The sequence below is a fragment of the Acomys russatus genome, chromosome 4, assembly GCF_903995435.1.
Source record: "Acomys russatus chromosome 4, mAcoRus1.1, whole genome shotgun sequence".
Lineage (NCBI taxonomy): Eukaryota > Metazoa > Chordata > Mammalia > Rodentia > Muridae > Acomys > Acomys russatus.
Window position 1 is genome coordinate 13871271 of NC_067140.1, and position 69973 is coordinate 13941243.

A 69973-nucleotide genomic window follows, 5' to 3' on the forward strand; every position below is an offset into this window, starting at 1 on the left:
TGATTAGCATCAAAATACGATATACCAACCTCCAGCACACACTTTTAATCCCAGCACTCTGGAGGCAGAGGCAAGTGGATCTCTGTGGGTTTGAAGCCAGCCTGGTCTACAGAGTGAGTTCCAGAACAGCCAGAGTCACATAGAGAGGCCCTGTCTCAAAACAAACAAAAAGACTTGATGACCTGAGTTTAATCCCTGAGATTCACACAGTAGGAGAGAATGGATTCAGTGGATTTGCACAAATTACCCCCTGACCTCTACCAGTGCACCCTGGTATATGCTCCCACATATACACCCAATAAGTAGATAAATGTACTTTTTATATGCCCAAGGCTATTGGAAAAAGGAAGGTCATAAAAACAGTCCGGAAGAGTCTTTTGAGACACAAGGATAAATCCCAGGTACACTCATATAATATTGGGGAGAAAATAAGAAAATATAAAAAATATAAACTGGAAATACAATAAGAGTCCACGTGGTGCATCTGTGTGGTGAATACATCACACTAAGAGAGGCACTCATAAGAGGACAAAGGCTTCTTGCTGACTCCACGTCTCTGAAAGTGTTCGGCAAATTTAAAACTATTCCTTAAGAAAAACGTGTGGGTGTTTTGTCTGCATGTCTGTCTGCCCACCATGCACAGTCAGTGCTGCAGAAGGCCAGAGGAAGCGTCCAATAAGGATCTCCTGGAACAGTAGTACCTTGTGGGTGCTGGGACCTGAGCTCTGAGCTTCCAGAAGAACACCTCCAGGAGTGCTCTTACCTGCTGAGCTGTCTCTCCACTTCCCTAACATATACATTAAGTTTACCTCAACAGTTAAATTTCCTAGCCAAGGGCGATACTTATTTGCAGCAAAATGAGTACATGAGGAGGGTTGGCAGGAGAAGAGAATAGGGGAAATTATGTAATTAAATTATAGTCTCTAAAATTGCACAACCACTTTGAAAATCAATCTGGTGCTTTCTCAGAAAATTGGGAATAGTGCTACCTCGAGACCCAGCTATATCACTGCTGGGCATATACCTGAAAGATGCTCCACCATACAACAAGGATATTTGCTCAACTATGTTCAGAGCAGCCTTATTCATAATAGCCAGAATCTGCAAACAACCTAGATGCCCCTCAACCAAAGAATGGATAAAGAAACTGTGGTACATTTACACAATGGAATACTATTCAGCCGTCAAAAACAAGGAAATCTTGAAGTTTTCAGGGATGGAACTAGAGATGATCACTATAAGTGATGTCACCCAGACCTAGAAAGACATGCATGGTACACACTCACTTATAAGTAGATAGCAGCCCAACATAAATGTCCTCTGAGAGACTCCACCCAGCGGGGGACCAGGAGAGATAATGGGACTCACAGCCGGACTCTGGGCAAAGTACTGCAAGTTGTACAGAAGAGTTGAGGGATGGAAGGATGGGGGCAGGGGTTGTCAGGAGCTCAACAAGGAGACTATCAAGGGCTGGTGGATCTGGATGGGGGCGGGGGCTGCACAAACTGATGCACCAACCAAGGACATTGCAAGCAGAGAACCTAGACACCCCTGATCAGATGTAGCCAATCGACAGCTCATTCTTCGTGTGGGCAAGTGTGGGAAGAGTATATGACTGCCTCTGACACAAACTCTGGTGCCTGCAGATTGATCACTGCCCCTTGGCAGAAAGGCCCTGTGGGAACACAGGAGAAGGGGATGCAGGCTATCCAGATAAGACCTGATAGGCTGTGGTCAGATGGAGGAGGAGGACCCCACCTGTCAGAGGTCTAAGGGGAAAAGAATAGGGAAGAAGAGGGAGGGAGAGTGGAAACAGGACGATAAGAGCAAGGGGGTTATAATCGGGATGTGTTTTGTTTTTCGAGACAGGGTTTCTCTGTGTAGCCCTGGCTATCCTGGACTCACTTGGTAGACCAGGTTGGCCTCGAACTCACAGCGATCCACCTGCCTCAGCCTCCCGAGTGCTGGGATTAAAGGCATGCGCCACCATGCTTGACCTATAATCGGGATGTAATGTGAAAAAATTATAATAAAAATTGAAAAATATATATAATCTCAACAAATAAATAATTATTTTTAAAACTCCATCCATGCCCACCAAACATGATGGTTAATCCCAGGCAGAGGCAGGTGGATGCCTCTAAGCCGAAGTCTACAAAGGAGTTCCAGGCCAAGCAGAACTACATGCTGAGACTCTGTCTCTAGAAAGAAGGAAAGAAAGAAAGACAAAAACAAAACCTCTTCTTTATACATAACATATACATTCCATATAGTATATATCATATATAATCTATATATTGTATAAAATATATATATTATAAAATAAAAATAAAAATACCTATAATATATATAAACCTCTCCCTATATAAAATACCATATATAGCTGGGCACGGTGGCACATGCCTAGAATCCTAGGGAGGCAGAGGCAGGCAGATCTCTGTGAGTTCAAGGCCAGCCTGGTCTACAAAGCAAGTCCAGGACAGCCAGGGCTACACAGAGAAACCTGGTCTTGAAAACAAAAACAAAGCCATATATATATCATATATCACATATAATCTCTGTCTATGCTATATATGATCTGTATAATCGTGTCTTATATGTTTATATACATATATGTAACCTCTAATTCTTTTCCTCCCATCCTCTTTCTTTCTTATGGCTACTCCAATCACCTCACAGAACTACCAACTTCGAATCACTCCACTATGTCCCTGTCGTAAAAGTTACTACTGACTTCCTGGTTGCTAGGTACAATGCTCAGCGGCCATCATTACACTAAGTCTCCCTTGATCTATTTCCTCCACGGTTGTTTCTAGGACACCTTAATGTCATGATTTGACCCCTTCATCTCCAGTCTCCAGTTGCTGCTCACATTTTTCCTCCCCCCCCCCACCCCGCTTGCCCCCCCCCCGTCCCCAGCCTCTGGGTTCAGGGGAACAGGGAGAGCAAGCATAGGTTTGGGTCTTCTGGACCCACAAGCATTCCCCTCCCTTCTGATCTCATCCAATATAGCACAGCTCTATATATCAGCTACACGGTGGAGGCTTGCTTCTTTCTCCTGGTCTCTCGCCTAACTTCCAGCTCACAAATCCAGCTGACTCCTGGCGTCTTGACTTGAATGCTTCCTACACATCTCCAGTTTAACAGTTCTAACACCGAAACCCTGGTCTTGACCGCCAAAACTGCTTTACCTGTCCCTGATGCTGCCATCATCCTTGAGTCGTTCGGACCCAGAATCTTGACGTCATCTGACTCATTTACTTTCAGATGACGTGTGTAATCCACGGGGAAAGCCGACTCATGCTACCCTTAAATGGGATTGTGAAATTGACTTTGAAGCACCTGTGGTTTCCCAAATTAAATGGCTCGCAACATGGAGGTGGGGAAAGTTCTGCCTTCACATCCATTTCTTAATATTAAGATCTAACACAGCCTGGCCTGCAGAGCCTCCCGTGTGCATGGTCGCCAAGCATTATTCTCCAACACGCTGAGCTTGTAGCTCCCACCACCAACCTCTTACTTCCTATTCCCAATCCCCCCCCCTGGTGTGTGTATGTGTGTGTGTGTGTGTGTGTGTGTGTGTGTGTGTGTGTGTGTGTGTTGGTTTTTCAAGACAAGGTTTCTCTGTGTAGCCTTGGCTGTCCTGGACTCACTTTGTAGACCAGGCTGGCCTCGAACTCACAGCGACCAGCCTCTCTCTGCCTCCCGAGTGCTGGGATTAAAGGCGTGCGCCACCACACCTGGCTATATTCCTTCTCTTAAGACATCTCCCGCCGTGATGGTAAGCACACCTTAAGTTCCAGCGCTCAGGAGACAGAGGCAGGCAGGTCTCTGTGAGTTCAAGGCGAGCTTGGTCTACAGCTAAGTTCCAGGACAGCCAGGAGTAGACAGAGAAACCCTGTCCTGGGAGGGTGGGGGTCGGGGGAACACTTCTTTGCTATGTTTCCCTCCCCACTCATTTGGTGTGCCTCCCATGCCCACAAAATGTGCCTATCTAGTCTAGTTTATCCCAGAATCGGGAGGTGTGCCCAGCTTCCTCCTTTGTCCCAGATTGCAAGTTAAAGCTAGTCAAGTTTCCTTGACTCTTTCAGAGGTCTCAGGAAATCTCTCTTTGAAGGCTCCATAAAGCTAGGGAAAGTGGTGACTGCCTCCCTGTAGTCCTAGCACTGGGGATACAGAGGCTGAAAGAGAATGAGGGCCAATGGAACCTGAGTAAAACTCTGTCAGGAAGAGAGAGAGAGAGAGAGAGAGAGAGAGAGAGGAGAGAGAAACAGACAGACAGACACAGAGAGAGAGACAGAGACAGAGACACAGAGAGAGAGAGAGAGGAGAGAGACAGACAGACACAGAGAGAGAGAGAGAGAGAGAGAGAGAGAGAGAGAGAGAGAGAGAGAGAGCTCTCAAGCTCCTGGTCTCTTCTATTCTGCTGCCACTCACTGGCACAGCACCAAGTGATGAGTTAGGGCTAATTTCATCCCTTCCTGGATGTGCAATGAGGAAAATTACAACATCTCCTCTGTGAGCCAACTCCAAGATTAACGAAGATGATGGATGTCTAGGGCCTGGCACACAGCAAGCACGCAAATGATGGTTGTTGTCATCCTGTTATTACTGTCATCGTGCGAACAGTGCTCCGCAGGCACGCTCTGATTGAATCCCTGCACTCAGGCTTGGGGTGTGCACATGGCGATGTGCTGCTGTCATTATCTTACAGAGAAGCTGAAGGTCAAAGGGTTGAGAGTGATTTTTCCCCCTAACATTATAAAGCTTTCAAAAAGCTGTACAGAAGTAATCCAAACTCTGTTAGGCCTGGCCTTAAAAGTTCGTTCTTGCTATGAGATACATGTCTCCTTGAAAACATTCAGCATGCACAGTCCTCCTAGAAAGTAACACGGAAATGTACCAGACCCTTATAAAATGTCTTCACAAGATGGCTGCAATTATGAAGGCTGAAATATTATTATTTGTCTTGGGACTATAGATGTGCAGATAGCATCTCTTGTCACTTATAAGTTTCATTTCTGTGGTCTGAAAGTCACCCCTTTCTAGACTGCAGGGTGTAAGAAAGTGCAATGGGGTTACAGAACACTGGAGTCTGGAGAGATCCAAGAACCCTTGATTTCTCTGTTCTCCTCCTAGGTACAGATAGGTCCTTTGGCACAGATACGATCTTCCTGAAAGATGTGAATGGTTTCTGCTACAGTGTGTAACTGGGGCTTGACCTAGTTTTTATTGATCATTGTTGGCATCCAATTCACCTCACATATTTAAAAGGTGGCTCTTTTTTTTTTTTTTTTTTTTTTTTTTTTTTTTTTTTTTTTTGGTCCGTCATTTTTTTCTCATCCTCCTTGCATTTCTCACATTTGAGATAATATATAATCACAATGGCTGGTATACAGGAAGGGTTCTATTTCCCTTAGCATTGACATCTGAGGCCCAGATGCAGGCTCTCGAAGAGCAACACAAGCATGTTCTAGATAATAGGTTGTTTTTAGTGTTTTTTTGTTTGGGTTTTTCGAGACAGGGTTTCTCTGTGTAGCCCTGGCTGTCTTAGACTCGCTTTGTAAACCAGGCTGGCCTCAAAGTCACAGCGATCAGCCTGCCTCTGCCTCTCGAGTGCTGGGATTAAAGGCACATGCCACCACGCCCGGCAAGAACCATGCCCGGCAAGAATAGGCTGATTTTTATTGTTACATTTTTAATAGGAGAATCTCTGGTTAAAGATGGCAAACTCACAGTGCCAGCCACCACCATTCAGGCATTTTCTTTGCTGAAAACCACGGCACACTGATGAAATTTAGAAAGAAATTTCCACCCTGGGTCACAATTCATTTTGAACATGGGATAAGAAGGTAACGGAGAAGATTTAAAAAAAAAAAATCCATCACAAAGGGTGGAGGTGCAGCACAAATGGGGACTACAGAGGTAAACATGCCTGGCAGAGAACTGGCATCCAGTAGGAACTCGGTGGCCATGACTCACAAAGAAGGCTCATTTTCTTTGAGCAGAAGGATGGCAAAGTTTGAGTAAAGTTAGAAAGGACAGCATGAGTGAAGAGTAGGTCTTCGCTAAGAGAGGGAGCGAGATGGAAGGGCATACAATGAGAAAGGACAGAGTCCAGGCCAAAGCCATGGACTCAGACACTGAGGCAGGATCAGCTAGCACAAGGTGTGAAGGAAGCCTCAATCACATACATAGGTCATGTAAGGATCCAGCTCCTCACCCTAACTAGATCCTTCTGCCCCCTCATACCCCAAGCCTCCCACGCAAACCATCTCCCTGGGCCTCCATCCAAGGCTGCAGAAGGGAGAGCTCTGACAAAGGCCCCATTCTCTCTGACTACCCACAGCTGGAGCCCATGTGTGGCAGCTCACGTGTGGCTGGAAGCCAGGAGGCCCCCATCCAACTCTGCAAGGGCAGTAATCTGACGTATAAACTTTAGCAAGGCATGATCCCCTCTGCAGCCTTGTGTTTCCCTTCGAGAAAATAGCAGCAACCACACTGCCCTGTCACACACACACACACACACACACACACACACACACACACACACACACACACCTTGGGTGGCATGTGGCTCTGCTGAGTTGCAAGTGATGGGAAACTTCCTTGTCGATCACCACAAACACAAATCAGTGTGGCTGTTAGTACCATTAGCAGCAGCAGTTCTTCTGAGACTCACACGCCAAGGGCCCTCCACCCTTTCTCCCCTCCTCCTGCCCTTCTGGAACATGACTTTAAAGACTAGAAGGCCCCCAGCAACCATGCCTTCCTCTTCCCAGTCCCTCTCTCTCTCTCCTCTAAGATACCCAGCCTTTTGGCACGTGGTACTGACTGACCCCTTGCTTTCACTCCAATGCTGACCACTCCCTATTTCTGGCCATCTGACAAAGTAGCAACACCTCCGGACATCAAGGGCTTGGTGAATGATTTGGGACACCTGTCTTCCCCTTCCTCACCTCCATTGCCTCCTCTGACAACACAAGTGAAGATGTTACAAATGACGATGAGGCTCACAGTGTTACCTTGAGAATCACCTGAGATCCTGTTGAGATCCAGTCCCTGAAAACAAGACAAGCCCAGGACACTCATGAAGCCTCAGCTGTCTGAAGCCCTTCCATGCATTCTCTCTGCATCAGCCATTGCTCTCTCTTCCCTCCTGAGTCCTCTTAAACTTTAAGTGCTCCTAAGAAAGGGAACACATACCATCAGGCCCACAAGTTAACACAGGCTGAACTGATGGTGCCTCCCAGTCCAAAGAGAAATGGTAAAGATCAAGACTGAGAAAGTGAGTTTGCTTAGGGGGAAATGGATCAAGAGTCTTCCAGCTTAGTTACCTGCGACTTCCTCCCTGGCTCACTGACCTCTTTGCAGTTCTAAAACTGGTGCTAAAGGAAAGGGCCATTATACCTGGCTCTAGATGCCAGGGGCCTCCAGCTAGGGCTCACATACGGCTCCAGTTCAGAGCCTCCGGCGCCATCCTGTGGCCACTAGAGAGAATGCAGAAGGAAATAAAGGGTGAGACAGGGAAGTGGAGAGATGCCGGCTACATCCCGGAAAGAAGTATGGGTCTAACATCCGCCTGAGGATCTTCCTGGGGACAGGTCGCCATCAAGAAGTGCCCTACTACAGTCTCACACCCACGCAAGTTTCCTGTCCAGCCCTACTGTTTTCTCACTGTGTGCTTTCTCTCAGACAAGAACCTATGTCTTCTAGGACTCACTTTCTTTAACTTTAAACTTGAAGGATTGGGCAAGGTGAGATCTCATGCCAGGTGCTACCCACGCATGCTTAGTTTGCCTGATCATGATATCTAAGTAAGGTCCATGATATCTAAGTAAGGTCCAGATGACCTCAGCTCCTGTGCCCAGCCACCCCTGACCCACAGGGCTAATCCCAGAAAGCACAGCCATATTGTTTAACGTTTGGCTCCAAGTTCCCCTCCATCCCTCCTTTCCTGCCCCCTGCACTATGCTCTCTCCTGACACGCCCTTCTTCTGTACAGTCACGCACAAGCTGACTTCACTCCCCTCCAGCCCAGAGCTCCCCCAGCACAAGTGCTTTTCTCAGTGACACAATCTCCTTCTCCACCTCGCCTTAGCAGTACAGAAAAGCACCCACTCCAGAAATCAGACAGCCTAGCTTCCGCCCTGTGTAGTAGCAGAATCATGTTGCCCTCAACAACTTCCACGTCTGAATCCTGGGAACCTGTGGATAAATCTAGGATCCTACAGGACAAAGGGGACTTCTACAGATCTTTGAAGAAGCGCATCTGCAGAGATAGGAGTGTCAAGATCGGAGGGCTATGAGACCATGAGCCAAGAAATTTGGGAGGCTTCTAGAAGTTACAAAAGAAAGCAGCCCCCTCCAGAGAGAGTGCAGCCCTGCCAACCCATCTTGAAGTTCTGACTTCCAACTCCCTCTATTTGTTATAGCAGCAACAAGAAACCGATACATGCCACGAGATAAGCAACTTTGGGGAACTGCATGCCTCCATTTCCTCTTGCGTAAAATGGGAAGGGTGAAGGCAGTAATCATATGTAGCATTTATTTTTACATGTATTTATTTACAGTGGGGTGGGGGGTTGGAGGTCAGAGGACAACCTGCCGGAGTGGGTTCTCTCCTTTTACCATGTGCGTCCTGAGGACTGAACTCAGGTTCTAAGGCTTGACGGGTAAATGTGTTTGCCAGCTGAGGCATTTTGTCGTCTAAGATAGTAATCATCACACAAGGTTGTCTGGATTTTTAAAAGGATACAATGATACTGGGCGTGGTGGCGCAGGCCTTTAGGCCCAGCACTCGGGAGGCAGAGGCAGGTGGATTTCTGTGAGTTCGAGGCCAGCCTGGTCTACAAATCGAGTCCAGGACAGCTTGGACTACAAAAGAAACCCTGTCTCGGGAGGAAAAAAAAAGGATACAATGACAATATTTAGAAATCACTTAAAACCGTGTCCAAGACTAAATGTTATACCTATTATTGTAAGAATTGCTAACTACTCTTAACAAAGGACATAAAATGTCACAATATTAAATACCTTAGCATAAATTCCTCTAACCACAGCAACTCTTTATGGGTAGCGATTTCTATCCCAGCTTCAACAATGGCAAAACAAACCCAAAGGAATTTACCTGAAGCTCACTCTGAAACTGAAAGCATTTTAAGCTTTAGTTTCCTCGCATGTATTTGGAGAGTTTGTGTTGCTTGCTGCTAGAGATGCTGCTAGAGAGATGCTTGCTCATCTTTGCTCTTTGGGAGGAGTGGCAGAGGGACAGCTACAGGCTCAGGAGTTCAGGGTAGAGCGCCTCTCTCATCACCACCCACTTCCCCAGCAGCCTTTGAGCCACATTTTTGGCGCCAGAAGACAGGACCAGCAAGAGAACCAAGTCCTAGAGGATCGGGACTCAGACTTGCTCAGACCCAAGGGTTCTCGGGGCACCCCCTCCCTCCCCCACGTACTGCATAAACGGGCCATCTGTTCTGGGCTGAATAAACAGGGAACGGGAAGCAGCGGTCGGCCCCCTACCCCCAGCCCCAGTACTGCACAATGCGTCTTTCTCCAAGAGGACGCCGTCCGGGCGCCTGCAAGCACACTCCGTCTGAACCCCTCTCCCTGGCAGAACAGCAATAGCCACAAACCGACCTCTTGGAAACCGGTGTAGGGGTTTTTTTGGTTTTTTGTTTTTTTGTTTTTTGTTTTTGTTTTTGTTTTTTTTTTTTTTTTTTTTTTTTTGTTTTTTTTTTTTAGAAAAGGAAAACAAAAAAAGAACTGGGCACAGCACGTGGCCAGGACGTGCGAGTGTAGCATTCCCTCCCCACCAGCACCTCCCCCATCCCCTCGCCCCTAAGTCTGCCTCCTGGTCCAATCGAGGCCAGCTCGAAGGCAAAGCTTGCCCCCTCCCCCCGCAAGCGCTCCCTCCCGGACGGCCCAGGCTGCGGGGCTACGGCTCTGCCTCGCGTGGATGCTCAGGAATGCGACCTTCACTTCCGGCTAGCCAGCTGATTCTCCAGCTCCTCCAGGCGCTCTGTCAGATGGACCAGTGAGCAGTTAAGGAAATTTGGGCTTAGAGACTCCTTCACCTGCCCCGCAGCCCACGCCTCCAGCCCCACCAAAGGATATGGCTCTGCGTCAGGTTCTCGAGCGCCCCCAGCGTGCGGCCCTGGAACTCCACGAGGTTTTCGCATTCGCAGGGACTCCGTAGCTCCGTCCCGGCGCCGATACCCTCCTCTGAAAGCAGAGCACCAAGAGTCAAGGGAACGAGAAGTTCGAGGAAAACTCAGCCCTTCTAAGCCTCAATTCCCGCATCCGTAGAATGGATATAATGAAGAAGCTACCCATCGGTGGTTGTGAGGATTAGAGGATTGGTGTATGTGTACACACTTGCAGGAGTAAGTCTCAAATCCTGACGCTTGCTCGAATGACCACAGAGCTTGCTAGAATACAGATTCTGATTCAAAATGAAGATGTGTTTTTCAATAAGCTCCTAAAAACGTGTTGATATTGAATTCCGTGGGTTTCACTGTGATTAGAAAGAGTCCAGAGTGTCTCCAAATGAGACATAACAAGCAACGGAAGTGTCCGACCTCTGACCTGCCCTATTCAACAGCCAAAAGCCACCTGGAGCTATTTAGTTCTTAAAATGTGCCTGGCACAACTGAAGAACTCGGTTTTTATTGTGTTTTACTGAGATCGGTTGTAATTCATTATGCACGTGTAGCAACTGAACACCATACTGGCTCACTATCTAGAGCTGCCAGGCGCAGCTCAACCCTGGGGTGTGTACCTCAAGTAAACCGGCATTCCTCAAGCTGCGCTCTCGGGACAAGCAGTATTAGCTTGTCATAAAGGCAAATTATCAAACCTCAGACCTACTGAGTTGGGGTGAGGGACAGCAACATGTCATTCTACTGATGCCAATGAAATAACGTTTAAATTATGGATCTAAGCCACGGGGTGGTGGCACATGCCTTTAACCCCAGCACTTGGGAGGTGAGAGGTACGGTTGCTGGGGTACATCTGTGAGCCGTCACATGGGGCTTTTTTGTGAATGTTTACGGCGACCAAACGCAAGTCGCCAGGCTTGCGTGGCGACTGCTTTTACATGCTGCGCCATCTCACCAGCTCCCACCTCAGTATCACAGGTAACAGTACGGATCTTAGCACCCAGCCTTCGGGGTGAACCTGCTCTTCTGAGTCAGACGCTAAATCCTCGGCAATCTCGTTCTTGCGCCATATCACTCGTGGTCTCACTAACACTCCCAAAGTGCTCACCTCTGACTTCCCAATGGGAGAAAGAAGTTAAGAGGATCTGTCTGAGCCCGTGTAGTTGGCCAGTGAAAAGCCTTAACCAGAGAGCCCCAACTTGCCTCAGAAATCTAAAGTTCATGGTAACTTAACATCCTTCCCCTTACAGAAGAGGGTAAGGCGGGGGGGGGGGGGGGGGGGGGGGGGGGGGGGAGGGGGGGGTGTTAAGTGAGTTACCCAGAGTCCACTGGAGATGAATAGGATCCTAAAGCCCAATGCTTCCAAAATACTTTAGTTAATTGTTAGAGTTGGGGGTTGGGACAGGAAGCACACTCACCTAAGAATCTCTGCTCTGGGCACAGCCCTGCTGACCTACCTCCACTAGCAGTACCCACACACTGGAAGAGTACACCTTAGGCCTGTTAGACTCTAAGGACCCTGTGGTCAAAGTCACCACCCCTCCCAGAAAACTCTGTCCCATAGAAGGCCCAGTTGCCACCCCCAGGCACATCTGGATCTCTTGCCCCGCCCCTCAGCTGAAGACCAGGTGCATTAAGTGGTGGCATTTATGGTCTATGCCACCCACCCACCACCACCATCCCCAGACAGCACAAGCCACTGTGTTAAAACCCTGTCCCATCACTTTGCCATAAAGTTGAATCCCAACCAGTTGGAGTATTACAGTTGGTTCTGCTTATGGGTGCTAAATTTGGCTTGCTTTTTGAAGTTTTCTTCCACGCTGGAGTGATGGCTCAGTGGTTAAACGCACTGGCCGCCCTTCCGGAGGACTCAGGTGCAATGCCCAGCACCCACGTGGTGGTTCACAACCATCTGTGACTCCAGTCCCAGGGGATCTGACTCCCACTTTCGGCCTCTGCAGGCACCAGGCACTTATATCATGTCAGACAAAAGATGTCTATAAAATACAAATTTAAATTTTTTTAAATAATAAAAGTTTGTCAAATTATTCCAGATACTGCTAATTTGAGTGACAAATCCAGCACTTTGTTGACTCTGATGTGATGTGAACACAAAGCACTTGAGAGGGATGCAGGGCGCAGTGGCAAGCGCCTGTAATCCCAGCACTCGGGGAGGCAGAGGCAGACAGAGCTTTGTGAGTGTTTGAGGCCAACCTGGTCTACAAAGTGAATCCAGGGCAGCCAAGCCTACACAAAGAAACCCTGTCTCAAAAGTTCAAAAAAAAATCACTGTCTGGGGACTGCATTTCTGACAAAACGATGGTAAGATCACAGACCTGCTCTGCTCTGGGCTTTAAATAGCAAGTTCTATGTAGACAGCCATAACTGCTGAAGGGTGTGTGAAATGCTGACCACCAGGGCATCTATTGGAGGCAAGACAATAGAAGCCCCAGGAGAAACGCGCTCACCTGGGCAAATGCTCCCTTTGAGATTCTCCAGCAGGTGCGTCATGGTGCTAAAGTCCGGAGAGTAGGACACGTGCAGCTCCGAAGGTTCAGATGCGATCTCGCGCAGCTCTTCCTCCACTGCCTTGCCCACGCCCACAGCATACATGACGATGCCTGTAGGGCCCAGGCACTCAAAAAAAAATGCTCTGAGCCTCTCAAGAAAACCACTTCCCAGCCTCCACTCCAACCCCATACCAATCCATCCCTTACTAAAACCTACCTTCTTCTTTAGCGCGAGCTGCCCACACTGAAATGTCATCCTGAGAGCGGCCGTCGGTGAACACTAGGCCCACACGAGGCACGTTGAGGTCTCGGGGCCGCGCGCCCTGCGCCTCTGAGAAGCTGTGCTCCACCATGTGACGCAGTGCCAGCCCTGTCATGGTGCCGCGCTCCATGTACTCCACGGCCAAAACTGCCTGCTTCACCTCAGCCGCGGTGCCATAGCGGCCCAGAGGGAACTCCGTGCGCACCCGACTGGAGAACTGCACCAGCCCGACACGTGTGCCCTCGGGGGACACGTCGAGGAAGTCCACGATCTGGTTCACGAAGCGCTTCACCAGCTCGAAGTTCTGTGGACGCACACTCTTGGAGCCATCCACCAGGAGAACAAGATCCACGTGGCCCTCCCGGCACCCTGCCAAGGAGAAGGCTTGAATGGAGGCGTCAGGTTCTTGCTCAGCAGAGCCACATACCCATCTAGTTGTTCGCCGTCAATAGTTATTACATAATAATGTATATCAGTTATGTGTCCTACTTGTGTGTGCCCAGTCACCACTATCACATTCACCATTCTCTCTTTTTTATGACACCTTTGATGGTTCAGTGCTTAGCACTAACCAAATGCTCTGTTAAAAGATTTTTTTCCCCCCTAAGACAAGAGTTAGTTTTTCTGTGTATCCTTGGCTGTCCTGGAACTCACTATGTAGACCAGGCTGACCTCAAACTCACAGAGATCTACCTGCCTCTGCCTCCCGAGTGCAGGGATTGAAGGCGTGCGCCTCCACCACCTGGTTCACTTTTAAATAACCAACAGCAACAATACCACCAATAGTTGGTTGGCATTCGTTGGTCAGGCAGTATGAACCTGTCACAATTCTAAGGATCATATTAGCATTAGTAACAATGACAAAAGCACCATTTATTGATGTGTACCACGTGCCTGACATTGAGACACACACTTTATACATTTTCTCCTTGAATGTTGTCCCCATTTCCTACAAACTTGGTTCTGGGGGGTGAAGGGATTTGCTTCCACAGTTAATAGAGCCAAGATGGGAAGGCAGGATTATCTAAACCACCACTGCTGGACCTGGTCACTGCAACACTGCCTCCTTTGTCCTGACCCAGGAGTTTCAGAAGTACCAGAAGGGGGCTCAACGACAAAACGTAGCCCTGATCCGACAGAGCAGGACAGAATGCAGCAAGGCAGACATGCCATCTGCCACAGCTGAGGGACGTGCAATAGGCCAGAGCAGAAAAGGAGCCCAAGAAAGGAATAAATCATTTCCCCTGGAGGGGTTGAGAAATCATGAAGTTGGTGAGATTCAATCTAGTCTTTGATTTGGATTGAATAACTGTGTGAGTCAAAAATGTGTATACCAGAAGCCTTTCCTCTAAGGTAATCATGTTTAAGAGGAAACTGGGATTAGACACAGACGTGAGGGTTGAGAGCCCGTTTCTGCCACCCATGCATCAAAGGAGAACACAGAGAAAACTGTCCCCTATAAGCCAGGAACCGTGGCCTCGCGGGACACCGTATCTGCCAGCACCTTGGTCTCAGCCTTTCCAGAACGAAGAAATAAACATGTAAGAAAGACACTGTGGTGTCTTAGCTATGGTTTGTGGCCAAGAGTCCATGTACTAAAAGCTTGGTCCTCGGTGTGACAGGGTTGAGAGGTGACTGAGACTTGGGGGCTTTGTGATATATTTCCATTGCAGTGACAGAACTCCTGTCATAAGTAGCTTAAGAGTGGGAAGGTTTGTTTTAGCTCACTACTCTGGAGATTGCAGCCCATGGCTGTCCGGCTCTGATTGCTTTTGACCTCGGGTGACATCGGACATTATCTCGGCAGGAGAATGGTGGAGGAAAGCAACCCTCTTCATTATAGAAGGAAACAGAGACAGACAAGAAGGGGCCAATGCATGACAGTCTTCAAACAGGACATGGTGGCATATGCCTGTAATCTCAGCAGTGAGGAGACTGAGACAGGAGGATTTCTGTGAGTTTAAGGCCAGCCATTGGTATTTATTGAACTCAGTGGCGGCCTGGAATACACATCTAAACCCCTCTTCAGGGGCTGGAAATGTAGTTCAGTTGGCAGAGTGGTTGCCTAGCAAGCACCACAGCCTCATTTAGATCCCTAACACCACAGAAAATGAGTCATAGTAACACCTGGAGGCAGTAGGATTAAGAAACTCAAGGTCAACCTGGGCGTGGTGGTGCACACCTCTAATCCCAGAATCTGGGAGGCAGAGGCAGGTGGATTGCTATGAGTTTGAGTCCAGCTTGGTCTGGTCTGCAGAGTGAGTCCAGGATAGCCAAGGCTACACAGAGAAACCCAGTCTCGAAATACACACACACACACACACACACACACACACACACACACACACAAAAAAAAAAAAAAAAAGAAAGAAAGAAAGAAAAAGGAAAAAGAAAAACTAAAGAAAGAGAAGAAGAAGAAGCTCAAGGTCTTTATCAATTATATAGCTAGTACATGGCCAGTCTAGGCTATGTAAAACCCTGTCTCAAGGGCTGGAGAGATGGCTCAGCGGTTAAGAGCACTGCCTGCTCTTCCAAAGGACCCGGGTTCAATTCCCGGCACCCACATGGCAGCTCACAACTGTCTGTAACTCCAAAATCTGACACCCTCACACCAACACATATAAAATAAAATTAAATAAAAAATATTTTAAAACCCTGTCTCAAAAAACAAAAACAAAACAACAACAACAACAAAGATAGCCCTAGTGACTTAACACTTGTGATCCAATCATTTCCCAGAAGCCCAGGCTCTAACATTTTTTAATTAAGGGCCAAGCCTTTGATGAACCTTGAAAGGGAGCACTTTATATCCAAACTGTATCAGGCCTTCTGGAAGACAATTAGGTCATGGAGCACCACCCTAGGAAGAAATTAATGCCTATATCAAAGAATTGAGTAGATCTTGAGAGATTAGTGACCTTGCTTATGGATGATTACAAAAGTCGGCCACCTCCTGGATCGGATCCCTTGCACACACATGTTCTTCACTCTCAAGTGCTCTCTCTTGTCATGCACCCATCACCAATACTGAGATGTGAGACTGTGCTCGGATCTCCACACTGTGAGCCGCATATGCTCTATTCCTTATCAATCACCCAGATTTGCGCATTTTCATTATAGCAACACACAACAGTGCTATGACATAGCAACCTACGAGGAAGGATGCCTAGGAATTTCCCAAGGCAAGAAAGGGCATTCTAGGGCTGGAGAGATGGCTCAGAGGTTAAGAGCATCGCCTGCTCTTCCAAAGGTCCTGAGTTCAATTCCCAGAAACCACATGGTGACTCACGACCACGTCTCTAATGAGATCTGGTGCCCTCTTGTGGCAAGCAGGCATACATGTAGTCAGAGTACTGTATAAATAATAAATAAATCTGAGAGAGAGAGAGAGAGAAGAGAGGGCATTCTAGGGCAAGCATGTACAAAGAAATGGGATCTGGGAAGGTCATGACACATTTGGGAAGGGACAGGCCAGTGTGACTAAACTGTTCAAGTGTGGCAAGAAGTGGGCTAAAGAGCTGGCTAAAGGTAGATTGTGATGAGCTTAAGTGATGGTTTCAAAATTGACCACAGCCCATGACGAAAAATGAGAATAATGATATATCACGGTGCATTTCACATGCTTGCACGTAACTAAACTTCCGCTTCCGTTTGCTTTCCTAAATGCGGGAACCCGTATTCTCGGCTTTTCCTTAAATGCTGGTTGTAACCCACTAGTTTGGTTTCATTATCCACTAATGTGGTTGTGCCCAGCACTGGAAAAACTCAAGAGGAAGGCATTTGATCTTCATTCTGTAGACACTGGTGAGCCACAGGAGGATTTTGAGTGAAGGAGGAATGCCATCAGATACGGGTTTTGAAATCAGTCTTGGCAGCCCCGTAGAGGAGTGACTGGAACAGATGATGGGCACAGGCACATCCCTCAACATATGCACATCCACACCACGCCTCTGGGGCTGTAACAAGGGCAGGAAGAGGTCCCGGCTGTAGACAATGGGGCAGGAGCCAACCCTCTGCCTATAACTCACGGTCACAGCTTTTGCCATCAGCCCGAAGTCGCCTTCCCTCAGGGCACAGGCATCGGAAGGAAAGGCCCTCACTCACACACTGGAACTCGCAGCCGTGATCCACACCATTGCAGAGGTCCCTGACTTAAAGAGACACGGGGTAGGACAAGTCAGGTTAGACGCCAGCAGCTAGAATCCTTACTATTTCCTGACAATATGAGAGACACCTCCTTACCCCGACAGCTCCTCCCATCGGGCAGCAGGTCGTGGCCCTCTCTGCAGCGACACTGTGGCCCCACTAGCGTGCTAACACACTCGTGCTGGCAGCTATGGTTTCCAAAGCTGCAGTAGTCAATGGCTGAAGGAAGGAAGAAATGGCAAAGATGTCATTTCTCAGTGTAGCCATCAAAGACCTCAGTCTACAACGCTCACTGAGAGGAGTGGGGAGGGGGAGGGGTATGGGCGGAGGGGGGCGGAGCTTACTTACCCTTGCAGCTCCTCTTGTCCTGCTGGAGTGCAAAGCCAGCTCGGCAGCGACAGAAATAGGAATCCAAGGAATTGACACAGAGATGTTCACAGCCATGGGTTCCTTCCGCACAGAGGTCCATGGCTGGGAAGAAGATGAAGTCAGCCTTTGCTCAGGGGCTGTGCTTCCCAGCCTAGCCACAAAACCCTCTGAGGAGCTCTTTAAGAAAACCCGGACCGAGGTCCAGGGAGGTGCTCGGCCTGTCTAATGTCCGCGGCACAAGCATGGGGACCTGAGTTTGGATCCACTGCATCCATTTAAAACCCAAGTGTGGTAGCTGTAGCCCTAGCCCTGAAATGGGCAGACACAGGCAGCTCTCCAAAGCCCGATGGTGAGTGCTGGGTCCGGTGAGAGTGTTCCAGGAGATGGCACGTGGGCAGCACAATACTTGCCTTAGTTCAATCCCCAAAACCCATTTAAAGGAAGAGAATCAAATTCACAGAGTTGTCCTCTGACTGCCACATGTGACATGTGACACGCACACACCACCTGCGCTCATAGACCGTGCATACCCACTAATAAAAAAAATTTTTTTTGTTGTTAAATAATAGCAAGATTGGGAGTGGTAGAGACAGATACTTGACATCAGCCTCTGTCCTCCACTGGTATTCACATATACATGCATACACCATTTTTTTAAAAGATTTACTTATTTAATTTTTGTTTTTCAAAACAGGGTTTCTCTGTGTAACAGGCCTGACTGTCCTGGACTCACTTTGTAGACCAGGTTGGCCTCGAACTCACAAAGATCAGCCTGCTTCTGCCTCCCCAGGTGTTGGGATTACAGATGTGCACCACCATGCCAGGTTAGTTATTTATTTATTATGTACACAACATTCTGCCTGCATGTGTGCCTACTCACCAGAAGAGGACACCAGATCTCATTATAGACGGTTGAGAGCCACCACGCTGTTGCTAGGAATTGAACTCTGAAAGAACAGCGGGCCCTCTTAGCCTCTGAGCCAGCTCTCCAGCTCTCCAGCCCGGACCTTTTCTTTTTTTTTTTTTTTTTCTTTTTTTTAACACTGTGCCTCACCCCTCCCCCAAACCTCATAATTAATTAGTCTGATGTGCTACCCAGACATCTGTGAGTCTTCTTTCTTAAGTCTTCTTTCTACAGGGTGAAGTGACATTTCCAATTCAAACCCTGGACACATCCCAGAGCCAAAGGACCCACTGCTGAGTCCTGCATACGGTGGAGAGGAGCCTCATCCTCCACTGTCTCACAGGCAAGTGTAAGGAATGTCAGCTTCACCTGTGTCAGCTTTTCCCTGTCTGCAAAGCAGGAACAAAATAGGGAAAAGCAATTGCTGTTCACTACTTCCTTCTGAAGAGGTGGCAGGGAGCGAGACCTGCTGCTGGACCAAGTATTTTGAGGGTTTGGATATGTGAAGATGGCCTAGACCTGAACTGAGGAACGTTGTGAAAAAAAAGAAAGTGGGATTCCTGGAAAGGGATTGCTGTGGTGGAGAGGGGGGAAAGAAATGTAACAGACAGGATGAAGCTGCATAGCCCTGTGGCTAAAGATGGCAATGGGGGTGGGGGGGGCTGGAGAGATGGCTCAGTGGTTAAGAGCGCCACCTGCTATTCCAGAGGTCCTGAGTTCAATCCCCAGCAACCACACGATGGCTCACAACCATCTATAATGTAACCTGATGCCAGCTTCTGGCCTGCAGGTGTACATACAGGCACAGCACTGTATAAACAATAATAAAAAAATAAATCTTTTTATAAAAATATGGCAATAGGGAAACCCCATTATTGGACAATTGAGAGGTTCCAGGAACAAGAGTATCTAATAGCAATTACAAGTAATGGGGTTTTTCCCTTTGTATGTTTGATTTTTACGATAATCAGATCCCTGCCCTCTTCCACCTTTAACAAAATGGACATATGGGCTGGAGAGATGGCTCAGAGGTTAAGGAGCACTGTCTGCTTTGCCAAAGGCCCTGAGTCCAATTCCCAGCAGCCACATGGTGGTTCACAATCACCTATAATGAGATCTGCTTCCCTCTTCTGGCTTGCAGGAATACATGCAGGCAGAACACTAAATAAATAAATAAATCGGAAAAAAAAACCAAAAATGGGCATATGTCCATGTACACTGGAAGTGTGGCCTCTGTGCACATGTGTGTAAACCAAACACTGTAACAAGGTGGCCATGTGGGACTGAAAAAAAAAAATGAGAAAAGATCTCAGCACTATGAAGGTTAAGGCTGGAGGCTCGTGAATTTGAGGCCAGCATTCAGCACAGAACAAAAAGTGAGTAGGAGAGGAAAGGGAAGAGAAGAGAGAAGAATAGAGAAGAAAAGGAGGAAAGACAAAGAAAGAAAGGGAAGAAGGGAGGAAAAGGAAGGAAAAGAAAGGGGAAGGATAGTGAATGGAAAGCCCAGAGCGAGATACATCTACCACAATGGATTTTCCAGATATCTTAGGATAATATTATTATTAATATTGGCATAATATTCACAGTAATCAAATGGGGGTGCATACCAAACCACTTTAAGTTTGACTTCTGAATATTTATTTGTTTATATGAGTATGTGTCTATGTGAGTGTGCTGATGTGTATGGCTAAGGTGTTGGAAGTCTTCCTCGTTGCTCTCCACATGTTCCTTTGAGGCAGGATCTCTCCCTGGACTTGGAGCTCCTCTTCTCTTGGCTATGCTGGAATCCAGCAAGCCCCAGGGATCTTCCTGTCTCTGCCTACCTCAGAGCTGGAGCCTCAGGCATTTGCCAGATGCCTGTCTGGTCCCTGAGTGCTGAGATCCAAATTCCAGTCGTTATGACAGTGTAGTAAGTGCCCTTCATCACTGACCATTTCTCTGTCCCCCTTCAGCCTTTCCAAGTGTCTGAAGGCAGAAGACTCAGGTCGCACCTGAGCTGTTGGCATCACATGACCTCTTCTTCCAAATTGTGAAGCTGAAACTGTGGCTCCTAACACAGGGTCTGATATAACTGGCACTCTGCGAGTGGTAGGAAATACAGTCACAGGAATGGAGCCATATACTCCCCAAAATGAAAAAAAAAAAAAAAAAAACCCAACTAATCATCTAAGCAAGGCATCACACATCATAGCTTTTCAGAAGATCTAAAGGGGGGAAAAAAAAGATTTGCAGAGAGAAGGCAGCACAGAGAGAGCTGAGGTGCAGAGATAAGAATGAAAAAATATTTAACACTGGGAGGTCAAGACTCCTAGCTCTGGTCCACCAAAGATTTGTGTGGCCTTAAGTAACAGTTTCTGTGGCTTGTAAGGTAAAGGGTTAGAGCTTTTACTTCTGAAGAACTTGCCAGATCTTTGTTGTGATGCTGGGAAGCCAAAGAAGGTTCGGGAACAATGAAACTGCAATATGGGGTGGTACTCACCCCAGCAGCTCTTGTTATCTGGTGCTAACTTGTAGCCAGAGTTGCAGGCACAGTAGAATGTTCCAGGTGCACTGACACACAGGTGTTGGCAGCCATGACCCAACTCAGCACACAGGTCCTTCCCTGAGGACACACAATGCGAGAGTCAGCAGAGAACAGATTGGCAGGAGCCTCCAAGAGAGGCCTGCACAGTATGGTAGGGTGGGGTCTGAAGTTAATACCATTCCCAAGAATGGAAGGGGAAGAATAGGATTTAAGTAGCCCCATTGAATGGTCTCAGAAAAGGCCACGGAACTACATGGAGCGAGTGGGGACAGAAGAGAATCACGCAAAGGTCGGGTCCTGCAGGAATTCGAAGAGGTACTAAATCACGGTACATGAAGTAACTCAGCTTGTGAATACAAAGCCAACATGGCGGTACATGCCTGTAAGCTCAGGGTTTGGGAGGTGGATTCCAGAGGATCAGGAGTTCAAGGTCAGCCTCACCTTACAAATCGACTTCAAGGCTGGTCTAATCACACACACACACACACACACACACACACACACACACACACACACACACACACACACACACACACACACCACAAAGTGACTAACAGAGTTCTCATAGCGTTAGAAGAAAGGGGCTTAGAATGGGAGGAGCCAAACTCGGGTGGGAGGGGCATAACTCTTGACAGGCAATACTCTCAATTTTGAGGGTTGGTGATTCTTGTTTAAAAGACATTTGGTGCTTGAGTTTGACATTTAGCTTGTAAGCAAGAGACGAAGGCAGTCCCTGACTGAGCACAACTGCTGCTCAGTGTTGTGGGTGGAGCTTGAAATGTGATATTCTGCAAGCCCGAACAGGGCTACTGTAACTGGAGAGCGAAGTAAAGCTGAAGCACACAGGGCCACCCCATAGGGAGGGATCGCCTGTGGTGGTGCAAACTAGAATAGAGCATCTGCCAAGCCCGAGCTCTAACTCACCGCACAGCCGGCCCTGGAACTGCAGGCCAAACTCCTGGATGAGATCGAAGGACTCCACCAAGAAGACGTGCTGGTCTAAGGGCGGAGAAGCCATGGCACGTAAAGAGCCCACGTCCGCTCGCTGCACCCCTACCGCGTAGATCTCAATGCCTCGGGCGCGCGCCTGCGCGGCCACTTCGGCCACTCGGTCTTGAGGTCGCCCGTCGGTCACGATGACCAAGACGCGAGGTACTCTCTCCTCCGGTGGGCGCGCGCCTTCAGCCTCGCTGAAGGCCACGTTCATGGCATACTGGATCGCCAGCCCGGTCATAGTGCCCTGTGCCAGAGGCACCACGGCGCGGATAGCGCGCTCCATGTCCTCGCGGCGAGAGAAGGCGCCCAGGGGAAACACGCTCTGAACTTGGCTAGAGTACTGGATCACACCAACGCGCGTGGCGTTCAGCCCTATGTCCAGGCTACGCAGGAGGCCCACTAAGAACTGCCTCATGGTCTCGAACTCGAAGGGGCGCACGCTGCGGGAGCTATCAATCACGAACACCAGATCCAGGGGCCCAGTATAGCACCTAGGACCTGTGGGAAGATGGAGAAGGGCCCTCGGGGGTCAACTAAAGCTGTTATCTCAGGAAAAGGCAGAAGAAATGCTGTTGTCCGAATGGAGCATCACCCAGCACAGTATTAACCTGACAAACATGCCTTGGATACAGTCGCGCATCCATCATTTGGGTGGACCTGTGCGAGGAAATCGCACAAGTTCCCTGCATAACAGTTTCTGGGAGCTGTTCTGACTCTGTGCTGTATTGAGGAGTGAGCAAAGAGATGGCACAGTCTCAAATGCCTACACAGACTAGCCAAACATTAATGAATAAATGAATAAATGAACTGCTTGGATTATGCCTATGAAACCACAAGCCCCTCAATCACTCCTTGCTAATGTGGGTTTTCCCAGCAGTAGATCCTTGGGGGTTTTCCCCCCAAGAAAATTCTCAAATAGGGGTTTTTATGTGGCATCTGATTTTTTTTCATGATTTCAATAAGACTCAACACCAAACGAGTAGCTCTGAATGAACCCGAAACGATGCCACAAACTGCCTATGAGGAAACGACACCAGAGAGGTGAAGTGGGAAACCCACATCCAGCCCAGAGTGTTCCAAGGCCCTTGCTTTTCTTTCCCCAGCAATGCTGGCTCACATGGTAGACAGGGAAATTGGCTCTCACTCTCTCTCTTCCTCCCAAGGTGAGGGCTGGGCCCCAGCTCACCTGCAGACTGAAGCTGGATTTCCCAGGGCTGCAGAAAGAGCAGCAACAGAGGCAGAGACCAACCAAAAAGGCCCCTCATGGTGCTTGTACGGTAAAGAACCAAAGTGTCACAGCCTGAAAGGAGAAAGGACGTTAATAAAGCAACAGTTTTGACTGCACTTTTATTTCGGGGGATGTACACTTTGCGTGTGTGCGTGTGTGTGTGTGTGTGTGTGTGTGTGTGTGTGTGTGTGTGTGTGTTCAAAATGCCTCTCCAGGAATGGCTGCACACTCAGAAGGCAGAGGCAGGCAGATCCCTGGGAGTTTGAGGCCAGTCTGGTCTACAAAGTTGGTCCAGGACAGCCAGGGCTACACAGAGAAACCCCGCCTCAGGAAAAAAAAAAAAAAAAGGGAAAAAGAAAATGACATTTTGCAGAACTACAGGACACCAAGTAAATAAGGAGTAGACCAAAACATAAAACTCAAAAGGGGATAAACACTTTTATAAAGAAGATGTTTTAGGGCTGGAGAGATGGCTCAGAGGTTCGGAGTACTGTGTGCTCTCCCAAAAGTCCTGAGTTCAATTCCCAGAAACCATGTAGCGGCTCACAACCATCTATAATGATATCTGGTGCCCTCTTCTGGCATACAGGCCTACATACAGGCAGAATGCTGTATAAATAATAAATAAATCCTTAAATATGTCTTATATGATTGTGTGTATGCGCACACTAGGCACACACATGTGGAAGTCAGAGGGCAGTTCTCTGAAGTCAGTCCTCTCCTTCCACAGTGTGGGTCGCAGGATTAGACAGGACTTGGGTGATCAGTCCTGGCAGCAAGTACCTCTACCCACTGAGCCATCCTGCCAGTCCCCAAAAGAAATGTTCTCATTCATTATGGCATTAACCCTCTAAGCAACCGCGACACTTTAGGCTGTCGTTGGTTCAGTTGTACCTATTCAGAAAGAGAGGCTTACAGAAAGTAAATGTTGAGCTGGGCATGGTGGCGCACGCCTTTAATCCCAGCACTCAGGAAGCAGAGGCAGGTGGATCATTGTGAGTTCAAGGCCAGCCTGGTCTACAAAGAGAGTCCAGGACAGCCAGAGACCCTGTCTCAAAAAGCCAAAATAGATAGATAGATAGATAGATAGATAGATAGATAGATAGATAGATAGATAGATGCTGCTAGCCAATGTTGTGTAGCAGGAAAGTAACTGTGCTGTGTGCTAAGTCAGAATTCTGTCTGTCTGATGTGAGTCAGCTAAGGAGCTCCATATTTTCTTCTTCTGCAGACAAAAGCCATTGCCCTTCTTCGACCCCCCCCCCCGCCCCAGCCCTCTACCCCTCCGCCCTGATAAGAGCAGCTCTTTAGTGGGATTAAGGTCTTAGAGGTAGGCCAGTGAGTAGGCCATGCACAAGACAGACACCCCTCAGCGGCTGTTACTCGCCTGCTCTTAAGAGAGGCCGCCAGGGGGCGCCTGCTGGGCCTGGCGTCTATTGCCGTGGGAAACCCACATCTGTCCAGCAGGTGTCCCTGCCCAGAGCAAACAGGCTGCTGTGAGTGCCAGGACCTTGGAGATAAAGTTTGGTCGAGATATATCCAGTGCGGGGAAAGGGGAGAGGGGGCCCGCAGAGGTGTGAAGGGTATCGAAGACAGTGGCACTAGATGTGCCCAGAGGGTAGCAGCAAGAAAGCAGCCCTGGCCTCGCCGAGCAGCCATGGACCCCGTGGGGACAACAGGTGAGCCTTCCCCCTCCTGTGTAGCCTAACGAGGTCCCCAGAGAACCACGAAGGACACGCGCGCGCGCGCGCGCGCGCACTGTACAAATGGAAAATTTGGGGGTCGACAAGGCAACCAGCTGGACTCCAGGCTCAGAACTAAACCTGGCCACCGTCCCCCCCCCCCCGCGCCCCCCCGCCGCTTCCTCCAGAGCTGCCTGGTTCCCTGGCACCTAGGAATCACTAAGCCTTTCTTCCGTTCCCTACCCCACCCCCACACGGCACGCTGAGCCTCCTCTATCCGTTTTTCTGTAGCTGTTTCTTGGCAAAGCAGGCCAGCGCCCCCTAACCCACCGTCGCCCCGCCCCCCAGTTCCTTGAATAAGCCCATTCTGAGCAAGGCCGGTGCGTGCCTCCGGCTCCAGACCGCCTTCCTATCCGGGATTCTTCTCGGTTCTGGCTTTCCAGACAGGGTAGAACAAATATCCCTCTGGCGGGGAGGTGACTGAGCTCGCTAGATGTGCCAGCTGCTTGCTGGTAGAGGTCGGAGGTAAGGGATGCCTTTTCTAGAATAGGACATAACTGAGGCAGCACCCCCGGCGGGAGCATCTGAGTAAAGGTCCACGGGGCCTTTGAGGCACAGTATTGGCTCTTGACTAAGGTCCCCCTTATCTTGCTCTTGGTCAGTCAATATGCACTTTGGTATCACCTCACTTGCACCCTGGGAATCTTAGAAAGTCAAAATCGCTAATGGATCCCTCAAGGGCTTGCTTTGAAGTGGTGGCCCACTATAGACAGTCAGTGGAACTCAGGTCTCCTAGATCTAAGAAGTCAAGCCTTGCATTGAAGAGGAAGTTTTTCGTCCTTAGGGAAGGGAAAGTGCATTCCCAAGAAAGGGGGGGTGGGGGGGGTCTATGAGTTCAAGGGCTGACCCAAAGTGGACACCTTGGAAGGTACAAGAACGTGAAGGGAGGAGATTAAGAAAGAGGGGCAGGGCTGCATATATGGTCGGCCTTGCTGGAGGGAAATCGGAAAAGGTACTGCAGGTTAGACGTGGACACGTAGGCGGTTAAGCGCTGCCCTTCTACAGTTTTTCCGCTGGCTTCCCGGCAGATCCCCCGATGCCCCCGGGCCCTTTGACTCACCTGAGCCTGCCCGACAGCTCGGAGGCGCGACTACAGAGCGACGGGCCGAGCCTCCTGGGGAGTTGGACGAGGTAAAGGCGGCTTGGACAGCTTCGCCCTAGGTGGGGAACGTCAGAAAGCTAGAGCGAGCCCAAGCCGCAGCTGCATTTAACCTGGAGCGGGCGGGTGGGGAGGGGGAGCGCGGGCTGCGACCCCTCCCACTAGTAGGGAGCGATCTCCCCCTTCCTCTGAGCACTCGGCCCCGGCAAGAGTGGCGCCCCCTTCTCCTGCCACTCTCAGAGCTGCAGGCGTGAGCAGCGGGCCGGAATTCAGCTATAGCTGAGGTCGGGCAGCGACACTCCCAACAGCCGGAATGCTCTGGAATCCTACATGAAACTCTTCCCAGAGGAGAGCCCCAAGAGGCGGAGCGGTCCTGGCCGCCGCCTGCCTGGTCTGGCTTGGCTTCGGTGGACGCGCCCGGCTCTTGCCCTCCGCAGTCTCTTCCAGGAGTGATGAAAGGCGGGGATTCGATTGTGCTGTGCGAGTAAAGGGACTTAAAAGGACAGCCTCAGAGTTCTCAGCTCTCTTCAGGGCCCAAATTTCCCAAATATCTCTCGCCATAGACTCCTTTACACGCTCTTTTTAACGCTGCAAGCTTTAAGAAAATTCACCCTCACCCGTAAAAACTCTCAGATTGACAAGCAACAGACCCCAGAGAGCTGATTTAGCTCACCTTACAAGCCCAATGTCTTGATACCCTCATTCAAAGAAAGGAACTCCCCACGCCGCCAAACATTTAAGCCATGGGTGTTGTTTGGGCATCAGATCCACCCCCATCCTGGTAATGCTGTTTGGGGCCTGGAACTAAGAGTGTGCCCTGGACCTGAAGCCGGCAAAGGCTGTTTCCCCTTATGTGTTCTCGTGGATTGAAGGCTTACTTACCACTTCCACAAAGCCCACCTCCTCCATCGGAACACCAAATGGAGGCCTTTTAAACACAGCTCTTTTTCCACTATGGCCCCAAGCTACAACAGCAAGGAAGCCTCCCCAGATAGTGTAGCACCTGGGTGATCTGTGGTCTCTGTGCAGGCTTCACGGAACACACACACACATTTCCCCCACCCACCCACCCCACACCCCACCCCCCACCCACACCCCACCCCCCACCCACACCCCATGACCCCTGTCCTTCTCCTTGCCTAACCCTCCTTCCCCAGACCCCTAGGGGAAATGTAAATCAACCTCATCTCCCACTTCAAGCCACTCACCTTGAGCAGCGGCGCCTTTGTAACCAACTCAACCCTTCCTTGCCTCTCCTTCCCGTGGCCGGTTGGCCTAATCCCATTCCTAGGTCACCCCCAGAGCATGCCACCATCCTAAGGGAAGGAGTGCGTGCATGCCTGCAGCGAAGATGTGAGCAGACTGTGTGGATCCTGCATGCCAAGGTGGCTCAGAAATCCTATGGGAGTGAGAAACGGTAGGTGACCCCATACTTCCCCCCCACCCACCCCCAGCCTTCAGCCCGTGCACCCCTCCAAATCTCCCACCAGTTAGCTTCTTTTCCTTCCTGGAGGCCTCAAGGCTGATACCTTGGCTATTGTCCAACCCGGGTCCTATTGCCCAGCAAACAATAGCCGCCTACTGGGATCTACAGCAGAGCTTGACAGTGACTCTCAGATCCCCGACAGCCTCATTCATTCGCCATCCATTTGGTCACTTACTAAGGTCATGCACCAGGCCCCGTGGCCACTGCCGGGCACTAAGCATCCAGGTGGACAAGACAAATAGTCTCTCTCCACTTCCTTCCATAGCCTCCTTGCTCGGGTGTGAAAGAAGCAGTTGCCTCCCCACCAATCAGCAGGCAGGATACTTCAGATTGTGACGAGAGCTAGAAGGAAAACAGAGCAAGGTCACATAGTATGTTTGGGGGGGGGGGGGAGGTATCTTAGCTTGAAAGGTCATGGAGGTCAAAGGGCTCTTAAGGAAGTGGCATGGGAACTGAGTAGCAATACGGAAGTGGAGCCGGCCATGAAAACAATCTCCAGGAGGCATTCCAACTAGAAGGGACCGAAAGACCCAAGCACCGTAAGGCTCTCTACAACTAGTAGAGGATAAAACGGAGAGACTGGACAGAGGAGGGGATGTTAGAGGAAATAAGCAGACGGAGAAGAGTGTCCAGGACACGTGGGAAATTGCGATTTGAAATCACTAAAGGGTCTTAATAGGAGAGTATCATAATTTGACTCTTGTTTTCATTATTGTTAATAATATCATGGCGGATGTGGTGGTGCACGCCTTTAATCCCAGCATTCAGGAGGCAGAGGCAGGCGGATCGCTGTGAGTGCGAGGCCAGCCTGGTCTACAAATCAAGTCCAGGACAGCCAAGGAAACACAGAAATCCTGTCTCAGAAAACAAAACAAAACAAAATAATATCATATATATGCATAGATGTGTGTGTGTCTATATGGGGGGAATGATATAGACTCAAGCTGGAATATGCCACAGTAATCCTCCTGCCTCAGGCCCCATCCCCTCCAGTGCTGGGATTGGGATTACAGGCAGAAGCAACCACACACAATTTAATTTAAATGGTTTGGGGTTTTCTGGTGTTTTTGTTTTTTAGTTGGTTGGTGGGTTTTTGTTTGGTTGTTTGTTTTGTTTTTAATTTGGTTTGGGTTTTTCTGTTTGTTTAGTTGGTTGGTTAATTGGTTTCTCAAGACATGGCTTCTCTGTGTAGCCTTGGCTGTACTGGAGCTTTCTCTGTAGACTAGGTTAGCCTCGAACAGAGATCTCTGGCCTCATAGAGATCAGCTTGCCTCTGCCTCCCAAGTGCTGGGATTAAAGGCTTGTGCTACCACACCCAGCTTAATTGTTATTTTATATAAAGATTTATTTATTTATCTATTGGGGGGGGGGCTTGTCCTAGATGCATGTCTGCACACCAGAAAGAGGGCACCAGATCTCATTATAGACAGTCATGAGCCACCATAAATGGTGCTGGGAATTGAACTCAAGACCTCTGGAAAAGCAGTCAGTGCTCTTAGCTGCAGAGCGATCGATCTCTCCTGCCTCTTGACGACTATTTCATGATTGTGTGGATGCCACAACTCCTGTGGAGGCCAGAGGATAATTTTGTATCATTGGGTCCCTTCTTCCACCTTTTAGTGGGTTCTGAGGATTGAACTCAGGTTATCACACTTGCCCTGGCAAGCATTTTACCTGCTGAGCCAACAGTCATTTAAGAAGTAATCTGGTTGCTGCGTGAAAAACATATTCAAAGAGGGAGCAGTAATAGGGGAGAGAGGCTGAGAATGGGAACGTAAGTGGTAGTGGTTAGGACCAAGGTGGAGGTTGTAGGAGGCCAACGGATTCCAGATAGGCTTTGAAGATGGAGTGGGCAGGACTTACTGGTGGGGTCTAATAACCAAAAGAACGGGGCTAGAGAGATGGCTCAGAGGTTAAGAGCACTGTGTGTGTTCCTCCAAAGGTCCTAAGTTCAATTCCAAACAACCACACGGTGGCTCACAACCATCTATAATGAGACCCTGTGCCCTCTTCTGGCATTCAAGCGTACACCAGGCAGAACATTGAACACATAATAAATAAATACTTTTTTAAAAATAAGCAAAAGAATGTACTGTGTTAATGAGGTTCATTCAAGGAGAGAGGAGAGCAAATCATGATTCTTTGGCTGTATGCCACCGTGAGACACTTTTTGTTGTTTTGTTTTTGTTTTTTCGAGACAGGGATTCTCTGTGCAGCCTTGGCTGTCCTTGACTCGTTTTGTAGACCAGGCTGGCCTCAAATTCACAGAGATCCGCCTGCCTCTGCCTCCCAGAGTGCTGGCATTACAGGTGTGAGCCACCACACCCAGCGTCACCTTGTGATGCTTTTCAAACAGTGAAAATGAAAGTAGAGGAAGAAAAAAAAAAGAAAGCCGGATGCGTGGAATCCCCAGCACTTTGGGCAGCAGGGACAGGCGGATCTCTGTGAGTCTGAGGCCCTGGTCTACAAAGTGAGTCCAGAACAGTCAGGGCTACACAGAGAAACCCTGTCTAGGAAAAAAACAAAACAAAAGCAGTGAGGATGATCTACGTGTTCCCAGGTTCTTCTGCCCTCCACCCTGTGTCTACCTGGCTGGTCCCGGCTGGAGGGTGAAGCCAATACAAGACCAAGGTGAGAGCGCCCTCAGGGGCTGTCCGCAGAGAACGGACGAACAACTACACCAGGGCCTGGGAACCCGGCCGTTTGCTGGCGCAGTCTTCCTGCGCCCTCTGGCGGCAAGAACTAAGTTTGACTGGCACCCGAGTCTCTTCCCAAGTCCTTCCTGAGTTAATTCCCGCACTTTCCCAGCCCCCCAGTCTGCGGAGGCCGGGCCCGTAGTCTGCGGCTACATGGGACTGGACGGCGCGTCCGGCAGCGCTCCTGAGACGCAAAAGTTGAATTTCGAAGAGCAGTCAGACTCCAGGGTGAGACTGCGTGAGAGCGCATCCGATTCCTGCCCTTTTTCTGTACAGAGGAGGACTCCCCAAGTCCCCCTCCAGAAGCCGAGAGGCAAGAGGGAGGCCAGAGGGTGGATTCTGACCCAGAGCCTAGCTAGCGCCGCTTCTTGTCATCTCTGATAGACGTCCTAACAGCGGAAGGTTGGCTCATCCGCTGGCAAAGAGTTGAGTTAAGTAAGACGTGTCCCATTCCCATGCGCCTCCTAGGAATTTGGTTGTGCCAAGACCCTGTACATCTCCGACGCCGACAAGAGGAAGCACTTCCGTTTGGTGCTGCGACTCGTGCTGCGTGGAGGCCAGGAGCTGGGCACCTTCTACAGTCGCCTCATCAAGGTGATCTCCAAGCCCTCACAGAAGAAGCAGTCGCTGAAAAACACAGACCGTGAGAGGGGCTGGAGCGGAAGGGTGTCCTTCAACTCGAGAGCTGGGAGGAGCGTGTAGGGGTGGAGTCAGGGTGAGAGGTGGGGCCTAAACAGAAAGAAGGGAGGAGTCTGGGTGAGCGCCTGGCCTAGACCAAGAGATCTCTAGCTGGGCCAGCCTAGGAGGGAGGGCAAGAGGGAAGAAAGGAAAAGAGAACAGAGGAAGAGGGAGAAAGAAAGAGATGGGGTGAGTTGTTTGGTTGACTCGAGTCTACCATGCCATGTGGCTTGCTTGAGAGTGTCTGCGTAGAACTTGTCCCCTAGCCTGGAAATGACCATACGCCAGAACCCAGCTCCTGCGGGGCATGGTGGCGGAGGCAGGAGGATGGCTGTAAGTTCGAGTCCAGCCTAGTTTACAAAGCGAGTCTAGGATAGCCAAGGATACACAGAGAGACCCTGTCTCGGGAAGAAAAAAGAAAGAAAGAAAGAAAAACAGAACCCAGCGCCTTGGTTTTATTTTAAAATCTTGTGGAATGTCCTATATACAAACAGTGTTCTAGTTGGCCCTTGGTATTCGGTGACATAATGTAATGGTTAAGAATGCAGAGTCCAGCAGTCTGGCTCTGAGTCCTATCCTGAAGCTTGCTAGTTGCCTGGTCTTGGGCGAACCTATCTCTTACATAGGAATAGGAGCCCGGCATGGTGGCGCAAGCCTTTAATCCCAGCACTTGGGGAGGCAGAGGCAGGCGGATTGCTGTGAGTTCAAGGCCAGCCTGGTCTACAAAGTGAGTCCAGGACAGCCAAGGCTACACAGAGAAACCCTGTCTCAAAAAACCAAAAACCAAACAAACAAGAAAACATGGGACTAGGAGAATCAATGGAGCTGACACGCGTGTTTAGGAAAGTAAAGAGCAGGGAGATGGCTTGATGCCTAAAGAGCTTGCGTTTGGGTGCCCATAAAACCTGCATGTGGCCACTGGCACCAGTGACCCCAGCACTGAGCAAATAGACAGGGTGATCCTCAGGCTCTCTGGCCAGAAAGTTCTAGCCCAAGTGATGAGCTCTCCATCGATGAGAACCTCTACCTCTGAAAATAAGATGGAGAGTAATAGAGGAAGATGCCCGGAGGCAAGCACACACATGTATGGCGAAAGGGAAGGAAGGACCTATTGTATAATAAATGGAATTTAATGGAAGGGGCTTGGCCAAGGGTACATGGAATGCACCCGTTTGTCCTACACTAAGAGATGAGCAGCACTCCGCCCAGCCCCTTATTCCCAACCGGTCCACAAAGTCTAGTGGGGGTGGGGGGGGCGGGGATGAAGCTGTGACTCTTAGCACATGCCATAGGCTGGAAACCATGTCAATCTCTAGAAAAATCCCAGGGTTTTTTTTGTTTGTTTGTTTGTTTGTTTGTTTTGTTTTGTTAGATTTGGTTTCTGTTTAGCCCTGTCTGTCCTGGAACTCACTCTGTAGACCAGGCTGGCCTAGAACGCACAGCGATCCACCTGCCTCTGCCTCCCAAAGTGCTGGGATTAAAGGCTTGCGCCACCATGCCTGGCTTGTCTGGGGAGTTTTAAGGGACCACATGAGGGCAGGACACTGACTCCAGTCCCCTCACAGTGTGCATCTCCTCCGGCTCAAAGATCTCCCTTTTCAACCGCCTGCGCTCGCAGACAGTGTCCACCCGATACCTCTCTGTAGAAGATGGGGCCTTTGTGGCCAGTGCAAAACAATGGGCTGCCTTCACGCTCCACCTAGGTAATCTCCTGAGCAGGTGCAGGCCGGGTGCTCCTTGCGTATTAGCTTTGTTTGTTTGTTTGTTTGTTTGTTTTGGGTTTTTTGTTTTGTTTTGTTTTGTTTTCTGAAACAGGGTTTCTCTGTGTTATCTTGTCTGTCCTGGACTTGCTTTGTAGACTAGGCTTTGTAAACCAGGCTGATCCTCACAACGATCCGCCTGCCTCTGCTTCCCGAGAGCTGGGATTAAAGATGTGTGCCACCACGCCTGGCTGTGTATTAGCATATTTAATTAAGACTACAGGAAGGTAACCCAGTGTAACTGGCCCTTGGGGAGGAGAACGAAGGTTTGCCCCTGGCCCTAGTGAGTTATCGACTAACCCAATCCATTCTGATCCCAGTGGCTATGCCCTCTCTCCGTAAGCCAATACCTGGCTGCCCTGGAGAGCACACATCTCTGTGGTGATGACCACAGATTACCCCTCCAGGATTCGAGTGTTGGCCAGCTGTGGTGTAAGGTAAAGCCAGACGTGAAGAAGCAGGGATCGGGGAGAAGCAATGAAGCCTCTTGTTCCTTTCTTTCTTCTCCAGCTGATGACCAATGTTCCCAAGGGGACTTCCCACCTCAGGAAGGTTACATCCGATATGGCTCCCTGGTGCGGCTTGTCTGCACAGTCACAGGCATCACGCTGCCTCCTATGGTATGAAGAAGGACTTTGTATCCACTTTGTAACCACAGACCAGTACAGAAGCATGGCCACTGTGGGCAGGGCTTAGAGGGTGAGGCCCTCGAGGCACACAGACAGTTACACTCTCTTAGTGCTTAATGAGAGTGTGCCCTGTGGCCTTGTGGCTATCGGGATAGAGCTGCCTGGCTGGGAGAGCAGTCTCCAGGGACCCTGCACCCCGATATCTCTTTTCCCACCACCCTTCTGCCTCAGATCATCCGCAAAGTAGCCAAACAGTGTGCCCTCCTCGACGTGGACGAACCCATATCCCAGCTGCACAAGTGTGCATTCCAGTTTCCGGGCAACACTCCAGGAGGGGGTGGCACCTACTTATGCCTGGCCACAGAGAAGGTGGTGCAATTCCAGGTGAGAAGCAGAAACAAAGAACCCAGAGAGCACAGAATGTAAGGTCTTAGCCACAAAGGCTGCTTCTTACGGGAGATCAGGGTTGCAGAAGGTAGGGGGGAAAGTGATGTAACTGCTATTATTAGGCAATACCCTCCCTTCCCAGGGGCTTTTAGACGTTTGAATATGAAACTGCGGAATATAGGGACTGGAGAGAGAGAGCACTGTAGTGAAGAGCACTTGCTGCTCTTCTGGAGGATCCAAGTTCAATTCCCACAACTGCACATACACCTGTAGCTCCAGCGTTAGGGGATCAGACACCCCCTTCCATCCTCTGAAGGTCCGCACATATGACATAATTTCACATATACATAAATAAAAACAAAAAATTGCAGAGTATAAAGAAAATCACACCAGGCGTGGTGGCGCACGCCGTTAATCCCAGCACTCGGGAGGCAGAGGCAGGCAGATCGCTGTGAGTTTGAGGCCAGCCTGGTCTACAAAGTGAGTCTAGGACAGCCAAGGCTACACAGAGAAACATTGTCTCGGGAAAATAAATCACAGTAGGAAATAGTATTGAATATTATTAAACAAAGTTATAAGATGTCAAGGCATAAAAATCAGTGTAAAAAACAATAATTAAGTAATATTCCTCCCAAAAACATTATTCTGGAATGTTAGTAGATAGAATCATAAAATATAGAAAATAATAATTATAGCCAGGTGGTGGTGGCACACACTTGCAATCCTAACACTTGGCACAAAGAGACAGGCAGACCTCTGAGTTCGAGGCCAGCCTGATCTACAGAGTGAGTTCCAGGACATCCAGGGTTACACAGAGAAACCTTGTCTCAAAAAAAAAGACAGAGAGACAGAGGAAAAGAGGCAAGTCAGATGGTGGTGGCGCACGCCTTTAACCCCAGCACTCAGGAGGCAGAGACATGTGGATCTCTGTGAGTTTGAGCCCAGCCTGATCTACAAAGTCAGTTCAGGACAGCCAAGGCTACACAGGGAAACCATGATTCGAAAAACATTATTTATACACACACACACACACACACACACACACACACACACACACACACCAATTTGATAGCCACCTCTGGCTATCAAATTACACAAACACACATTTATACATACATATAAATATACATTAAAATAAAATAAAAATACTGTTGTTAAAAGAGAATGAGTTTGGTTTTACACCACATGTGTGCATATATGATACATACAGGGTGAGGATATCACCCAAGCTCCCTGAAGCTGATAAACTGCAAAGCTAGAAGGGAACTTGATAAGACTGGGCCACAGGCGAAGCTTCCAGTCCATCCCTTGCCTGGCATGGTGGCACACTCCTTTAATCCTATCACTTGGAAGGCAGAGAAAGGTGGATCTCTGTGAGTTCGAGGCCAGCTTGGTCTACAAAGTGAGGCCAGGACAGCCAGGACAACAGGAGAAAGCCTGTCTCAAAAAACAAACAAACAACAAAGCAGTTCCATCCCTTAAATTTCTTGCCAGGCTTCCCTCTGCCCTAAGGAGGCCAACAGAGCGCTGCTCAACGACAGCTCCTGCTGGACCATTATCGGTACAGAGTCGGTGGAATTCTCCTTCAGCACCAGCCTAGCCTGTACCCGAGAGCCTGTCACTCCAGTGCCCCTCATTAGCACTCTGGAGGTGAATCCGCAGGGTGCTATGCAGCCTGCCTAACCTGCTTGCTCTGGGAAGCGGGAGGCTGTCGAGGAAGGGTAGGACCCTCCTCCTACCCGCCCCCACCACTCCCCAGTCACCTACATCTGGTCCCATCCACCTCCAGCTGAGCGGCGGAGGTGACGTGGCCACACTGGAGCTTCACGGAGAAAATTTCCACGCTGGGCTCAAGGTGTGGTTCGGAGATGTGGAGGCAGAAACCATGTACAGGTATGGATTGGATCATGGTGGGGAGGGGCATCTTTGAGCCTAGGGATCAGAGACTGAAGTGTTAGCCAATCGTGTCCCAACCCCTACGCCCCACCCGCAGGAGCCCGCGGTCCTTGGTGTGCGTGGTGCCAGACGTGGCGGCGTTCGGCAGCGACTGGCGTTGGCTGCGCACTCCCATCACCGTGCCGGTGAGCCTGCTGCGCGGGGATGCGCTCTTCTATCCCAGCGCCTTCTCCTTCACCTACACCCCGGAATACAGCACGCGGCCGCGGCCGCCCGACACTCGCGAGCCCGCCCCTGACGCAGACGCGCTTCTCGAGAGCATTCACCACGAGTTCACACGCACCAACTTCCACCTCTTCTGCCCCAGCTAGGCACCACCACCACCTGCGCCCGCCCGCAACTGTCCCTCGGGGCTTACATCCAACTTCCTTGCCCCTGTGCTAAGAAAGGGCAGGAGGAAGAGAGATTTCTCACCCAGCGTCAGACCACACACTATCCTCAGCCGTACAGTAACTGTCAATCACGAATGATATTCTAATGTCTTTACGGTGTGGGGGTGCTTCCTGTTTTTGCAATCTTGTTAATCCCTCTTTCTGTCTTTGTCTCTTTCTGATTCTTCGTGCATCTTTGCCCCACTCTGTGGATCCAAGCCTAAGGCATTTGCCCTCCAGACATCTGCGTTCCCCATGAGGTCCCTCTCAGAGCTAGTCATCACCCACTATGGCACCCTCACCTGGGTTTGATCTTCGGCCCACGACATGTTACTGGTCAGGTTTTGGCCCTTTTCACTGTACCCACAGCCTCTTCTCCTTCAGGCCCAAAAGGAAGAACCCGTGGATAAAGATGCTTCTATATCCAGATATAGGTGACCCAGAACGCACTATGGGAGCGAGGGGGGAGGGGGCATGGGTGAAGGAGAGTGCTGGGTGCTCCCCAGTTCTGTCCAAGTCAGGGTGTGATGGATCAGTCACCATCATGACTCTGTAGAGAAGCCATGGGATTCTGAGCCGTCAGACCTCCTAAGCCTAGGGGCCGCCTGGCAGCTCTGGCAGCCAGCAACTTGCTATAACCATATGCCAAGCAAGAAGATAACTGCAGAGTCAGAGGCAAACAAGGGGCCTCTTCGGACCATGCCTTTCCCAGGACAAGGCAGACAGAAGTCATGAGGCAACCAGGCAACTGAGAACTGAGTCTCTCCATACGGAGCCCATGACTAAACTCCAGCCCACCTCTGGTCACCCTTACCTTGCCTACTCTGTGCTTATATGGAAAAGGAAAGTGGGTAGGATTCTGGCTTGGGCTATGAAAACCAAACACACGGTATAGTTGGCGTCAGTGTCTGGTCTTGCCTGGTAGGGAGAATTGATTTGAAATATGCATTCAGTCTACGTTCAAAACACCCTGAACATGCCAGGTCTCATGTGAAATGTGAGTTCAAAGCTCTAATGATCTGGAACTTTCCTTAACCTTCAGAGGAAGAGCTTGTTTCCTGTAAGCCCACCCATCCACCCCTACCCCACCCACCTACCCACCTGATCCGGCCCCCAAATTTGGAAAGTCCCATATGAAAGCAGCAAGAAGATTTTTTTCATAAGACCCCACAGAGTTGCAGGGCAGTGGTGGCGCACACCTTGAATCCCAGCACAGAGGCAGGGGAATCTCTGAGTTCCAGGCCAGCCTGGTCTACAGAGTGAGCTTCAGGACAGCCAGGGCTACACAGAGAAACCCTGTCTCCAAGCAAACAAAAAGACTTGCTAGCACATTCACTGATTTCTTTTTTCTGGTTTTGTTTTGTTTTCTTGTTTGTTCTGTTTTGCTGTCTTCCACTGATTTCTGTTGTCTGCTAGGTGAAATTCAGTCTGCAAGGCAAGGAAGAAGCTCGCTCACGTGGCCCTAAACAGTGAATCTTGGCTAAGAAATTCAGGGCACATTTTCAATTGAGCTATGTCCCCGCCATGAAATACCCAGCCTCAAAGAGTTTGTGTCACTGTCCCATGGTGATGTTGACACAAGGAGGAAGCAAGGGGGAGTTCCATAGAGCACTGACAGGGGAACTGGCCTCCAGGGCCACTCAGTCATCCTCTGGCCTTCCTCAGCAGCATCACAAGGTGAGTGTGAGCACAAGCCCAGGTACACAGCTCTGCCCCCTTCTTTGCCTTTCTCAGGAGACCTTACTTCCAATGGTCCCACCTGGAAGTCTGACCCCCAGAGCTCCAGCTCTGCCATGTTTTGAGTTCCAGCTGTGGGACTCCTTTACGGGTGTCTCAAACATCTGGCATCAGATCCTTCCCTGTCCATCCTTTTTCCAGCACTAGATCTTCTTTCTGCTTGTCCAGCATGAAATCGTGTCATCTAGGCTTGGGGACCCTATCTCTTCTTCTCTTCTACCACAGCAAAATAGCCCCCTCCCCCTTCTCTCTCTCTCTCTCTCTCTCTCTCTCTCTCTCTCTCTCTCTCTCTCTCTCTTTCTCCACTTCTCTGCCTTCCAGATCTAGGGAAATGCCACAGGAATTCCCAGTTTTCCAGTGTGAAAGTTCATGAGCCCCTTGTTCAGATCTTACTAGTAATTTCAAGGATATGATGAACTCAGAGCCAGATCTGTTCTAAAGGCTCCACACATTCATAAAGTCAGCCCTGGCCACAGGCTTCCATCTTGTATTTTACCAAGTTGTCTCCTGTGTTGGATTGTCTGTCCCCTCTAGGCTCATATGGAAATAAGATTATCATTTACTTGTTTGTTTATCTCTCTGCAACACAATGCCTTGTGCAATAAGCTGGAGCTCCTTGTTAAAGAAACTGCGTTGCATGAAAGGTAATGGTTTGCAAATGCAAAGAATGACCACAAGATGGCACTGTTCCCCTCACATATGTAAAGTGGGGCTGTTTAAAAAAAAAAGCTATTGGAATCCTTCAAGATAATCTTTTTCATGACCTTGGGGCTCTTTGGAGGTTTGTATGTTCAGTTCTGCATAGCTCCGAGAAATGTACAAAGTCCCTAAAGTCCACTTGTGGGTCCAGTTACTTCACCATACTCAGCAAATTAGTTGTAAAAATCAGCTGTCTTTGGGGCTGAGAAGATGGCTCTGAGATTAAGAGGTCTGGCTGTTCTTCTGAAGGTCCTGAGTTCAATTCCCAACAACCACACGGTGGCTCATAACCATCTATAATGAGGTTTGTTGCCTTCTTCTGGCTTACTGGCACACGTGCAGGCAGAATACTATATAAATAAATAAATAGCTGTCTTCAATAGATAGTGACCCACACATTTAGTCCCAGGACTTCGAAGGCAGAGGACAGGATTCTGTGTGAGTTTGAGACTAGCTTGTTGGTCTACATAATAAATTCCAGCAAAGTCATAACTATGTAGAGATAGAGAGACCCTGTCTCAAAAACAAAACAAACAAACAAACAAACAAAAACTTTCCAGGCCATACCACAGACCAATTGGATGAGATCTCTGTGTAGAGGGGCCATTTGTACTTTTGTACTTTTGTCAAACAATCCTGTATGAATCTAACAACAATAACAACAACAACAGGAAAAAAATTAGGAATCACAACCCTAGTACACATTCTTTCCCCCTTTTGCAGATGAGTAAACTGAGGCTCCAGGAGAGGAGAGGTTGATGACGACACAGCCTGTCCATGATTTGAGTCCTGCACCCTTGACACAAATTCTTGAACTCTGAGGTTCTCCTAGCTGTCACACAACACTAGGCTACAGGCAGAATGTTTGTGTTGCAGGTAGGACAGAGTGAGGGGACACAGAACAAAAGTGAAGATAAGATGGAGTTTGTTCAGCCGGGCATGGTGGCACACGCCTTTAATCCCAGGACTTGGGAGGCAGAGGCAGGTGGATCGCTGTGAGTTCGAGGCCAGCCTGGTCTACAAAGAGAGTCCAGGACAGCCAAAGCTACACAGAGAAACTTTGTCTCGAAAATACAATTTGAAAAAAAAGAAAAGGGGGGGGGGGGGAGATTGAGTCTGTTCCCTGAATCCCAGTTTACCATCCCTCATAAAGCCGGAAGTCCTGCCACTGAGAAAAGCCGTGGTTTAGGAACTGACCCTAAGCTGTTCCTTTGGCTTTTGTTTCTGTTAAATGAGGTTTTCTACAAAGAGAAATTAGTTTTTAAAACAATAGCGCGGTGCGATTTTCAGACAGTTTCCTCCCTGGGGAGGATGTGGATGGCTGACAGCATAGACCATGAAGATGTCAAAAGAGAAAGAACGGGAAGTGAAACTGTTCTCTAAACACACTCTCCCTCCCTCCCTCCTTCCCCCCTCCCTTCAGTCCCCCACCCCCAGCGCACCCTAGTCAGGTTTGGCTCTGTTCCAGACCGCAATAGACAAAGTTAGGGTAGCGGTGGTACAATAATACTTCTAGCAAATGAAGTGGCAAACACCTGCTGCTTGCTGTGGTGGCTGGAGGATGCGGGTGCCCGCGAAGTTCTGGGGAAGGCTGAGCCTTGTGACCAAATTCCTCTTAGATTAACCCTCGCTAAAGAGTGTTTTAGCAGGGGCTTCGAGATGTAGCTCAGTTGGTAGAATAACGGCCTAGCCTGCACAAAGCCTCTGCTGAGTTCATTCCCCGGCTGAGTTCAAAGCCAGCCTAGTCTACAAAGCAAGTCTAAGACAACCAGGGCTACACAGAGAAACTCTGTCTCAAAAAGGAAGGGAGGGAGGGAGGAAGGAAGGAAGGAAGGAAGGAAGGAAGGAAGGAAGGAAGGAAGGGAGGGTGAGTTAATCTCAGCATTCAGGAGGCAGAGGCAGGTGGATCTCTGCGAGTTTGAGGCCAGCCTGGTCTTCAGTACTGTTCCAGGACAGCTAGGGCTACAAAGAGAAACCCTGTTCTTAAAACAAGTAAAAAAAACAAACAAAAAAACCACAAATAAACATAACTAAAGGTTATCCTCTAGACACATAGTGAGTTCAAGGTCAGGCTGAGCTAAGAGATGCCCTGTCAAAGTAAAAGGAGAAGGACGCTAGGGTGAAGCCCGTCCCCACTAAATTCATCCTTCAGTCACTGCTCTCTGATCTTGGCTGGTAGTCTGATGGGGGTATTCTGCACAGTTTTCCCAGGCTCACATACACTGTATGCATTTAATAACGTACTTGTATTTATAGTCTCTCACACACCCACATGCATTTTCAGAGGTGTCTTGTTTTATTTTTGGTTGGTTGCTTTTTCGAGACACGGTCTCTCTGTGTAGCCTTGGCTGTCCTGGACTCCCTTTGTAGACCAGGCTGGCCTCGAACTCAAAGATCCCCCTGTTTCTGCCTCCCAGCGCTGAGATTAAAGGTGTGTGCTACCACCCCACCACCCCCGGCCAGAAGTGTCTTGAAGTGAAGAAAAGCAGTTCTAATCGTAGCTAGATCCAGTGAAAGGAGGCAGTCTTGGAGCCATGTGTGTCCTCTAGATGAGCTCTAGGCAAGCTTAAGTTACTTAAGATCTCTGTGCCTTGGTGCTGGAGCGATGGTTCGGTGGTTAAGAACACTGGCTGTTCTTCCAGTGGACCTGGGTTCAATTTCCAGAACCCGCATGGCAGCTCACAACTATTTGCAACTCCAGTTCCAGGGGATCTGACACCCTCACACAGCTATACATGCAGGCAAAATACTGCTGCACATAAATGAAAGAAGACCTCTCTGCCTCATTTTCCACTTCTTTTTTTTTTTTTTTTTTTTTAAGACTTTATTTATTTATTTTATGTATATGTGTGCTTTATTTGCATGTACACCTGCACGCCAGAAGAGGGCACCAGATCTCATTACAGATGGTTGTGAGCCACCATGTGGTTGTCAGGAATTGAACTCAGGACCCTTGGAAGAACAGTCAGTGCTGTTAACCTCTGAGCCATCTCTCCAGCCCTCATTTTCCACTTCTGTAAACGGGTATGGTAGCATTACTTCATAAAGGTTTGTGAAGATAACAATCAGTGCAGCCGAAGGCCTTTCTACAGGACCCGACCTATAGCAACCACATGCTGTTGCCACTGCTCTTAGGTTTTTTGTTTGTTTGTTTGTTTGTTTGTTTAGAAGGGGGGGATGTTGTCGTGGAGGCAGGGTCTCACTTCTTATCCCTGACTGTCCTGCAATCATACCATCAGAGACCCACCTACTTCTGCCTTTCCAGTGCTAGGATGAAAGGCAATGTGCCACCATGCTGACCAACACAACCACCTTTCAAAGTGGAAAATAGTCTCCTATTTGCAAGCTGGGGAAATCAATAGCCCAGTGAATGACCCTTCTGTTACATAACCAATCACTGCCCAAGTATCTGGTTACAACAACACGTATACGTTGTCTGGCGTTTCCATGGAGTCCAGCCTCAGCTGAACTGGTCTGCTCAGGATCTCCTGTGGCTGTAATCAAGGTCTCTTTGAGGCAGAGGTCCTGCCCTATGCTCACAAGACTGCTGGCAAAATTAATCTCTTGAAGCTATTGACCTTGTGGTACCTGGCTTTGTTGAAGCCTGGATGGGTCAGGCCACCCAGGATACTCTCTTCTTTGGTAACTCACAAGTCAACCAATTGAGAACTCACAAGTCAACTAATTGTGAACTCACAAGTCAACCAATTGTGGACATTAATACAACTGCAGAATCTTTTTACCTGTGCAATGTCATGTAACCTACTATGAGCCCAGTGGCATTCTACATGGTTTACAGGTCCTACCCACATCAAGAGAGGAGAGCTGAGGGCCTGGAAAGACGCACGGTGGGGACCCAGGTTCAGAGTCCAGTAGCCACCTCAGATAGCTCACGATTGCCTAGGACTCCAATTGTGGGGAATGTGATGTCTCAGGCCTTCGAGGCTACTAGCACTCATGTATACACACTCACGCACAGTCCCACACACATGCATATACCTCATGTATACACACTCACGCACAGTCCCACACACATACACATAACAAAATGATAAAAAAAAAATAGGAGGCTGGAGAGATGGATTAGAGGTTAAAAGCACTGGATGCTCTCCCAGAGGGCCTGGGTTCAATTCCCAGCACCCACATGGCAGCTCCCAATTGTCTGTAACTCCAGTTCCAAAGATCCGACACCCTCACACACACATACATGCAGGCAAGACACCAATGGGCATGAAATAACTTTTTAAATAATAAAATAGATATCTTGAGAGAGAAGGTGGGAAGCTTATAAAAAGCTTTTTTTTTTTTTTTTTTTTTTTTTTTTTTTTTTTTGGTTTTCCAAGACAGGGTTTCTCTGTGTAGCCTTGGCCATCCTGGACTCACTTTGTAGACCAGGCTGGCCTCGAACTCACAGCGATCTGCCTGCTTCTGCCTCCCGAGTGCTGGGATTAAAGGTGTGTGCCACCACGCCCGGCCATTATGTCATGGAAGAGGGAAGAACTCTTGGGGCCATCTTGGAATCCTGCCATCTTGGAGTTCTGCCTTCTCCCAAAGCGTCACAGCAAATATTGGCAGGGATCCATTTGACTTGTAAGCTTTTCCATGCCTTGAGAAGCAACAGTCTGGTGGAGAGGTCAGTGCTCCCAAAGTTTCTGAAAACTGGCAGACTGTGAGTTAAGGGTGGTCCAATACTATAACGCTTGTTGGCTTCTCAGAAATGATGTCTGTTGGGTGATGGTCTTGTCCACTGTGTATTCAGGTGCTGATTTCTGTGCCCCAAGAACTGGTTATAAACCAGATCTGGACATTGTCTATTTTTTAGGTAGCCTTGGCTGTCCTGGACTCACTTTGAAGACCAGGCTGGCCTCAAACTCACAGCGATCTGCCTGCCTCTGCCTCCCGAGTGCTGGGATTAAGGCGCGTGCCACTGCACCCAGCCAGGTATTGTGATTTTTATGAAGAATCTCCTTTATCAATGTTGTTTAAACGATGTTTCCCATTATCTCTGATTGGTTAATAAGCCAATCAGGCTATAGCTGGGTGAGAGGACAGGAGGTGGGACTTCCATTCCCAGTGAAGAGGGGGACGTCTCAATAGGAACCAGGAGGGCACAGAGATACAACAGATAACCAAGAGGAGACCAAGATGACAAGTAACAAAAGGCCACATGAATGAGAGGTAGCCAGACTAGCATTAACTGGTTAGAATAGACGAATGTCTGTCCAGTTATGGTGCTTAAAGCTTCTTGAATTAATCTAATAGGTCTCTGTGCCAATTATTTGGGAATTAGAACAGATAATGGGGGGGGGCATTGTAAGCCGGTCATGGTGGCACATGCCTTTAATCCCAGCACTCAGAGAGGCAGAGGCAAGCAGATCACTGTGAGTTTGAGGCCAGCCTGGTCTAGAAAGCAAGTCTACCATAGCCAAGGCTACACAAAGAAACTTTGTCTCAAGGGTGGGGGTAGGGGAAACCAACAACAAAAAAGATGTAACTCAAAAGATGCTCCAGTCAGTGTTAGCTTGCCAAGTTAACCTCAGTGGAGAATTGACAGGGAGTGAAGCACACAGTCCCCAGCCTATATTTTGGTTTGGACATGAAGTGCCCACCTCCCTAAGACTTAGATTCAAAAGGTTTGGTTAACAATTTTGGGGAAGTGACTGAATCCTAAGGTCTCTGACCTAATCAGAGTATTAACCTCTCCCTTAAAAAGATTTATACGTAGCATTATTGGGAGACGGTAAACAGTTAGAGAGGTAGGGCCTAGTTTGAAGTAGGTCACTGAAGGTGTGTCCTGAAAATTTATACTTGTCCCCAATTCCTTGCCTCTCGCTGTTTCCTGCATGAGGTGAGCAACTTAGCTCTAGCATGCCCCCACACCGTATTTTGTCTCAATCCCAGGCCCAGAAACAGAGCCAGGTGAGCCTCAAGACAAAGTAAGGCCTTTCTCCTTACGCCTTTCTCTCAGGTTACCTTGCCAGGCATGAAAGTGTGAGTAACTGACTGAGTCTTGCTCTCTTGGCATCCCCGCCTTTGTGCAGTTCACTTTGACAGTCAATAAGACTGACCTGTATGCATGACTAATGAGACGTTATGAAAGGGAGAGTGTGTGACTTCCAAATCGAGGACATAAAAGGCCTTGTAGCTCCTACCTGGCTCTCTCGGATCGCTGACTCTGGGGAGCCAGCTGCCATGTCATGAGGACACACATTTCTATGTTAATCCATGAGGTGAGCCATGGAGGCCCCATGCCAAGTTTCCAGGCATGTGAACACACCCTGTTGGAAACAGATCCTCCTGCCCTGTCAGCCTTTCAGATGACTAACGTAGCCTATACCTTGATCGCAGCTTTATGACACAGGCCACCAACTCCAGAGCCATCCACCTCAGCTGCTCCTGAGATTCTGACTCACACAAGCCATGAGAGATGTTGTCATTTTAAGCCCCTGAGTTACATAGCAATAGTTAACAAATACTTCTGGAGCTAATATCTTACCCAAAGGAGGACACTTCTGATGACAGTGCCACTTGGTACGGTGTCAGGCTGTGGGAAAGCAAGGCAACAGTGGATGGACTCTGAGATTGCAAAGCAGAGGTGTCAACCTCCACTTTTAACACAAAAATTTCTTACATATTGTGCCGACATCATCCTGTTCAAGCCACTTGCTACATGTAGCTGCATATAGCCTTTTTTTTTTTTTTTTTTTTTTTTGCTTTTTGCTTTTTGGAGACAGGGTTTCTCTGTTAACAGTCGTGGCTAGCCTGGACTCGCTTTTGTAAACCAGACTGGCCTCAAACTCACAGCGATCCGCCTGCCTCTGCCTCCCAAGTGCTGGGATTAAAGGCATGCGCCACACCTGGCAACTTTTTATTTATACATTGTTTTAAGTATATGAGTGCTCTATCTGCATGTACTCGCGCATACCAGAAGAGGGCATCAGGTCACATATAGATGGTTGTGAGGCCCCATGTGGTTGCTGGGAATTCAACTCAGGACCTCTGGAGCAGCACTCTTAACCACTGAGCCATCTCTCCCAGTCCCACAATTTTTAAGTTTCACGTTAAACTGAAAGAGCCACAGTGGATGGTAGTCATTGTGCTGAACAAGCAGATCCAACAGATAAAAGAGTGAATGCTACAAGGAAGGTAATGAATTACAAGAAGCAGAAACCCACCCAAGGGAAACAAGATAGTAAGATCCCTAGAGACCGAAGCTACTGCTTCAGAGGGGCTGTGAGTGCTGAGCATTGTCCAGTGAAGGGACTGTGGGCAACATAAACCCTCTGATGGGCACTATGGTTATGAGTAGACTCCACAGGCTCCTTTGTTGAGTTCAAATCCCACCTCTGCCACTGATAAACTGTAAAAATTTGGACAAGCTATTTAACCTCTTAGATGAAGTTTTTCCATTTTTAGTAACATCTGTTCATACTGTTGCAGTAAGTAATGGGCTCAAACAAGAAGCACCAAGTTCCTGGTGTGTGCTGTAATGTGATGTGAGGGTCCAACGTAATGACTACTTCCTCTTGGTGGGCACCACGGTGGGGCCAAACCCAAACCACCAATGCCGATGGACCACAACCCAAGGCTCCACTCAGCGGAGACAAGCTAAGGGAAGGTTGTCCCCTTGGTGAAAGGCTCTTTACTGCTTGTGAAGACAAGACTCACCATGATTTTTTTGTCTTGTATTTTCAAGACAGGGTTTCTCTGTGTAACAGCTCTGACTGTCTTGGAACTCCTCTGTAGTCCAGGCCGGCCTCAAACTCATGGAGATCCATCTGCCTCTGCCTCCCAAGTGCTGGGATTAAAGGCGTGTGCCACCACCACCCATCAAGACTCACCATGTTTTAGTGTGACAACTACAGCAGGGCATACAGAGACAACGCAAGTGACAGGGAAATAGGTGGGAACTGGGACAGTGTTTCTTCTCAGACATAGTTACTCACCGGAGTACAGGTGGCAAAGCACCATCTTCTCAGTCCCTAGGACTTTTATGAGAATCATGATTTCTACACAGTGACTCGTTCTAGGGTTACTTTTCACGATTTTTGACTTACAAGTAGCATGTGCCAGCCCGCCACAGGACACTTATGGACGTCAGAGGATGACTTCAGGAGGTGGCTCTCTCCTTCAGTGCTGGAATCCAGGAATCACACTTGGGTCCCTTGGGCTGACTTGACAAGTGCCCTTATCCTCTGAGCCATCTCAAAGGCCTCAGGGATTCTTGTGTTTGCTCTTAAGCTTGGTGCTGCTTAATTAAAACGTGGAGAGAATACAGGGTGTGCTGTTCAGACCATCAGGGTGTATATACTGGCATCTTACCATCCTCCTTCCGACCGTCCCTGTGTCTGGGACAGTCAAGGAGTTCAAGGAGTACAGATCCCAAAAGGAATGACTTCATAAAATCCTTAAAATGCTACTGGGCATGGTGGCACACACCTTTAACTCAGGAGGGAGAGGCCAGAGAATCTCTTGAGTTCAAAGGCCACTCTATCCTATAGAGTGAGTTCCAGGACAGCCAGGGCTACACAGACAAACTGTCTTGAAAAACCAAAATTAAAATAAAATGACAAGTGAACAATCTAGAAAGTAGCAGGTTTTATTATCTTTTTATCAAAAAAAAAAAAAAAATCAGTAACAGATGACAGTGTGAGAGAGTACAGAAAAGGTGCAGGCACCAAGGCTAGAAGAGGACCCAGCCAGCTGGGACCCTGCACTGAGGTGGTGATGGGGGCTTACAGGCACAGGGTACGGTGGAGGGAGTGGTTTGATCTCCCCAAACCCACACCCCCCAGATCTAAGTCAGTAGATCTCTCCTCTAAGAGGGAAAGAGCATCAGACGATAGGACTCATTGGGGCCTCCTCCCCCTCCTCCTCCTGGTCCCCTTCCCTTGCTCCAGGAGCCAAGCAAGCTGAGTAGGAACATACTAAACCAGCTTAAATCTATTTGCAATGTGCCCAGCAGACGGTGACCTGGCACTCAAACTGTGGCTGGCCCGTGCAGCTGAGGAGTGGGTTTCTGTGTAGTTTTAAGTGGGCCAATTGACAACAACAGGTATTGGATCGTGCATCAAGAGAGAGTCTGGAAAAAGCAGACCCAGGAACTCCTCCTGCTGTCCCACCCTACCCCTCCACCCCCACCAGAAAACAGAGTGACGGTTAGAGCCTGGTACCCTCAACTACTCCAGCTCAGTCACAAGAAGGCACCAGGGACAGGGCAAGAGGACAACGCCCTCCTCAGCCACAAGAAAATTCAGTCACATAGCCACCCAGCCAACAAGAAACCTGTAATGTCATTCTACAGCCTAAAAAAATATATTTATCTATTCTTCTAGAACCAAGTCAGGGTAATATATTACAAGAACACATACACAAATATCCCACAATCCCCTACATTATATTCTGGAATCTACTAGAACACTGTAGCTACTTCTCAGACAAAGCAACTTCAGAAAGGGCCAAGGTCATAAACAAAAAGAGTGCAGAACATTAAAAAAAAAAAAAATGGTGGGGGACAGTATAGAAAGGAAGGTGAAAAAGAGCCCTGTCTGAAGCTATAAATAATAAAAAAATTAATAAAAATCTTTATCAACCAACTTTTCTCTCATTTCAAAAAACAAACGAAACGTAAAAACCATGAAACACAAACTTAGCTGGTGCAATGGCAACATTCTAGTCAGAACATCTGCACACACCCCCCCACACACACACTCTTAGCCCAGGCACCAACACTTGCATAGAGGAATGAACCGTTAAAAAATTAGTTTTACAAATCGTCTACAAATGCATTTCAGCATGAGTCTTCAGGACATCACTCCACCCACCCCAGATTTTAAAAAAAGAAAGAAAAAATGGGTTGAGCTCCAAAAGTCACTGAGCCTAGAATGGCCCCAAGGTTATTACCACAGACTCCATAGTGTGAACAAGCACTCCTGGGTGGACACATCTCAAGGCACAGAGAGTTCTAGCTCTTTGTACCCTGACAGAAAGACTGGGATAGCCTGTGGAAGTCAGCCAGGATTCACACAGTAACCCCTTTGCCTCTAGAATCAAGGAAGTCATAGATGAGGCATGCTCAGTACAGGCTGTAAACTGTTGCTATATTCTACTCTAAAAATTTGGGAGTGGAAGGGGCAAAGACCTAATCCCAGGCTTGCCTTCACAAAGGGCAAGTTTAGGCCCCATTTTTCTGCCAGGGCAACTGAGACAACGCAAGGCAGCACAGTAGAAGACCGTATCTCTTCTGAGACCAGAAAGGTGACTAGCGATGTACATACTGACAAAGTCAGCGTTAAGGTGCCCTCCCTCTGCCAACGGCCACCGTCCACAGTCCTTTGACGCCTCTCCCCGGGAAGTCCAAGCGGCACCTCAAGGGAAGCTTCACGCATAGAACTCGTTGGTGGGGGCTTTTTTGTAGATGGGTTTCTTGCCCAAGTCGTAACTGCCTTCGTCTTTCTTCTTCATGCGGTACACCAGAAGCAGGGTCAGGAAGACGGCGAAGAGGATGCCAACCACTCCGCCCACGATCAGAGCTGGAGAGGTAGAGAGGGAGAGGTGAAGGTGAGACGCACTCCCTGGAACCTCAGGGTCCTTGTGCTCTTCTGCCTACTGTCAGTCAGATGATCTCACCCCCCAACACCAAGCCAGATGACACCTCATTAGCTTTGGAGGGGACGACTAAGTCATAAGGCCACTGTCCATCCTACGTCAACCTTAGTCCAAAGCCGGGGCCCATTCCTGAACTCTCCAGCAACGGCTTAGCATTACACCAGGAATAAGGAAAATGGCAGGATGTGGCAAGTGATGTCGACACTTTCGACCTTGTCTTGAGGTGCTCCCTATCTTTCCCTGCGTGCACAGGTCCCACCTAGACCCACACATCCACAGACAGGCATTATATTCTGCAAACGTGCAGAGCACACTAATGTCCACACTGTCATAGCACAAATAATCACAAATTATCATGCCCCCCCCCCCCCCCCCCGCCGACCTTTGGGTTTTTTTTTTTTTTTTTTTTTTTTTTTTTTAAGAGCCAGGGTTTCTCTGTGTAGCCTTGGCTGTGCTGGACTTGCTTTGTAGACCAGGCTGGCTTCAAACTCACAGCGGTCCTCCTGCTTCTGTCTCCCTGAGTGATAGTATTACAGGCGTGTGCCACCACCCCCAATTGAGTCCCCATGTCACCTTATACAGTGCTTCCCACCAGTTTCTCCTTGAACCTTGAACCTTGCTCACCTAACTGTGGACACTGTGGTGCCTAACGTAACACATGAGCTCAGCCTCTGTTTTTCCCTTGGTTCCTCACCACCCCGACCTGCACAACAGTTAAGTGCTTAATAAGCAAGCACTCAGCCCTGCTCAATGAAAGCGCAGGGCTGGGGGCAGGCAGAGGTAGGCATCTCCACTTGGGTGAGCATCTGGCCATTCCCCATACCAGGTGGCCTGAATGACTCACTTCTGTTTTGTTTGGGGCAGGGACAGAATCCTTCCCGTGGCAGATTGGATCTAATTCGGTCTTACCCGGGTTAAGAAGATTAACTTCCCATCTCTGCACACACTACAGACCTACAGATACTGGAGCAGAGCAGCCAGAAGAACCAGTAAGAGGTTGTTCTAACAACAGCAGCCGCCAGCAACAAAATGCTGCCGGGGGCAGGGGGAAGGGGGGGGTTGGTACCAGAAAAAAAGCATAAGCAGTAACTAGGGGTGCCAGGAAAAGCATAGGCAGTAACCGCGAGGCAGCTCCCAGCTTTCTGCCTGTAACACCTTTCCCTCCACTCCTCACCCTCAGGCACTTATCTGTCTGTGCTAGGAGACCCTGCAGGGGCAAGGACCAGCCACAGGTTCAGAAGCCAACTGTGCTCCAGGTCCAAACACCGGCCTCATCACATCCTGGCTCTGCAACCCGGGCAGGTTATTCAGGTTCCATGTCAGGTTGCTTGGGAGGTGTGGGGGGAGTGGGAGGCGGGGTAGATGCTCCACACAACACACACTCCTGGGTGTTATTTAACTGCTACTGGACCCGAGGGTATAGGCTCTCAGCAGCTGTCTTTGGGCCCCCACTGTCCTGTCAATGGTGAGGTCGCAGGGAGGGGCTAGGGAAATGGATCGTTTTTTTTTAGGAAAGCTCTTAACGCTGGTGTGACAACGAAGAGTAAAGTGATGGCCTGGCACTAATCCTTCCCTTGCTGCGTGACCCAGAGAAGGAACACAAATCTCCCCATGAGTAAGAAGAATCACCGCTTTTCGAAGTTTTCTTGAGAAACGGGGAAAAAAAAAAAAAAAAAAGCCTACTGAACCAATCTAAAAACTCCACAAATGTAAATAAAACCTGTAGACAGCAGGTCTAAAATATGCCGAAAAATGAAACTCTGTGGTTGAAAGGAGACAAAACAGTCTTTCCACAAACAAAGCTAGAAGCTTCAACGGCCTGCCCTCACAACAGCCACTAACACACAGACCAATGAAGGAAAAGGAGACGAAGAGTAAGATCCTGAAGGAAGGAGTTAGGACTATGAGATACGGGCACAGGGCTCCTTATTTTACACCTCAGCCTCCTCCGGCCCAGCTGGCTCCCAGGAGTCAGTAAGTACCTAGCATGGGCCTGCAGCACCAACACTTCTTTGTCAGCCAGTCCATCCAGACTGCCTGCCTAACTGGGAAGTTTGCTACTTCCTGACACCCCAGAAGCCGAACTACCCCTAGCTGATGCTCCCAGCCAAGCTTGGCACAGTCCCTCCTAAAGCCTAAAGCCTTGTGCAGAAAGCAGTGCATTTTCTGTCTTGGGTCCTATTCCTACCTAAGCAACAACAAGAGCTCTAAAGACACCACGAGCAGAACAGCTCTTCTCAGTTTACGAAAGCAAGTTTCATTAGTTCATCTTTCATGAACCAGCTCAAGGAGGCATCTCCATTCCCACTTTACAGAGGCGCAAACGGAGGCAGACCCCTTCAAAAGCATCCCAGGCCAAGGTCAGAAGGCTGCCAAGAGATAAGCAAGTGAGGGGGAGAGGCTAATCTAATTCCGCCAGGCCCTCCAGGCTTTCAAGGGAAATTAACCCTTAAATAATTAACTCCGGATGCCAAACTCTATCAGGGGAAAGGCTTTGAAAAACACCTGGGCCTGGGGTGTAGAGGAGGCACGGCTTAAGAAAACAATTCCTTTTCTATTCTTTAGAAGCCTTTGATATGCACGGTTCTCCCTCCCAAGCACCCCTAAAGGGAGATAAAGCCCTCGGCCCCAGACAACGGTAATGGGCAAAAGAGACTCCTGTCTGCTTCCCTCTTCGCGAAGGCCTTACCTGCCAAGACCTCGGTTCTCTCAAAAATGCTGCTGTCCTGGGCGGTGCTAGACATGGACACTTTGTTGGATATGTCATTCTCCGTGCCGGAGGGGACTCTCTTGGGAATGACTTCATTCTCCTCCAGTTCCTTGGGTTCTGAGGGGACACGGATGCCGGGCTGTGGCTTCTCGGGGATGTGGTTGTTTAGTGGCACCTAAAAGGGAAAGGAGAGGGAAGGGACACTGAGCACATCTGAAGAGGAAATGACACGTGCAGAATCACATCTGCCCCCAAATAGGAAATGGACCTCAGGCGGGGTGGGGAGGGGCAGGCAGCTTTCCGGCTGGAGTAACTATTACCGAGGGATGTGGCACTGCCCACTTGCCCTTCAGGATGGCAATTCTGCTCCTGGGACTCTAAGGCACAGGGTGTGTGTCAAGCACATTGGAGTGTTTAACATGTAGGATAGCCAAGGTTTATGGACAACTATTTCATCAATGAGAGGAAGAGAATATACAGCTGTAAAAATGAGAGATGTTCAATGATGCAGGAAAACAGGACCACTCTGGGGGCACAGAAGTAACATGCGCAACCTGAGAAACAGCGCTGGCCAACAGCTGCAAATGGACAAGAAAGAGGCTGGGGTCCACAGTGATCATCTTCTCTTCTCCCAGGAGGATGGCCTACATGCCCTGCCCATTCCTGTCCCCAAATAAGCCCAGTGCTCCAATAAAAATGCTTTCTAACAGACACCACTGGCGGCGCACACCTGTAATCCCAGCACTTGGGGAGTAGAAGTAGGTGGATCTCTGTGAGTTCGAGGCCAGCCTGGTCTACAAAGTGAGTCCAGGACAGCTAAGGCTACACAGGGAAACCCTGGCTCAAAAAACAAAACAAACAAAAAGCCTTCTTACAAAATGGAGTCAATGTCTGTTATTTACTCACAGGGCTGTATTTTCTGCCCATCTCGGTGTGTTTTGGAAGAGAAAAGGGGATAGATACAGAGGAGTGCAGCACTCACCAAAGGTTGGATCACTTCAGGGAAGGTCCTGGGCGTCTCTGTGTCATCTGCAAGGTTAGAACAATGGCTGTGTGAACACAAGGTCCATCGCGCCTAGGGGTCGCGAAGCCTGCCTCCCAGCCTCCCAAACCACTTATTCTGAACCCTGGGAGTCCTGGGCCACCCAGCCCTTTTGCAGCAGTAGTGACTAGACTGGCAATACACAAAGCTGCCCGGTGCTTTCCTAGACAACAGCGTTACAGGTTAGAAAGGCAGTGCACACCTGTAGTCTCAGCACTCAGGGGGGCAGATCCATACAGGTGGATCTCTGTGAGTTCAAGGCCAGCCTGATCTACAGAATCTACAGAGGGACTTTCAGGGCAGCCAGGGCTACACCGAGAAACCCTGTCTCAAAAAACCAAAAAAGGCAGAGGAGGAGGAGGAGGAAGGTAAAATATCCCTGGACTAAGGGGTGCACATCTGAAGTCCCAGACCACCAAAGACTTAGACTATTTGATGGGGGCTTGAAGATCCTGTCTCAAATGCTGAAGGCTTGAGAGGAAGCTCGGCGGTAGAGCACTCAGCACAAGGCCCTAGGCGCAATCTCTATCTGGGAGGACTGACCAGCCTAGAGGCAAACTAACCAAAATTTGCATTTGAACAAGCCCCCCAGGGAGCTTCCTTTGGGAAGGAAGCCATTAATTGTAATACTAAATACACGTGACAACATAAAGTTAACCACAGGAGGCAAAGAGTTAAGCTTGCTTCTCTTGGGCAACGCTCAGTGGATAGTCCCAGAACGTAAACGGACATCACAGTTTACTGGGCAAAATTCTAAAAATGTAAGTTTCCCAGAGCTCAGTTAAGTGCCAAGAGCTGTGACTTCCTTCGGTCCGCAACAAGAATTCACAATCCTCACCCGTTCTATGTAGTAATAAAAAAACCACGGTCCAGGGAGGGTGGGGCTGGGAGGAGAGGAAGGTGGGACACGATCCGGATGCAAGGTGAATTAATAATAATTTAAAAAATTTAAAAATAGCACTTGAAAAAAAGAAAACCCAGGATTCTGGGGTAGGAGGCAAGGCTGGAAAATCTGCACTTTGTGACATCTCTTGAGTACAATAGGGACGCTCAGCAGCTGTCTGACCCAGAGACCAGAAAGTCAAAGCCCATGTCTTGACACCTGATCACACAAACCCCTAAGAAACCTCGTCCCTACATCTAATCTGAAACTAGGGCTTATTTCCGGCTCCCCTCTCCACACCCCAGCTCACACATGCGCCTCCCACTCCACCCCCTTTTTGGAGCCAGTACTTTTCCTTTCCAAAGCGGGCAGGGCGCCTTCTGGGTCTTTCCCCACGCTCCTTCCACCCTCCACGAGAGGGAGGAGTCTAGTGGACAGGTTCAGGCTAGTGCTCGCAAACTCAAAGAGAAAAATGAATTCAAAGTTGTTTACAACTCACTCCAGAGACCCAGGGGGGTGGGAAAAATGTTACTTTTTGTTTCCCCTTTTGAAGTGGAGGAGGAAACATTGTAGAAAAATCTCCACTACAAGCCATGTCTCTGTTAGGGCTACAGTTCCTTGCAGCCCAGGCTCCCAAGCCTGCCCAAAGTACACCCCCATACCCAGATCTCCGGAGCCAGACAGCTCAAAGTCATCGTACTCCTGCCCAGGGCTCCCAGCATCTTCATCATCAGGCAGGTCTCCAGAAAAGTATCTGCCTTCCAGGAGGTCCTGGGGGTCTATGACCGCAGTCTCGCGAATCTAGGAAGAGAAGACTGTCATCCAACAGCTGCATCCCCTCACCTGTGGGCACTGGAGACCCTGGGCACCCCCAGAACCAAAAGTGAAGCAGGATTACCCGGCCAGGGCAGAAGCCTGGGGTCCTGCCCCCCATCTACTGTGTACCCCAATTCAAGTCCCTTTTACCATTCTTGGTTAATGAGAATATTTCAAGTTACTAGTATTTCTAGGTGTCGTTCACTGAGCCTGTAGTATCTCAGGCTGCTTATAATTAACTTGTTAATTCGCGTATCTCAGGCTGCTTATAATAACTTGTTAATTCGCTTTACAACTAGGGACACTGGGCACAAAAGGCTATACACATCATCCTCTTTTGGTAGCACACAGTGGCAGGCAGGAGGGAGGAATGCACTCGGGGGCCACCTGAAGTTGGTGCCACAGGTTCCCATGCACATAGGCAGGCCCAGGCTAGGGTCCTATGACGACAGCAGCTTATTTCCAGATGTAAGGGAGTAGGCTGCTGGCTCTAGGCCTGCCAAGTCGCAACACGTTCCCCAGCTGAGTCAGACTGCACTGAGACAGGCAAGGTAGGCTCACTCACACCCCAAGACTGCCATAGACCTGGGGACTCAAAGGAGCACACTCCTGAGTTTGTAGACTTCTATCAAATGTCTCTTCTCCTGCCACCTCCAAGCAGGATACAAAGATGGAGGTCCTTGCTCCCATGGAGACCCAGCTAAGCACCCCAGAGCCTGCGGCTTTAGAAAGAAAAGTATCCAAAAAGCCTCCTCAAACATTCTCTGCCCTCCTCCTCAATCTTGGTTCTCGGCCACAGGATGCATTGAGGTGCCCACTGCCCTGCCACTAGTCTCTGTACACAACAACCAGGTCCAAGGGTCACTATTCCTCTCTTTCCAAGCCTGCCTTCCTCCAGGGCCTGGGACTACCGGGCATAAGGCCCTTCTTAAAAACTCAAGAGTATGGGCTAAGCATTCAGGCCCGGGGAGACCAAATTCTTTCACAGAATTCGTAAGAGAATTCAAACCAGAAACAAGATAGTTACTACTTTAAATCCACACACAGAACTAGCCACACAAAACCGTAGGGTAGAGAAAGTGGCTAGGTCTCTTTTCTGGCAGTCCCTGAATGTCCTTCATCCAACCAAGGGCACAGTGAAACAGTGGGACAGGGGTGGGGGAGGGAGAGAGCGGGAGGCGGGCATATAGTGAGAAGGAAAGTCAGTCTACCCCTAAGCACTCGAGATTGAGAGGCAGGAGAGTGGCTTAGAGATCTGGCTCCTCCTCCACTCCCACAGGCTTCAGGGGCGGGGGGGGGGGGGGGGGGAGGCGGCAGGAGCGAACCTTGCCCTTTTATCCACCCCCGGTGTTCAGGAAACTAGATTGTGGGAAGGAAATTGGGGAGGCATCCCTTTCTCTTCCGGGGCCGGGAAATCAATGCAGAGTGCTTGGTACGTGTGGGAGTGGGGAGCTAGCAGGGGTTAAGCCCTGCTTCGGGGATGACTTCATGACTCCGGAATTGGGAGCTGTGGGGCTGCTGGTACTGGAATTCCAGCCCCCGCACAGGGCCCGCGTCTGTGGCTTCGGCTTGGCAGCACAGCAAGAGGGCATTCTCCCTGGTTGTACATGCGCCCTAGACGTTAGGCAAGGTCTCGGCACCCCGTCCCTCCGCTACAAATCCCCTAGGGCTCAAAATCGCCAACAGCAAGCCCCTCCATGGCTTACAGTGTTGTGCCAGACCTTAACATGCACGAATCTGGGTGACGCAGAGCCTTCTGGCAAGGGTGGAAACCAAGGCTCGGAAAGGCGAATCCTTTCTCAAAGGTCACACAAGCAGAAAGTGACCAACAAGACCAGCAGCCGGGGCATGAGATCACCTGGAAGCACAGCCACAAGAATCCATGTGCTTAGGGCTAGACAGGAACTCTAAGTGGGTGTGTCTAAATCCAGCCAGGGGTCAGGGTAAGAGGAGATGCACGGAAGGAAAAACACGGAAGCAGGAAGGCAGATTTAGATACTTTGACCACCAAAGCCTGAAAGGCTAGTCCAAGGATGCTAAAGTCCAAACTGCTCAGGACACAAACAGGTTCTTCTTAACCTAGGGCTTGGATTCCAGCTCCGGTCTCTGACCTACCCCACCTCGCCCCTAGGAGTGTTAGTCATAGGTAGAACCTCCTTAAAATGGGAAAGTGTTCCAGGGTGTTTCAAACAGCCCAGGAGACTGGAGATAAGGTCAGTAGCTGTTAGTATTCCAGTCTTCCAATAGAGACACAAGGACCAAGAAAATTGTACGGATATGACTGAGGTAACACTGGGGCTGAAACCAAGATTTATTCTTGGCTCAGCCCCCTTTGGAACATCTAGTCTCCCCTACCTCTTCTTTATGAGATCGAGTCTCTCACTATGTAGCGTTGGCTGGCCTGGCACACTCCTTATAGCCAACCAAGTATCTGGCCTCTGCCTCTGCCTCTGCCTTACTGGGATTAAAGGACACCATGCCCAATCCCCACTTACTCTTTTAAACTAGTTTTTGGTTTTTGGAGACAGGGTTTCTCTGTGTTAGCCGTTAGCCTTGGCTGTCCTGGACTTACTTTGTGGACCAGGCTGGCCTCAAACTCACAGCGACACGCCTGCCTCAGGATGCCTCCCAAGTGCTGGGATTAAAGGCACGTGCCACCACACCAGGCACTTGAAGATCTGTTTGTTATGTATACAGTGCTGTTCCTGCAGGTACCATTAGATTACATTGTACATGGTTCTGAGCCACCATGTGGTTGCTGGGAAACTGAACTCAGTCAGGACCTCTGGAAGAACAGCTAGTGCTATTAACCCTGGAGCCATCCTTCCAGCCCTTTTTCCTCTCTTTTTTTAAAAAATGAGACAGGGTCTCTCTGTGTAGCCTTGGCTGTCCTGGACTTGCTTTGTAGACCAGGCTGGCCTCGAACTCACAGAGATCCTCTTGCCTCTCTGCCTCCCACGCCCGCCCCACTGGGATTACAGGAGTGCACCCACTTATCTTTATGTTAAATCCCAGAGGTAAGAAACAACTAGTCTGAGATCACACACGGATCTAGGGCCTCCAGGATCAGACCAGATCAGCTCCAGAGGTTTGGAAAGCTCTTCAAAGGTAGTACAAAATCTTAGGGGATGGAAGAATTAACCTCTTCAGCAAGGCAGAACCTTCAGAACAGGTGAAGGGACAAGAGACATCCAGCCTCCTGGAGCTCAGAAGGCCACAGAACCAAACCCAAAGGGATTGTTAGCAACCGAGCAACCATTTACTTGTTTGTAAGGCTCAGTAGGTACCAACAGCCTTTCCTTCCCCCACTTTCTTTTCAAACAAGGTCCATTCAGTAGTCTGGAGTGGCTTTGAAAAAACCAGGCCACCCAGCAGGCAGACCCAGCCCTGACCAGAGGGGGACCCAGCCCAGCTCCTGACTACAGATGTGGTCTGTTTGCCTCAGCTCACCCTAACCCTGCCCAGAAACTTGCGTCCTCCGCGTGTATATGCACGCACAGGCACACCCTCTCTGGGTCCTCAGGTCTCATCTTTGTCCCTTTCACAAACACAACAGGAAGCTGGACGAATAAGGCAGTGTGGGTCTGAGTGCAAAGGCTCCTGCTGGCCCCGTATGTAGCTGGTAGATTATTGGAGTTCAAGCTGACAGCTAGAGAGCTTGGGTTCTTCCTCAAACCAACTAGGGAAATAGGTAGAGATAGGTACATTTTTTTTATGGGAGTTAACACCTGCCAGCAGAAGGCACCTGAGGCCACTGAGCCCAACCGTCTAGTTTTATGACCTCTGAAGCATTACTTTGCCAAGGTCAGCCAGGCAACTAGCAGCAGAGCTTGGCTTACAACCTAGGTGACCTGTCGGGGAGGTTAAGTGGCCCCTTGCCCCTTCCTAGAGTCTTGGCTGTCCCCAGGGCTCTCAGCAAATACACAGGCTGACCATATCTCAAAGTCCTACAATGCCTGTCACCTCAGGAAAAGCATGGAGACTGGGGTGACAAACAAAGTACCCACTATATATCAAGGCTCCTCTTCCCTGTATAAGGTCACTTATCCTATTCGGCAACACAGCTTCGTGAGGTGTTCTACCTGGTCTACAGAGAATCATAATCCAAGTGTCACACTGGGCAGGAACAACACTGGATTCAAACCCAGCTCTTTCTCTATACCATGCCCTAAACACAAGCCAGGTTCCTCACCGTCTCCCGTTCTTCACCCTTCAGCCTATGCAGAAGACCCACAGAATGTTGGCCAAACTGGGGCTTCAGGGCACCCCACCTTCCCTTGCCCAGAAATAAACAAAAGGTGAAAGTGATATTGCTTAAAACCAAGGAACAGAAACTTGGCTGGAGCACCAGGGAGGGGTTCAGTCAGGGTCAGGGCTTGGTTAGCTGTGAACTAATGAGGGCCTCCTTCCTAACCTGTCTCCTCCCCAGGGGAAGGCAGGGTCAAGGCCACACCTGATCATGCTTCGAAGATTATAAGATAGTGGGACAAATCAGTTTAGGGGCAAGGGGACACCACGAGACACCAACTGCTGCGCCCCCCCCCCCCCAGTGGTTCTGCAACTCTATTTCCTACTGTGGGCAAGAGCTACACACAAACCCTAATCCTACTTCCTTTGAGTCTAGGAGTTTACTCTGGCTTTTAAGTCTCACTTTCCTCTTCTGTAATGAGAGCTGGTAAGCACCTAGTGGAGTGATGAAGATCAAGGTGTAAGGTAGCCACCTGCACACGGGACCCAGCAGGTGACGTGGGCATAGCACAGCAGGTGTTCAGTACATGACGATCCCCATTAAACTCCTTCTGAATGGGAGAGGTGAATGCTCAATGGATCAGAGCTTGCAGAAACAGCTGCAGGGCTGCTGATGGTGTCCTGGCCATCAGATTGCAAGTGCTTTGGCAAGCTGAAGAGGGATCTGACAGCGACCACAGACGCCCAAGTGAAAGGTCAGCTTCTTCAGACTCAGAGATAGGTAGACACCTGCCTGCTCAGTTTAAATTCTGAGCACACAGCTGGGCACAGTGGCGCACGCCTTTAATCCCAGCACTCGGGAGGCAGAGGCAGGCGGATCTCTGTGAGTTCGGGGCCAGCCTTGGTCTACAAAGTGAGTCCAGGACAGTCAAGGCTACACAGAGAAACCCTATCTCAAAAAACCATTAAAAAAAAAAACTAAAAAAGGGGGGGGGAACCCAAAATATTCTGAGCACATTATCCTAAGCAAACAGAGACAGAGGAAATCTCTATTTTTCTAGGAGTAGTGGAAGGCACTAACCAAAGACATCTTAAGTTTTTGTGACCTAGATCCTCATCTATTTGCTGGCTGGCCTTGGGGGGCAGTGCAGAACAACAACAACAAATAACAACCAATCTAGAAGACAAGAAGAAATCATGCACCAATGTTCAGCCAAGGCCATAGTACCTGAAAGGGTTAATTAAGTAAGGGCTGGGGGGTGGGGTGGGGGTGGAGTGAGGGTTCAAATGTCTGCTCTGCCAACTTCAAGGTCAAGTTACTCTGAACACAATCACCCTGTGGAGAGCCAGGCCTGGCACAATCAGCAGCCAGCTTTTCACCGAGCCCCAGTCAGCCCATCCCCACCAGAACTGTAGGATCATGGGGTGCCAGCCAGGAATGAGGGGGGGATTGGTCAGGAGCCTCTGGACAAACTCCTCCCAGGGACCAACGCAGTACTCTTGTCATTATCTTCCTAGGTGGTCGATTCCCTTTCTGGGCCTTGGTTTCCCCACCTGTAAAAGGTCTCAAAGAGACAAGCCTCCCTCTGTCCTGAGGCCTGGTTACCAAATTGGGCATTACTCCTATTACCAGTGGAGACAGCTGGGAGGGACTGGCTCCCTCAAGGCCTCAGAGACAGAGGTGCATTGAAGCTTCGGCTTGTAATCTAGGCAGCAGATCCAAAATCCCTGCTGGATCTGTGGCTGGCCAGCAGACTCTCAGGATGCAAACAAGTCTCCTGTGTTCTGAGGGCAGAGTCCAGGGCCCACTCTGCAGCCATGGTGCAATGGATTACATTTACCAGAACCTGGCTTATGGGGGTGGGGCGGTGGGGGGGGGCTGTGGGGGGGTGCCGGGGGCCTGCACCTCCTCCCCGACCCCCAAACACTGAGGAAGCCAGCACTCTAGACCAGGTCAGCCTTTCTCAGTCATCTCACAGCTGGGCTTCCCCAGAGGCAAGGACTGTTCCCCACTCTAAGTGCCCAGCCCAGCCATTTGTTTACAGCCCAGAGGCTAGAGTGGTGTAGCCAGTCCCCACTGGTTAGGCCATTACAGCTGGGCTTCACCCAGTCACTGTTTCCATATGCAGCCTCTCCCTGCCTGCCTTTCCATTACCCTGGGTGTCACCTGACCGGCAGCCTCTCCTTTGCCAGGGAAAACTGGGGCAGCCAACTCCCTGTACTAGGAAAACAGGGGAAGGGGTAGGCATAGAGCAAAGGGTGGGGGACCCTCAAGAATAGGGTATAAAACTCAAGGTAGGGCTGGAAAGAAACCAGACAAGTGACAGTAGTAAAAGGTCAAAAGTGGCTGGCCGTGGTGTAATGCCAAGAAGTAGAGGCACAAGCCAGGCTTGGTGGTGCAAGCCTTTAATCCCAGCCCTTGGGAGGCAGAGGCAGGTGGATCGATGTGAGTTCAAGACCAACCTGGTTTACAAAGTGAGTCCACGGCAGCCAAGGCTACACAGAGAAACCTTGTCTCAAAACAAGCACCGCCCCAACCCCACCCTCCAAAAAAAGTAAAGGCAAGAGGATCAGGAATTCAAGGCCAACCTCAGTTACACAGGAAATTCATCAGTCAGTGATCGTTTGAATCCTAGAGGTCTCTGAGATAAAGGTTCTGAACTCCAGGAACCATATAAGCCCATTTACATTTCCTGCACGCACTCAGACACCAAGATAGGAGACCTTGTCTAGTCGCTAATAATCAATTCAACTGAAGCAGCACTTTACAAGTTTGCTCAACAACTGGTACAGCCCTCAGGTGACACAGGTGTTTTTACAGAGGACACCAGGGCTCTCACATCAACAAAGTGACCGATTAACTCACTGTGTCCCTGGGTGAGTGGCAGAGCTGGGTGCAGAGACAAAAAGGTTTTTTTGTGGCTGCACAATGCACCTACATTTCCAGTTTCCCAGCCTCTAACAGACAACACCAAAGCGGTCTGCAAAGGGTGGACATGTGCCCAAAGGTCATCAGTGGGTTAACAATAAACCAGCTCTACAAGCCAAGTTTCTCCTAGGGTTAAATCAGACCCCAGTGAGCCTGTAATCCTCGCACTCACTCAGGCAGGCAGAGGCAAAGGGATCTCTGTAAGTTGGAGGCCAGCATGGCCTACAAACCCAAGTCCAGGACAGCCAACGCTACATAGAGAAACCCAGTCTTAAAGACAAACAATGCAGCTGGGCATGGTGGCACACACCTTTAATCCCAGCACTTGGGAGGCAGAAGCAGGTAAAGGATTGCTGTGAGTTCGAGGCCAGCCTGGTCTGCAAAGTGAGTCAGGACAGTCAAGGCTACACAGAGAAACTCTTGTCTTCAGAAACCAAAACCAAGCTGGTGGAGGAAAGGGAGGATACAATGGATGGGATAACAATTGAGATGTAATATGAATAAATTAATAAAATATATTTTAAAAAATAAATAAAATAAATACACAATAAAAAATTTTAAACTAAGAAAAACCAAGCCGGGCAGTGGTGGCGCACACCTTTAATCCCAGCATTCGGGAGGCAAAGGCAGGCGGATTGCTTGAGAGTGCGAGGCCAGCCTGGTCTACAAAGGGAGTCCAGGACAGCCAAGGCTACCCAGAGAAACCCCGTCTTAAACATAAAAAACAAAACAAAACAAAAAAACACAGACCCATTAATGGTCCACCTGCATATCCTCCCTGTCTCTAGTGCTTGATACAGAGAAAATGCCTTCTAAGAACACTGCCCTTTGCTTGTCCTCTTGGCGCAAACAGTGTCCTGAGATTTGGTACCCTTGTAAACTGACCAACCCCCCCCCCCACTCACACACACACCCCCAAGCAGCCTGGGACACCTGCAAATCCTGGCAGGAGAGGTGGGGCTGCCAGGAACTGGTTCTTGTTTAAATATAAACCCATCTGATAACTTGCAAACAGCCCACTTCGAAGATAAACAAATATAAGATTTGGACTCCATTGGCCCCACCCCTGGGTTTGTCCCTTCTTACCTAGCAGCTGTAGGGCTGCATGTAGGGGAGGAGAGGTACTAAGCAAGTCAAAGAATGGTCACTGAGGGACATCTCCTGTTCCACTACTTGGGGGCTATGCTCAGAGTCTGGTTTGCAAGCTCATCAACTTCCAAGCCTCTCCACACAGCGTCTTTTTAATATTTATTTTTTGGTTTTTTTTTTTTTTTTTTGGTGCTAGGCAATAGAATTCAGAGCCGTAAGAGACCAGGAAGCTAAAAGCATGCCCAAATGTCACAATCCTAGTGCAAACCAAACCTGAATGATACAGATTGGCTCTATGAATTCAGACCAACTGAAGCCTCAATGCTGCTTACACACACTTCGCAGCTTATTACCCAAGAGACTGATGGGAAGCGGGTGACTCAGACAGGCTGTAGTAACACACAGTGACTCACAGAGCCCAGTCCATCCCATTCCCCTTACTTCTGAATATTCAATTTGGAAATCACACCAACTCATCCCATCCAGGAGTTTGAGAGAACAGCTGGGGTCCAAGCCCTTGCAGCAAGGAGCCGGGCTGCCCAGTTCCTCACTCAGCCAGTCCGATCAGCACTCCAAGTCCTTGGAAAGGCCTCCTGTTTCTAGGCACTGGGGATGGCAGGGGCTGAATGTCCACTCCACTTCTCTTCTGAGACAGGGACTTGTTTAGAGTCTACCCAAAGAAACCAAGAGAACTCTCTTTCCCCTTCTCACTGGGCTGGGGAGCGGCAAGGATGCCGAGATGGCCATGGTCCAGTCTCACTTTGGAGATAGGACGCTGAGCTCTAGACGCAATGTATTTTTTTGCTAGCAACGCAAAAGTAATCCCAAGGTTATCTAATGTCACCATCACCTAGAATGTTCTCCAAAGGACAATCTAGACAGATACCTAGCATTCTCAGTCACACCAGACCTAGTTCCTCATCTTGGCAAAACGCTACATTCCTTTGACTATCAGCCTTCTATGAAAAGGGAGATAAAAATGCCTACAAGTATCAAACTATAGTCAATACTAGCAGCAAGAGGCTTCGAGAGCTCCACGCGTGCGTGAGCTCATTCACGCAATCACTGCCCATGGCAAAAGGCAGGTGTTCGCCGGGCGAGGTGGCGCACGCCTTTAATCCCAGCACTCGGGAGGCAGAGGCAGGCGGATTGCTTTGAGTTTGAGGCCAGCCTGGTCTACAAAGTGAGTCCAGGATGGCCAAGGCTACACAGAGAAACCCTGTCTCGGAAAACCAAAAAAAAAAAAAAGCAGGTGTTTCACTAGAAGGAACAATGCACAGTTCTGGCCCCAGAGTGGCTGGGTGGGGCTCTCTCCCTTGCCAGAATTTGGTGCTGTGTTTTCATTTCCTGGAGGGGATGCCTTAGATGTCTTGAAGTCTCCAATAGCTCCTTTTGAACAGTTAGTGTTTAATTATTAATCCAGAATCAGAGAGCTGGAGAGGTGGCTCAGAGAAAGGACCCAGGTTCAATTCCCAGCACCCACTTAGCATCTCCCAAGTGTCTATAGCTCTCCTACCAGGAGAACTGACGGCCTCTCCTTGCCTCCCTGGGCATCAGACACAAACATTCCAGCAGAACACCCATACCCAATAAGGTAGTAAAAGCAACAATCAAGTATAAGTCCTGGGAACAGTCCTTAAGGCCTCCTAGGGTCCTTTTTTTTTTTTTTGGCAGAAGACTCCTCAACCTCCAGAGGTCAAAGGTCAATGGGACCCTCCCCTCGCCTTCCCAACCCCACGTAGCTCTCCAGAGCATGGTCCAAATATTTTCCCGGATGTGTAGTAACTCTATGGGCTCCCAAGAAGTTCCAGAGAGTTCTCACCAGCCACTCATGGGTGCTAGAATCCCCAAGGCTTCCGCACCCAGCCCCCACTTCTGTGCTATCAAGGAGGGAATTCTCAGGTAGACTAGAAATGCCTTTAAGTTGAAGTACACCTGGTGGGTGGGAGATACTTCCTCAGAACCGGCTGGGATTGGTGCCAAGTCAGTGGGCTGTGCCCCTGGGCAGCAACACCTTGGCCCACATCCCTCACGGCCCCCCCCCTTCATCCCAAAACAAGGCTGCCTTTAATTGGCCAGGGTGGGAGTGGCAGGAAGGCAGATCAGGGAATGCTCCCAGCTGGACGGGAAGAACGGGTTTAGGATGGCAATCCCGCCAAACAGAGGAGAGAGCAGCTCGGTGTTCAGCCTGGGCTCCCTTCCCCAAATCTGTGTTTGGACTAAACCTAAAATATGGAGAAAGGCCCTCGTCGAACGCACGAGGAGGGCTACTCTTTCGGAGAGCGGGTGGCCTACCCACATACTCCATATTTAAAAGTCCATCATTTAATCTGTGTCTCTACACTCCATCAGGAAGAGAGGACATAGTAATGTAATCGCTGTGTACTTGTGTTTTTCGTGAGGGCCTAAATTACTCAGTTATCGGAAAGCACTCAATCATAACAGCTTTTCTACGCCAAACCCTCTCCCCAGGCTGCCACTACTGCTGCTTCTTTTTAAAAGGCAGATAGTATCGTTCATTTCTCCAGGAAAAAAAAAAAAAGTATGATTCAGTCTGATTTTTTCCGGCCACAATCTAAGGGGGAACCCCGGTGCCCCAGTTAAGAGGCAAGATAAGATGCCGCTGACATTAGCCAGGAAGGAGAGAGGGCTGAGGTCAGGACAAGAGCCTGAGACGGGAGGAGGCCTCCGGAAGCAGCTGCTTTACGTTGGCTTCTCCCCCTTGCTAGATCGGGTGACCCAACCTTCCCCCAAACCACATTCTTCTGATGGATCTGGGGGACACTGTGGTCTACTCCTCCCCCTAAAGCACCTGCTAGCTTAGCAGCACTAGGGGACATCGATGGCATGTGACTGGCCACGTGGTGACCTCAGCCACCTCCTAGGTCCTTTTTCCTCACACTGCCTAGCCAACATTCCTTAGGATGCCTCCCCAAGGCTCGACTTCACAACACGCCCTTTAGCAGCTCATCTGGAGTCCCTGTAAACTGGAAGGTGTGGGGTGTGGGCTCCAGTCTCGGTTGGCCACAACCCTGCTGCCTTTGCTTTAGGGGAAAGTCATTCCTTTATACTCTGACGGACCCTTCCACTCACAGTTCCATGAGGCTTTCCAGCCCCAAAATATCAACAGATGTTAAACCAGTCTTGAATTATGGGGAAAACAGGACCCAACAGCAGCCCAGTACTGGGACTGAAAGATAAAAGTAGGCATTTCTGAGCCTGGCTGCCTAACTCCAGTCTGACTCAGCTGGTTATTAGCTGTGTGACCTTCAGGAAGTTACTTAACCTCCCACCTCAGGACTAGTTTAAGAACAGTAAACAGTGAGGCTTTTCTGGAATGAAGCGCATTTCATTCTGAAGCCATCAGAAGTCTATTAGAGCAGAAACCGGCATGCAATGGCTTCACTATTTGACTGCAAATTTGTGCTGGATGTTGCACAGGCTCTCACACATTGCTCACCTAGAGGCTCCTGGACAGAATCAACTGTCCCCTAAGTAAGCCCAGAAAGAAAGTGGCTTTTTAAAGAAAGGCCTCACTCCCTCCACCCCAAAACTTAGACTAAAGGTACAAATGGCCCAAGCTCCTAGCACAGACCCCAGAACAGTCTCCCAGAAACTGTCATGCCCCGCAACTTCCCTTCTAAACTCCTATTAGGACGGAGATGAATGTGGCCCAGGGCCTTCTGGGCTCTGATAGGGGCCCTGAAAAGGAAACATTTCTCCAGGCTCCCTGGGGGCCTTCTCCTCTCCAGTTCCGTCACCCCACTCAGGTTGGTGTCTCAATTTCCCCCTGTGCAGTTTCAACAGAAACACTTCTAACAGCTCTAACTCAACCTCTAGCAGGAAGCTGAGCGTACGTTGTGCCTTGAGTCTGCTCTGGAAAAATAAGGGACCCAGCTTTCTAGGCACTCTAAAGCAGGACCGGTCACCTCTTGATCCTTTTTGTAGATAGGTAAGGTGACACTTGGAAGGAGCTGGTCAGTGGCAAGGCTGTGGCCACAACTAAGGTCAGGACTCAGTTCTCTCCGCTCCCCCGGGTATGTAAAATCGGATCGCCCCCCCCTGCCAACGGCCCCCCCCCGCTCCCCGCACATCCCTAAAGTTCGCCCACTCCCAAACTCACGCTGCCCACCTCGTTCCTGGGCCATCTCGGCCTCGAGCCGCCTGCTCTGGACACCCAGAGCCTGCGCCGGGATCACAGAGGAGGGGAGAAAAGTTGACACCAACTTAGTCACGTCCCACCCATGCGCCCCGCGACAAGGCTGAGGCCAGGACAAGAGCGAAGAGTAACAGGCTAGGGGCGACGTGGAGGAGTCCCGGGCAGCCTCCCCGCGACCGCGGAGTAAAGTTTCTCCACAAAGTTTTCCCCCACCTCGGAGTTCAGAGGTAGGGCGCAACTCACGGAGCACCCACCCCACTACTCCCTCCGGATCTCGGAATTTCGGGGAACAAAGGAGGCACCACCACAACCACCACCCCGCGCCCTAAGGCATCCCTCAAACACCTACCGATTCGGCGGGGGCCGCGGGGAAGCCTCCGAGGAACAACAGCAGCAGCGGCGCGAGCAGGTAAGCAGGCCCCATGGTACCACAACTGCACAGATCAGGGTCGCCCCAAGCCGGCTCGCAGCCCTTCTTAAAGCTAGTAGCCTGGCCCCGCCCCGCCCCGCCCCCCCCCCAGTGCCCGCCCGCACCGCCCGGAATTCCCCGGGGAAAGCTTAGGCCTGCGGGGCGCAGCGCCTGGCGAGCTGGAAACCCCTAGTAGGACCCGCCCACAGCGCGCCCGCCCTCCCGCTCCGGCCTGACCCTGATCTACAGCTCCCGGAGCTGCAGCCCGGATTGGTAGCAGATCCACTGTAAGGCAGTCAGTCCCCCAAAAGCCTGGGGATCACTGCCTAAACCCACTTTATAGCTGGGGAAACTCAGGTCCAGAAACGGGACAGACTGACGCAGGGTCTTCTGTTTATACCAGTCCTCAAACGGGGTGCGCTCCTCTCTGAAGTCAGGGAAGATGTCCCAAGTGGGGCTTGAATTCAGCTAGTTTTGATTATGCTTTTCCTGGCCTGTTGTCGAAACTATTCCAACCCCAGGGTGCCAGCGCAAAAGCAGCTGGAAAGACAAAGCAGTGAGCCAGCCTGTGCACTAAACAGTATAATTTATGAACTGAAATGTGCATTTTTGTGTGTAATTGTCACGTGCCACGGTCTAATACTTCTGACTTACCCTCTCTCCCACTTAAAAAATGGAAAGCTGCATCTTTAGCAGTGGGCCAAACACAAACAGCAAGACAGGGCCTCTGTTTTAAGGGATTTTTCATCTCTCCCGGAAACTGGTTTGCTAGTTTATCTCTTTTCTCAAGTCTGCTTCCACACTTGATGCAAGAACTCTGCTTCTAATATCTTACCGAAGTGGGGAATGGTAAGACTCTTACGCCCCACGCATAGGTACTGTTGGAATTAATAATAGAGGATTGGAGGGCATCCTCGCCCATGAAATGGGGAAGGGCTGTCATCCTTGCATTTCAGATACCGAGGCAAGAGAACAGACAGAGTTTACAGTGTGAGACCCTGTCTTTAAAAGAGTATGGTGGCGCTCTCCTTTAATCTCAGCACTCAAGGAGGCAGAGGCAGGCAGATCTCTGTAGGTTCGAGGCCAGCCTGGTCTATAAAGCGAGTCCAGGACAGTGAGGACCACAAGAGAAACCCTGTCTCGAAAATAAACAAGCAAAAATTTTTAAAAAGATCGGGATCAGGGGATTATGCTAGAACCATCAAAGTATCCATCTTTGCCATTACAGATACATGTGCTAAGAGTTTAATGTGATTTTGGAATGAGGACATTTTGGCCTGTCTTGGCATATATTATGAATTCACATACTTTTTGTTTGTTTGTTTGTTTGTTTGTGAGAGGCTGTCCTTTATTTGCTTTGTAGACTAGGCTGGCCTCAAACTCACAGACATCAACCTGTCTCTGCCTCCAGTGCTGGGATTAAAGGCATGCACTGCCAGGCCCGGCAAATTCACCTACTTTTAGAGGTAAAAATGACTCTGCACCTTCCCCTCTTTGAATTGTCTAAGCTAACCCCTAACTCACAGTGTCCCAACTCAGCCCACCCCCCAACTAGACAGGATTACAGGCAGAGCACACTACGTCCTGTTCCTTGACTTCCCTTATCCTATTTCTTAATTATTTTCCAAGAATGAAAGTCTCTCGTGGCAGAAAACCTCGAGAGAAAAACAATTTTCAAATACTAACCGTGTTTTTCCCCCCACAGACTTAATGGTGAGCAATTGTCTTCAACTGTTCTAATATACTTCCCTAAAAGTTGGGCACTGAGAAAATAAATGATTCACCCTAGCTAGAATAAGAAATCCTTTCTCGTGATCTGGGTGTGGTGGCACATGCATTTCTTCCTAGCCCTTGAGAGGCAGAAGCCTGTGAGTTCAAGACCAGCCTGGTCTACGTAGTGAGTTCTAGGACAGCCAGGACTATTTAGAGAGATCTAGCCATCAGGCAATAACTCCTAAAAGTAGATTTTGGTCACAGACCATGTGCTCTCAGCTACCTGCCATCCTGTTAATGTAACAAAACTTTGAGAGAGAACTTCTCCACACTTCCAGCTCACCCAGCAGTAGAAGAGGTGAGAATGCTGCTGTGTGCCTTCTGTCTATTTCTGTGGTGTAAATACTCCCACCATAGTTGATTTCAACCTACTAATGAAATCTTACTGAGTGTGGAATTTGAAAGTGATCTGCTGTGTTTATATCACACAATAGGTATTAACATTTCAAACTTGCATTTACTATTTTTTTATTTTTCACTTCAAGACAGACAGGATCTGGCTAAATTGGCCCAGGCTAACCTTAAAACTCCTTTACACTCCTGCCTCAGCTGGTAGTACAGTCCTAGGCCACACCAGGCTGGTGTAAACTATTTATTTTATTTTGGTTTTTGAGACAGGGTTTCTCTGTGTAGCCTTGGCTGTCCTGTAATCACTTTGTAGACCAGACTGGCCTCGAACTCACAGAGATCCACCTCACTTGCCTCCTGAGTGCTGGGATTAAAGATGTGAGCCACCAGGCCCGGTGGTGTAAACAGTCTTAAGAACATAAATAATAAAAATACAATGAGAAGATTCAGAAGTGATAAGTTCTGGGTGGGTTTGTGTGTGTGTGTGTGTGTGTGTGTGTGTGTGTGTGTGTGTGTGTGTGTGTTTATTTTGTGACGGATAATGTTATGTTGATGGGTAATGTTATTTTTCAAAGTTTAAATTTTACCGTGCTTGAGAGAACTATAGGGGGGCTGGAGAGATGGCTCAGTGGTTAAGGGCACTGACTGTTCTTCCAAAGGACCCAGGTTCAATTCCC

At 49.3% G+C, this 69973-nt stretch overlaps 3 protein-coding genes across 4 annotated transcripts; 1 reads left to right on the plus strand and 2 right to left on the minus strand.

Annotated features, from left to right (window-relative positions):
• Nucleotides 1–9906: 9906 nt before the first annotated feature.
• On the minus strand, nucleotides 9907–26059 carry Matn4 (matrilin 4). 2 transcript variants are annotated; one of them, XM_051143764.1, is made up of 11 exons: nucleotides 25905–26059; nucleotides 23061–23174; nucleotides 21803–22372; nucleotides 20834–20956; nucleotides 17430–17552; nucleotides 17178–17300; nucleotides 16964–17086; nucleotides 12891–13304; nucleotides 12632–12784; nucleotides 10120–10227; nucleotides 9907–10039 (listed from the first exon to the last, which is right to left on the minus strand). In XM_051143764.1, the coding sequence occupies exons 2-11, from the start codon at nucleotides 23137–23139 to the stop codon at nucleotides 9981–9983; spliced, it is 1875 nt and encodes a 624-aa protein (XP_050999721.1). In that variant the 5' UTR covers nucleotides 23140–23174; nucleotides 25905–26059; the 3' UTR covers nucleotides 9907–9980. The 2 variants fall into 2 exon arrangements, with proteins under 2 accessions (XP_050999721.1, XP_050999720.1); XM_051143763.1 differs by having other exon boundaries at nucleotides 9907–10227.
• On the plus strand, nucleotides 24708–35846 carry Rbpjl (recombination signal binding protein for immunoglobulin kappa J region like). The gene is made up of 12 exons (XM_051144842.1): nucleotides 24708–24781; nucleotides 25850–25975; nucleotides 27235–27360; nucleotides 29990–30060; nucleotides 30238–30353; nucleotides 30594–30768; nucleotides 32369–32506; nucleotides 33074–33183; nucleotides 33424–33576; nucleotides 35074–35229; nucleotides 35369–35472; nucleotides 35573–35846. The coding sequence occupies exons 1-12, from the start codon at nucleotides 24708–24710 to the stop codon at nucleotides 35844–35846; spliced, it is 1623 nt and encodes a 540-aa protein (XP_051000799.1).
• Nucleotides 35847–48693: 12847 nt separating this feature from the next.
• Nucleotides 48694–67217, minus strand: Sdc4 (syndecan 4). Its single transcript, XM_051143765.1, has 5 exons — nucleotides 67116–67217; nucleotides 54248–54386; nucleotides 52643–52689; nucleotides 51640–51835; nucleotides 48694–48874 (listed from the first exon to the last, which is right to left on the minus strand). The coding sequence occupies exons 1-5, from the start codon at nucleotides 67188–67190 to the stop codon at nucleotides 48723–48725; spliced, it is 609 nt and encodes a 202-aa protein (XP_050999722.1). The 5' UTR covers nucleotides 67191–67217; the 3' UTR covers nucleotides 48694–48722.
• Nucleotides 67218–69973: the final 2756 nt, after the last annotated feature.

Bases quoted from the DNA above. Each gene is read 5' to 3' on its own strand.
- Matn4 (XM_051143764.1), bottom strand. From the start codon at position 23,139: ATGAGGGGCCTTTTTGGTTGGTCTCTGCCTCTGTTGCTGCTCTTTCTG. The intron at 20,957-21,802 runs GTGAGTTAGAGC...GTGTGTCCTCAG, and splicing joins GTTCCAGGGCCGGCTGTGCG to GGAAGGACCTGTGTGCTGAG. The intron at 13,305-16,963 runs GTGAGTTATAGG...TCTCCTTGGCAG, and splicing joins TGATGGCAAAAGCTGTGACC to GGTGCCGGGAGGGCCACGTG.
- Sdc4 (XM_051143765.1), bottom strand. From the start codon at position 67,190: ATGGGGCCTGCTTACCTGCTCGCGCCGCTGCTGCTGTTGTTCCTCGGA. The intron at 54,387-67,115 runs GTAGGTGTTTGA...TTCTCTTCCTAG, and splicing joins CCGCGGCCCCCGCCGAATCG to ATTCGCGAGACTGCGGTCAT. The intron at 48,875-51,639 runs GTAAGGCCTTCG...CTACCTCTCCAG, and splicing joins GAGAACCGAGGTCTTGGCAG to CTCTGATCGTGGGCGGAGTG.
- Rbpjl (XM_051144842.1), top strand. From the start codon at position 24,708: ATGTGCCCAGAGGGTAGCAGCAAGAAAGCAGCCCTGGCCTCGCCGAGC. The intron at 30,061-30,237 runs GTGAGAGCGCCC...GCACTTTCCCAG, and splicing joins GAAGCCAATACAAGACCAAG to CCCCCCAGTCTGCGGAGGCC. The intron at 30,769-32,368 runs GTGAGAGGGGCT...GTCCCCTCACAG, and splicing joins GTCGCTGAAAAACACAGACC to TGTGCATCTCCTCCGGCTCA.